Genomic DNA, 72,089 nt, shown 5'->3' with positions numbered 1-72,089 from the left:
CAGGAAGTGGGAATTGGCCCATCCCTTAGAGAGTTGAGACAAAGCTGAAAATGAAGGGAAAGTGCATTTTCTATGAGAGTATTTCCTCATTCTTTTTCTCCATGGTGAGTATACATCCAGCCTGAAGACTCAGCTGTGTGAAGGCGCAGAAGCCCTGGGGCTCAGACAATTCTGAATTGAATTCCTATTCTGTACTGCATGAGACCAAGGACAATGGATGGGTAGACAAATGGCACTAACTGTGAAGGACAGGGCCACATTCCAGTTAGGAACTCTGCATTCAGACTGCCCAGGCGTGATTCCCTGCTCTACTACTATAGGGTGACTTGGGGTAAAGTATGCAACCTCGCTGAGCCTCAGCTTTCTTGTCTGTAAAACTGGAAAAGTGGTACTACCCCATAAGGTTGGTATGAGGATGAAATAAGAAAAAAACAGACAAGATCCATAGCTTCTGGTATGTTTCATGCACTCGATAAACATTACCTATTAACTGTGGCTGTTTTTAATGCACTTGTATTTATTTATACCGGAGTTGGCATTATTGTTTTAAGGTTCATTTATTGTCTTTCAGTTAGGAGTTGCTTTTCTCTTTGAGGAGGTGTTCTTATCTCTTACTGATCCAAGACCCCTAACCCTCTTTCCAAACTCATCTTTAGATTAGGGGTATTTGCTTTGTACTTTTTGTTTGAGTGCTTCTATCACAATACTATCCTCAGTGCATTCTAATTGTCTTTTTGTTTGTCTCCTTCACTCAATCAGGAAATGTTTGAGGGCCAGGGTTCTTTCCCCCAGAGCCCAGCACATATTTGGCCTTTGCCAAATGCTTTTAGATAAGTGCAGATGTGGACAGATATCCTTATCTAAAAAAGATTTTGATCCGAAAGAGGAGAGAAGCTTGAAATCCTACCCTACCATAAATATCAGAATATAAGTGCCCTGGGCTAGAGCTGACAAGTGGCCCCAAAACACAAGAGACCATGTTTTCTGCCTCGAACAGCAGTGGTTGACCTGCAAGGCTATCTTCCTGGAGCATGTGGCGATCAGGGTGATGTGGGAAGCGCACCCCTAGCCTCAGTATGGCCTCCTGACAACATAGCTGCAGCCCTGGGGAGTGCCTATGGAAAATGGAGAACTTGGCTGAGGAACGGCAGTCAAGAACCGAACTTGACTCCTCCCTTGGCTACAGATAATCTCCCCAGTCCATACCCTCCATTCTGATCCCGTAACCTTGGCTTCAGTTCAATTTCTTATCAATTCTTGCCTGAACTACTGACTTGACTCACTGGTCTCTTCCATTTCATTCTCCACAGTGCTTCTGGGGTGAGCATTCTACGACAGATTTGTCCTCACTCCCAGTCCCCTCCCCAGCCCGCCCCCAACACCTGCCATTGTTCAAGATCTATCTGCTGCCCTTTGAATAAAGTCTGAATTCCCTAACAGGGCTCACTAATCCCTTCAGGGTGGGCCTCTGCTATCTGCCCATTTCTCATTCTTCTTTCCCCATTCTCATTCATCTTCCCCCAATTCCCTACCTGTGAAGTTCCTAAACAGTCCCCTCTTCCAAGTCCATGTTTTTGTATCCTCTAGAGTCTTCCTAGTCCCCTCCCTTGTTTGTTAGATACAATGAAGTACCTAGATCCGTGCTGCCCAGATATTTCCGCCACCACAGCAATAATCACATTAGATTGTAACGCACTGATTACTGCATTCATTCATCCAACTTCCATCATTTTTTCATTCAAAGCCTTTATGGTGTACTTCCTGCATACTTTTCTTGATGCTAGGTACACATATATATAAGCAAGCCAGACGAAGTCTCCTGCCATCACGCAGTTTGCATCCCAGTGGGAGAAGACAAATAATAAACACATGAACAATGTATATTCCAATAAAAATGTGATCCAAAAGTCTGAAATCTGAAATGTTCACGAAATTCAAGGTCTTGAATATCTGTGGCTTGCCCACCCCTAAAGTTCCATGACAGGGAAATCTGAAATCTGAAAGTTTCTGAGCACTGGCATGACACTCAAAGGAAGTGCTCATTGGAGCTCATTTTGGTTCTTGGATCAGGGGGATGTTCCACTGGTATAGTGCAAATATTCCAAAATCTGACAAAATCTGAAATCCTAAATCTTTCTGGTCCCCAGCATTCTGAATAAGGGATACTCGATCTGTACAAATTTTTGAAGGAAATAAATAGGTTGAAGTGAAATGTTTAGAGACTGCCATGAGTATGTGGCTGGATGGGAATCAAGGAAGGCCCCTCTGAAGGAGGTGATATTTGAATGGAGTTGAAAAACACAATGAGAGGAAAGCTATACACAGAGCTCGTATGATGCATTTAGGTAAATCTCCAGGGAAGGGCTCAGCTTGGTGTGCTGGAGGAAGGAAAGAGGCCACTCACTCTCCAGGGAGCACATCACGAGTCCCCACTAGTTATAAGCTCTCCCAAACCCGGGAAAGTATCTCATGCCTTACCACATTTCCAGGGTCTAGCCAAGTGCCCAGAAAATAATAGGTGTTAGTAAGTATTTGAATGAGTTGCTATAATTTTAAAGTTATATTTTCCTTGGTATTTAACCATAATAGCTTAAAAAGGGCTTATATGTTTGAGAGTTTATATCCTAGGGATTTCTATCCTAGGAACTTTAATAAAATATTCTTGTCACCATTCCAAGGGACTTGTTCATGGTTTGTTCTCTGGGCTCTGCTCCACTCCCTGTTGGCTGCCATTTTGGAGAAGATTGCTACCTGGTCCACTGCTGCAAGCCTACCACAGTAGGGAATAAAGTCCTGCTGGGCTTAAAATGTACTTTAGTAATGTGGCTAGTTACTAGTTGTTATCAATATAAATATATGAGTACCAACACAGAGAACAAACCAAACTAGAAAACCTCCTGGAAATGGTAAAGGAAGCCATTGGTTCGCAAATGCCTACACAAACAAAAGAAACATTTTGAAGTACGTGGATTTAAGAAAAATAGCACTGTTCTCTCTTAGTCACAGCGTTTTTCAGTTGTCTTCTATTAATCAAATTCCCCATAGTCTTTCCATATTAAGATATTCATACTGCATCATCACTTAAAGAGTCATAGGATCCCTCGATCTCACAAGGTCTTGAATACCTGTGGCTTGCGCATCCCTGAAGTTCCATGGCAGTCAATGTTTTTATTTCCTGAACGGCCTCTCCTTCTGAAGCAAAACTTTTCTAGAAGGAACCAACTTTTACTTCAAATGATGTGATTGTTATTTTTACAAATTCTCTCCAACTGAGCATCTTTCTGGAACAGTTTTCAAACTTATTCCTCAATAATAACTTTTTCTTTTCTTTTCTTTAAAAAAATAATAACTTTTTTTTTCTTCTTTTTTTTTGGATACAGAGTTTCACTCTTGTTGCCCAGGCTGGAGTGCAATGGCACAATCTTGGCTCACCGCAACCTCCACCTCCCGAGTTCAAGCGATTCTCCTGCCTCAGCTTCCCAAGTAGCTGGGATTACAGGCATGTACTACCATGCCCGGCTAATTTTTTGTATTTTTAGTAGAGACGGGGTTTCTAAACGTTGATCAGACTGATCTCGAACTCCCGACCTCAGGTGGTCCACCCGCCTTGGCCTCCCAAAGTGCTGGGATTACAGGCATGAGCCACCGCGCCCGGCAATAATAACTTTTTCTCCTTGATGCTTGATGAGAACTTCTTCTGAATTACTGTCATATAAAAGAGATCCATGGTGCTATCAATTGCCTTAACTGATTCCACTTAACCCGTTGAGCCTGATGATGATTGAATCAATGGCTTAATAATGTGCTATTTTTTAAAAGAACAGATTTATCTTTACTTACAGCAAGCACATGAAAATAAAAAAAAGTAGGCAATAAGAAACTTTAGACTTTGGAGGTGAGGGACGGTTCTGAGTTTAGCACGTAGCAGTCACTTAGATTTAACTCCAAGCCCAAATGTCACTGGAATGATCTTTGATACATACCATACAGAGAGAGAGAGAACGCTCAGGGCTATCAGAAATAAAAACCAAGAGCAGCTTTCTTTGCCGTGCTGAAGCAGAACTGGCTGGCTGCACAATGGCAAGAGAGGAATGAAGCATTCTAGCCCACTTCCCAAAACAACATCTTGCAACTTTTAGCTCTTGGCATAAATGGCTTTGTTGCCTCCGCTGTCACAGCGACAGTGGGACCCACAGATACGGCAGTGTGCAGTGGCAGTCCAATGGGTGATGACACAACAGGAACAGCAAGAGCAGAAGGAGACTGCTTCATGAGCACATACCACACCTCTCCAGGGCCAACTCGACCTACGTGAGGGGCACAGGCAACTGAGGTCCTTCAGATGCAGGCGGGGTGAGTGAGGGCCCACAGAATTTGGGTTTGAATCATTAATGCGGCTCCATTAGTACCCTCATGGAATAAACACAATCCTGAGTTTTGTGCTGGAGCAAAAGGAAGGAATGCCTAAAGTAAAATTAAAGAACAACATGAGTTTGTGTCTTTTTTTTTTCACTCAACATTGGATAGTTAGATGAAAATATTTTTAGACTATAATCTGGCCATGAGTAATGTACGCTTTTATGTTTGACTGAATAAAAAGCAAATCCAGCTTGTCAACTAGTATTTTCAACTGGTGTCTCCTAGTATCTTCCTTGTAAAGCAACTTAATTACAGAATTTATAGTTACAAGCACATGTCCCTGAGTTTTTCTGGTTTCATACTTCCTACTTCCTAAAAAGTGCTTCTAATGTGCTTGTGATGTAGATTTCTTCTTCATGCAGAACATACTTTAATATTCTTGTTTTTGGCAAGATTTTACAGGAACATGTTACTTCCAGGAAGTGACTTTGTAAAAATATTAATAGAAACACCTTTATAGTATTCATAGGTGTTTAGTCTCTAAAATTTTGTCAGATTGGATTTTTAAAAATCCTATAATTGCTAAAATTAGCACATTAAGAAACTCAACTTTTATCCTGTGTACCAAATAAGCACTATGAAAATGCATAGAAAATAAAGGGGATAACTTAAAAATGTAATGTTTATTGATTTTTTTGAATTATAAAAAGAGCATTCGGATTGTAGGATACTTAGAAAAAATTGAAACACATTAATAAGAAAACAAACCACAAACCTGGTAATTCTAACCTATTAGAGACAACCACTGTTATAATTTGGGAGTGTTTCATTTTTTAATTTTTCTATACATATTACATATACATATAATAGAACAGGATAATATTGCATGATGGTTTTGATATCTGGTTGTTTTCCCATTAACTATAATTTCTCAGCTCTTATTTCTGTAGTAGTTTGGAAGGTATAATTACGTATTTTCTTTCAGTGATTATCTTTTTGTTTTTTTTGTTTTTTTTGTTTTTTTTGAGACAGAGTCTCGCTCTGTCGCCCAGGCTGGAGTGCAGTGGCCGGATCTCAGCTCACTGCAAGCTCCGCCTCCCGGGTTCAGGCCATTCTCCTGCCTCAGCCTCCCGAGTAGCTGGGACTACAGGCACCCACCACCGCGCCCGGCTAATTTTTTGTATTTTTTAGTAGAGACGGGGTTTCACCGTGTTAACCAGGATGGTCTCGATCTCCTGACCTCGTGATCCGCCCGTCTCGGCCTCCCAAAGTGCTGGGATTACAGGCTTGAGCCACCGCGCCCGGCCATCTTTTTGTTATTAAAAGCATTTTGAAATAATTTTATCTGTTTACCAAAGCCAATAATGTAACTGTATCTATTAATTAATGTCTGCATATAATGAGAAACCTTGCAGGCTTTTATTGTCCGGACTGTCTCATCCCACTTCACAATTTTGATTGAAGTAATCTGGGGTATAGACCTAACTTATTATTGTTGTTTTACATTATTAACTTTTCTTCAAGACTTAGTTTTGAAATTTATTTTGTTTTGTGCCTAGATTCACAACGGTTCTTAAGATCTTATTGTAGGTTTAACTAGTTTCCATTTCTTCCTAGTATCTCTTTATGGTATGATGCCGTCATTCTTGAGTTCTTTATCTTGATCTTTCCCTAGTTAGGCTGGATTGTATCACTGAACTCTGAGCATGATACTTTCTGAGCACTGGTTTAAAGAAGAATGTTGGTCTTTCCTACAAACAAGCTTTTGACTAAGAACATAATTTCTGTCTCTCTCTCTCTCTTTTTTTTCTCAAGAGATGGAGTCTCTCTATGTTGTCCAGGCTGCAGTGCAGTGGCCACTCACTGGAATGGTCATTGTGTACTACAGCCTTGAACCCCTGAGCTCAAGCGACCCTCCTGCCCCAGCCTCCTGAGTATCTGGGACTCAAGTGTGTGCCACAGTGTCTAACTGAGAATGTAATTCAAATTCTTTTCCTCCCCCGTGTGGAAGCCAGTTTACTGCTGCTATTTAGTTATCTGGGGGAGAAATCCATAGTTATTCTTCATAACTATGAAGAATAGGTTAGTGGTTCTCAATTCTGGCTGCACATTCAGATTACTAGGGGAGATTTTTTAGAAATCTCAATGCCCAGGCACCATCCCAGAATAATTAAATCAGAATCTCTAAGGATGGGGTCCAGACATATTATTTTTTTAAATTTAAATTTAATTTAATTTAATTTTTTATTTATTATTATTTTTCAAGACAGAGTCTTGCTGTCACCCAGGTTGGGGTGCAGTGGTGCAATCTCAGCTCACTGGAAACTCCGCCCCGCTGGTTTAAGTAATTCTCCTGCCTCAGCATCCGGAGTAGCTGGGATTACAGGTGTCCGTCACCATACCCAGCTAATTTTTGTATTTTTAGTAGAGACAGGGTTTCAGCATGTTGCCCAGGCTGGTCTCGCACGCCTGACCTCGTGATCTGCCCACCTTGACCTCCCAAAGTGCTGGAATTACAGGCGTGAGCCACCGGGTCCGGTCAGACACGTTACTTTTTAAAGCCTCAACCAATGATTTTAATGCATAGTCAGAGCCATGGAACAGTGCTTAAGAAATAAACTGTGTTTTCCTGCCTGGACTCTGTTTTGTTTTAAAGACAGAGTGAAACTGTCTTTAAAACAAAACAAATTTCTTCTCTCTGTGTCCTCATGTGGTGGAAGGGGGAGGAGTCTTTCTGGGTCCTATTTTATAAAGACACTATTCCTATGATGGTGTTGCCTTCATGACTTACTCCCCTACCAAAGGCTCCACCTCAGAATGCCATAACGTCGGGGGTTAGGGTTCCACAAATGAATTTGGGGAGACAGAAACATTCAGTCTGTAGCACTGGAATTCTTGGATCCTCCCTCATATTTTTTTTTCTGCCCCCCCCCCCCCCCCCGCTTTTTTTTTCTTGAAACAGAATCTCTCTCTGTCACCCAGCTGGAGTGCAGTGACATAAAAATAGCTCACTGCAGCCTTAACCACCTGGGCTCAAGTGATGTTCCCACTTTAGCCTCCCAAGTAGCTAGGACTGCAGGTGTGTACCACCACACCTGGTTAATTTTTCATTTTCCTGTAGGGACTGGGTCACACTACGTTGCCCAGGCTGGTCTCAAACTCCTGTGTTGCCCAGGCTAGTCTCAAACTCCTGGGCTTAAGCAATCTTCCTGCCTTGGCCTCCCAAAGTGCAGAGATTACAAGTGTAAGCCACCATGCCTGACTTATATTCTTATGTGTTAATTTTATTTTCTGTGGTTGTCAATCTGCTGTCTGTTGCCTTTGACAAGGTTTATAATTCTGTAGTTGTGTTTTCCATATAATCTCTTTCGTATTTCAGGATGTTTCTTTTTTGTGGGCACTTGCTCTAGTTTTACAAATATTTTATAAATTCAAATTTCCTTTGAATTTTGTTGAACATATAAATGAGAAATCTCTTACAATGTCTTGCTATTATTATCAGAACACATTTCTATTGATTAGCCATCAGGTAGTCTTTTGCATTTTACTGTAGTTTCACTTATGTTTAACAGAGGCTTGCCTTGACCACAATTTAGTTAGGCTCCAAACTCTCTTCTCCACCAGGTCCTGACTTTTGGGCTTCCGTGTCCCTCTCTGCATTGTCCAATTTTAGCAAGAATTCTGTTGTCAGTTTATTGAGGATCCTCTATTCTCAATAGGTGATGACCCATGATATCTGATTGGGTTCCTCATCTTCCACCATCTCCCAGGTGATATCTGATCATCTAGGCCTGCCTTTAGCAAGATTCCTGTTAGATTAGTTTTAGTCAGAATGTTCCCTTGCCTCTGATGTTTCCTCTTAGTAATCTTCTACCTACTCACCTGCACCGAGCTCCTTGGCTATACATTCCCACTTTTCCGTGTCATATTCTGATTTGAGCCAAATATCTCTTCCCTACTACAAAACTCCATTGTACAGCGCCCCCTTGAATAGATGATTCCTTATTGTTCTTTAGCAAGTGATATGAATAATTTTTTTCTGTAATATTTTCTCAGTTTGGGTGTTTATAAAACAGTAAATATTGGTTCTGGGTCTTTTCTGGATTATAGACCCCGTTGAGAATTTGATTAATGGCCACATCGTAACATTTGCATATAACTTCATCGACAAACCGCTCAAAGCTCTGTGATGTCTACATGAAGGCCCATGGACCCCATGATAGACTCTTGATCTAAATTAACTTCTATCCTTGCTCAATATTGACTTATAATGAAATGGCAGGTGAGAGAGTGGCTCAGAAATTGGACGAGCGTTCCTGCTCACATCTTTCAAGTCCATGGTGTTATCGCCATTGTTCTGGCCTTGGTTTGGTGAAACCCTTCTAAGGTGAAGCATTTTAGTGGTATCCTGACAGGGTGTTGGTTAATTTCCAGTCACTCATTCTTGCTCTGTAGGTGTAATGGACTGTCTAATAGCTAGAAGAAGTCATTTGGATTTTCTAGCAAGTGGTCACATACCTCCATCTTCTAAGTTTTTACTTAGAAATTTAAGTGGCAATGACTATCAAGAAATTTAAGAATGTGGCCGGGCGCGGTGGCTCAAGCCTGTAATCCCAGCACTTTGGGAGGCCGAGACGGGCGGATCACGAGGTCGGGAGATCGAGACCATCCTGGTTAACACGGTGAAACCCCGTCTCTACTAAAAAATACAAAAAAAAAAAACTAGCCGGGCGAGGTGGCGGGCGCCTGTAGTCCCAGCTACTCGGGAGGCTGAGGCAGGAGAATGGCATGAACCCGGGAGGCGGAGCTTGCAGTGAGCTGAGATCCGGCCACTGCACTCCAGCCTGGGTGACAGAGCGAGACTCCGTCTCAAAAAAAAAAAAAAAAAAAAAGAAAAGAAATTTAAGAATGTAACAATTCCATCAAGAAAGGAAGCATCACTCTTTTTCCTTGAGGTGCACAGCCCCCACCTCTAGACCCTGTGATGTCCGTGAGGTGATGTGCTCTTCCGTTCTTTTGCCTTTTTCATTCTGTAGATGCAGCTCCGTTGGATTTAGGGTTCTAATAAAGGAAGGAAGAAGTGTGAGAAAAAATTATTTTCCTTCCTTTGCAGGTAAAAAAAAATTTTTTTTGTGCCTGGATTTTTACAGGAGACTTTCTTTTACCTTGAAATGCAGACTTTCATCAGGATATGCCTAGGTGCAGAATTTTCATTCATTATTTTCTTGCTATCTAGAAAGCTATTTTGATCTGCAGAGTAAAAGGTATTTTCGGCTTATAAATGATTTCTTTATTTGTGGTCTTAAGTATTACTTCACTTCCATTTGTTCACTCTCTGTATTCTGCATCACATGTCTCTCCAACTGCATCTCTGTCTTATCTGGCTTCCCTTTTTAAAACAAATTTAATTTTTAATTTTTGTGGGTACATAGTAGGTATATATATTTATGGAGTACATGAAATATTTTGCTACACGTATACAATGCGTAAGAATCACATCCTGGAAAATAGAGAATCCATCATGTCCAACATTTATCCTTTGTGTTGCAAACAATCCGTACTTTTAGTTATTTTAATAAGCACAATTAAATTATTATTGACTATAATCACTCTGTTGTGCTATCAAATACTGGATCTTATTTATTGTTAGATTTTTTCGAACCCGTTAGTCATCCCCACTTTCGTCCCACTCCCCTATTACCCTTCTCCAGCCTCTTAGTAACCATTTTTCTACTCTCTATTTTTAGCTCATACAAATAAGTGAGAACATGTGAAGTTCATCTTTCTATGCCTGACTTATTTCACTTAACATAATGACCTCCAGTTCCATCTATGTTGTTGCAAATGATAGAATCTCATTCTTTTTTTCTTTTTTTGGGGGGTGGGTGGGAGACAGATACATATATATTATTAAAGGATTTAAAAAGACTTAAAATTTTTTTATTTCCATGGATTTTTGGGGAACAGGTGATATTTGGTTACATGAGTAAGATCCTTAATGGTGATTTGATGCACCCATCACTCTAGCAATATACACTGAACCCAGTTTGTAGTCTTTTATCCCTCACCCCCTTCCCACCCTTTCCCGCTGAGTCCCCAAAGTCCATTGTATCATTCTAGGTCTTTCATCCTCATAGTTTATCTCCCACTTATGAGCAAGAACATACAATGTTTGGTTTTCCTTTCCTGAGTTACTTCACTTAGAATAATAGTCTCTGGTTCCATCCAGGTTGCTGCAAATGCCATTAATTCATTCCTTTTTATAGCTGAGTAGTATTCCATCCTATATATACACCACAGCTTTTTATCCACTTGTTGATTGATGGGCATTTGGGCTGGTTCCACCTTTTTTTTTTTTTTTTTGAGATGGAGTCTGGCTCTGACACCAAGGCTGCAGTACAGTGGCATCATCTTGGCTCACTGCAACCTCCACCTCCTGGGTTTAAGCGATTCTCCTGCCTCAGCCTCCCACGTAGGTGGGATTACAGGCACCTGCCACCATGCCCAGATAATTTTTGCATTTTTAATAGAGACGGGGTTTCGCCATGTTGTCCAGGCTGGTCTCAAACTCCTGACCTCAGGTGATCCGCCCACCTCAGCTACCCATAGTGCTGGGATTACAGGCGTGAGCCACTGTGCATGGCCTTGGTTCCACATTATTGTAATTGTGAATTGTGCTGCTATAGACATGTATGAGCAAGTATCTTTTTCATATAATGACTTATTTTTCTTTGGGTAGATACCCAGTAGTGGGATTGCCAGATCAAATGGTAGTTCTACTTTTAGCTCTTTAAGGAATCTCCACAGTGTTTTCCATAGTGGTTGCACTAGTTTACATTCCCACCAGCAGTGTAGAAGTGTTCCCTTTCCACCGCATCCATGCCAATATCTATTATCTTTTGATTATTTGATTACAGCCATTTTTGTGGGAGTAAGGTGGTATTGCATTGTGGTTTTGATTTGCATTTCCCTGATCATAAGTGATATTGAGCATTTTTTCATATGTTTCTTGGCCATTTGTATATCTTCTTTTGAGAACTGTCTGTTCATGTCCTTAGCCTGCTTTTTGGTGGGATTGTTTATTTGTTTTTTTTTCTTGTTAATTTGTTTGAGTTTTTTTGTAGATTCTGGATATTAATCCTTTGTCTGATGTATAGATTATGAAGATTTTCTCCCCTCTGTGGGTTGTTTGTTTATTCTGCTGACTGTTCCTTTTGCTGTGCAAAAGCTCTTTGGTTTAATTAAGTCCCACTTATTTTTGTTTTTGTTGCATTTGCTTTTGGGTTCTTGGCCACAAAATCTTTGCCAAGTCAAAGTCTAGAAGAGTTTTTCCAATGTTATCTTCTAGAATTTTTACAGTTTTAGGTCTTAGATTTAAGTCCTTGATCCATCTTGAGTTGATATTTGTATAAGATGAGAGATGAAGATTCAGTTTTATTCTCCTATATGGGACTTGCCAATTATCCCACTTGTTGAATAGGGTGTCCTTTCCCCACTTCATGCTTTTGTTTCCTTTTTCCAAGATCAGTTGCCTGTAAGTATTTGGGTTTATTTCTGGGTTCTCCATTCTGTTCCATTGGTCTATGTGCCTACTTTTATACCAGTACCATGCTGTTTTGATAACTACGGCTTAATAGTATAGTTTGAAATCAGGTAATGTGATGCCTTCAGATTTGTTCTTTTTGCCAAGTCTTGCTTTGGCTATGCAGGTTTTTTTTTTGTTTCCGTATGAATTTTAGGATTCTTTTTACAGTTCTGTGAAGAATGGTGGTGGTATTTTGATGGGAATTGCATTAAATTTGTAGATTGCTTTTGGCAATATGGTCATTTTCACAGTATTGATTCTACCTATCCATGAGCATGGGATGTGTTTCCTTTTGTTTGTGTCATCTATTACTTCTTTCAGCACTGCTTTGTAGCTTTCCTTGTATAGGTCAATATACCTCCTTGGTTAGGTATATTCCTAAGTATTTTATTTTTTATTTTTGCAGCTATTGTAGAAGGGATTGAGTTCTTGATTTGTTTCTCAGCTTGGTCACTGTTGCTGTATAGCAGAGCTACTGATTTGTGTACATTAATTTTGTATCCTGAAACTTTGCTGAATTCATTTATCAGTTTAATGAGCTTTTTGGAGGAATCTTTAGGGTTTTCTAAGTGTACAATCATATTATCAGCAAACAGTAACAGTTTAACTTCCTCTTTACCAATTTGGTTGCCATTTATTTCTTTCTCTTGTCTGATTGCTCTGGCTAGCGCTTCCAGTACTATGTTGAATAGAAATGGTGAGAGTGGGCACCCTTGTCCTGTTCCAGTTCTCAGAGGGAATGCTTTCAACTTTTCCCCATTCTGTATTATGTTGGCTGTGGTTTTGTCATAGATGGCTTTTATCACATTGAGATATGTCCCTTATATGCTGATTTTGCTGAGGGTTTTACTCATAAAGGATTTTGTCAAATGCTTTTTCTCCATCTGTTGAGATGATCATGTGATTTTTGTTTTTAATTCTGTTTATGTTGTGTATCACATTTATTGAGTTACATATGTTAAACCGTCCTTTCATCCTCGGTATGAAACCCACTTGATCATGGTGGATTATCTTTTTGATATGCTGTTGGATTCAGTTAGCTAGTATTTTGTTAAGGATTTTTGCATCTATGTTCATTAGGGATATTGGTCTGTAGTTTTCTTTTTTTGTTATATCCTTTCCTGATTTTGGTGTCAGAGTGATACTGGTTTTATAGAATGATCTAGGGAGGATTCTCTCTTTCTCTATCTTGTGGAATAGTGTCAATATGATTGGTACCAATTCTTCTTTGAGTGTGGTAGAATTCAGCTGTAAATCCATTGGTCCTGGAATTTTTTTTGTTGGCAATTTTTTTAGTAACAATTTCAATCTCACTGCTTGTTATTGGTCTGTTCAGGACTTCTGATGCTTTCTGATTTAAGCTAGGAGGATTGTACCTTTCCAGGAATTTATCCATCTCCTCAAGGTTGCCTAGTTTATGCACATAAAGGTGTTCATAGTAGCCTTGAATTATCTTTTGTATTTCTGTGGTGTTGGTTGTAATATCTACTCTTTTGTTTCTAATTGAGCTTATTTGGGTCTTCTCTCTTCTTTTCTTGGTTAATCTTGCTAATGGTCTATCGATTTTACTTATCTTTCCAAAGAACCAGCTTTCCATTTAGTTTATCTTTTGCATTTTGTTGTTGTTGTTGTTGTTGTTGTTGTTCATTTCAGCTTCATTTAATTCTGCTCTGGTCTTGGTTATTTCCTTTCTTCTGCTGGGTTTGGGCTTGGTTTTTGTTTCTCTAGTTCCTTGAGGCGTGACCTTAGATTGTCTGTTTGTGCTTTTTCAGACTTTTTGATGATGTAGGCATTTAAGGCTATGAAATTCCCTCTTAGCCCTGTCTTTGCTGTATCCCAGAGGTTTTGATGGGTTGTGTCACTATTATCACTTAAGTTTGAATAATTTTTAAATTTTCATTTTGATTTCATTGTTGACCCAGTGATCATTCAGGAGCAGGTTATTTAATTTCCATGGATTTTGCATGGTTTTGAAGGTTACTTTTGGTGTTGATTTCCAGTTTTACTCCACTGTGGTCTGAGAGAGTACTTGATATAATTTAAACTTTCTTAAATTTATTGAGACTTGTTTCATGGCCTATCATATGGTCTCTCTTGGAGAAACTTCCATGCACTGATGAACAGAATGTATGTTCTGGGGTTGTTGGGGAGAATGTCCTGTAAATATCTGTTAAGTCCATTTGTTCCAGGGTATAGTTTAAATCCATTGCTTCTTTGTTGACTTTCTTCATGAAGACCTGTCTAGTACTGTCAGTAGAATACTGAAGTCTCCCACTGTTATTGTGTTGCTGTCTATCTCATTTCCTAGGTCTAGTAGTAACTATTTTATGTATTTTGGAGCTCCAGTGTTACAAGCATATGTATTTAGGATTGTGATATTTTCCTATTGGGCAAGGCCTTTTATCATTATATAATGTCCCTCTTTGTCTTTTTTAACTGCTGTTGCTTTAAAGTTTGTTTTGTCTGATATAAGAATAGCTAATCCTGCTTGCTTTTGGTGTCCATTTGCATGGAATGTCTTTTCCCAACCCTTTACCTTAAGTTTATGAGATAAGTGAGTCTCTTGAAGGCAGCAGATACTTGGTTGGTGAATTCTTATCCATTCTGCAATTCTGTATCTTTTAAGTGGAGCATTTAGACCATTTACATTCAATGTTCATATTAAGATGTGAGATACTATTCCATGCATTGTGCTATTGGTTGTCTATATACCTTGGGGTTTTTGTTGTTGTTGTCGTTGTTGTTTGTGAGGTTTATGCTTTAAAGAGAGTCTGTTTTGATGTGTTTCCAGGATTTGTTTCAGGATTTAGAGCTTCTTTTAGCAGTTCTTGTAGTGCTGGCTTGGTAGTGGCAAATTCTCTCAGCATGTTTGTCTGCAAAAGACTGTATTTTTCCTTCATTTATGAAGCTTAGTCTTGCTGGATGCAAAATTCTTGGCTGATAATCATTTTGTTTAAGGAGGCTGAAGATAGGGCCCCAATACCTTCTAGCTTGTAGGGTTGCTACTGAGAAATCTGTTGTTAATCTGATAGGTTTTCCTTTATAGGTTACCTGGTGCTTTCGCCTCACAGCTCTTAAGATTCTTTTCTTTGTCTTAACTTTAGATTACCTGATGACAATGTGCCTAGGCAATGATCTTTTTGCGATGAATTTCCCAGGTGCTCTTTGAGCTTCTTCTTTTTTTTTTTTTTTTTTTCCCGAGGTGGAGTTTCACTTTGTTGTTGCCCATGGTCTTTGAGCTTCTTGTACTTGGATGTCTAGGTCTCTAGCAAGGCCAGGGAAGTTTTCCTTGATATTCCCCCAAATATGTCTTCCAAACTTAGATATCTCTTCTTCCTCAGGAATGCCAATTATTTTTAGGTTTGGTCATTTAACATAATCCCAGACTTCTTGGAGACTTTGTTCATTTTATTTTATTCTTTTTTTTTTGTCTTTATTGGGTTGAGTTAATTCCAAAACCTTCCCTTTGAGTTCTGAAGTTCTTTCTTCTGCTTGTTTGATTATATTGCTAAGACTTTCCAGAACATTTTGCATTTCTCTAAAAGTGTTCTCTATTTCCTGAAGTTGGGATTGTTTTTTATTTATGCTATCTATTTCACTGAAGATTTCTCCCCTAATTTCTTATATCATTTTTTTTTATTTCCTTAAATTGGACTTCACCTTTCTCTGGTGCCTCCTTGATTAGCTCTATAATCAACCGTCAGAATTCTTTTTTTAGGAAATCAGATATTTCTTCTGGGTTTGAACCCATTGCTGGTGAGCTAGTGTGATTTTTTTTGGGGGGGGGTTGTTAAAAAACCTTGTTTTGTCATATTACCAGAATTATTTTTCTGATTCCTTCTCATTTGGGTAGGCTATGTCAGAGGGGAGATCTGGGGCTCAAGGCTGCTATTCAGATTCTATTGTCCCACATTGTATTACCTTAATGTCTTCCCTTTTTCCTAGGGATGTAGCTTCCTGAGAGCTGAGCTGTAGTGATTGTTACTTCTTTTCTGGATCTAGCCACCTAGCAGGGCTACCAGGCTCTGAGCTGGCACTGGGGGTTGTCTGCACAGAGTGCTGTGATGTGAACTGGGGGTTGTCTGCACAGAGTGCTGTGATGTCTTCGCCATGGATACCAGCACAGTATTTGGGTCTGTAGGAGCAGTCCGCTTCCTTCAGAAGGTCTGTGGATTCTGTCGGCTCTCCTGCTATATTCCTGCAAGAGTTCTGGAGCAAAAGTTCACAATGCAAGTCCTCACACGCTGCTCTGTCCGTCTGAGTGGGAGCTGCAATCCAGTCATGCCTCCTATTCACCATTTTCCTTCGTTCAATTGATCTCATTCTTTTCTATAGCTGAATAATACTCCATTATGTATATGTACCACATTTTCTTTATCCTTTGATCTGTTGATGGACACTTAGGTTGCTTACAAATGTTGGCGATTGTGAATAGTGCTGCAATAAACATTGGGAGTGAAGATATCTCTTTGATATACTAATTTTCTTTCTTTGGGTTTTGTTTTCCCTTTCTTTTTCTTTTTACTTTTTTTTTTTTTTTTTTTTTGAGATGGATTCGTGCTTTGTTGCCCAGGCTGGAGTGCAATGGTGTGATCTGGACTCACTGACTGCAACCTCCGCCTCCCGGGTTCAAGTGATTTTCCTGCCTCAGCCTCCCAAGTAGCTGGGATTATAGATGCGCAACACCACACCCAGTTAATTTTTGTATTTTTAGTAGAGACATGGTTTCACCATGTTGGCCAGGCTGGTCTTGAACTCCTGACCTCGTGATCTGCCCGCCTTGGCCTCCCAAAGTGCTGGGATTACAGGCATGAGCCACTGTACCCAGCCTTGTTTTCCTTTTCTTATTTACTACAGGAAAATTAATTAAGATTGCCAACCATATTAATGATTCTGTTTTCTGCCTTGTTAATTCTGTTCTCCACTGCTTCTAGTTCAGCACACAGTCTCAGAATTGCATAATTATTTTGAAAATGTTCTTTCTTTAGTCACGTGGTTCTCCTTTCAGTCACCTGATTTCCCCTTCTAGCTTAGTTAATTCTTTTCTCAACTCTGCCTGTTATTGATTAATTTATCTTTTATCACTTATTTAAGAGTATACATGTATTTTGAAAATTAAGAGCACAATATAGATGCAATAAAAAATTTATGTTTCTAAAGTAGATGTGTTTCTACAGTCTGATCTTCCTCTACCTTTTGCATGCTGTGTTTTCTTTCCTTTATACTACAAATTCTCCTGTGGGGTTATGGCAGAATCTGCTAGTTGTCCCTGTGTGTTCCAGCCTCCTTGGTAGCTAGATGTGCTTATAAAACTAAGTTACAGGGGCTTACGCCTGTAATCCCAACACTTTGGGAGCCTGAGGCGGGCAGATCACTTGAGGTTTAGGAATTCAAGACCAGCCTGACCAAAATGGTGAAACCCAGTCTCTACTAAAAATACAAAAATTAGTTGGGCATGGTGGTTCACACCTGTAATCCCAGCTACTCAAGAGGCTGAGACAGGAGAGTAGCTTGAACCTGGGAGGCAGACATTGCAGTGAGCCAAGGTCATGCCACTGAACTCCAGCCTGGGCGACAGAGTGAGGCTCTTCCTCAAAACAAAAATCAAACAAAACAAAAACTAAGTTCCAGCCAAAGGGATATAAATGGATATGCTACATACAACTTCTGAGGAGTGTCTTTAAATAGAAGGAGGAGTGCCTCTTTGCCATATTTAATTGTAGCTGGAATTCAGATGTAATGACTATAGCTCAAGCAGCCTTCTTCCACAGTGAGGTAGAAGCCAACTGCCAAGGATGGCAGAATAGTAAAATAGAAGCATCCCAGGTCCTTGACACTACTGAGCACTGTAGCAGCCCTCAACTGCCTACTTTTGAACTTCTTTTAGATGACAGTGAACTAAATTTCATCTTGGTTAAGTTAGTATTATTTTGGGTGTTCTGTCACTGCTACACCTAGTCCTAGCTATGTGAGAGTTTTCTGTTTATTTATAATTAAGCAATGAAATTTTGTTCTAGTTGTCTCCCCCACAAAAGCAGGTGAAGGGATTTTTAAAAACCTCTTCTTCCTTTTTTGGGGGAATACTTTTAGGGATCCTTTAAATCTGAAAAGGAGGATTGTGACTAGTTTCTTAATGTAACAACTTCAGGGAGTCAGGACCATGTGTAAACCTGGAGAGGCATCTCTTTCCTATATCTCTACCCGTTTTTAGCAAGAGTGTAACTTACATATCATAACTGTTAAGTGTATAGCTTATTGAATTTTAAAATATGTATATATTCATGTAATCACTATCCAGATATAGAAAGAAAATATTTTCTGCAATCCAACAGGGTCTCTCGCCCTCCCATAGTCAAATCCCCATGCTCTTCTGACCTTTGTCACCTCTGTCAGATTATATGTGACAGCTTTAGACTTCATGTAAGGGCAATCAGAATGTACCTGTGCACAGAATGTACCTGTGGCAGTCATAGAGGAGTATCATTCAGATCTCCTTCAAGAGAGAATCTGCTACAAGGGAGTGCATTTGGTTAACAGTCCCCAGATGTGTGAGCTTCAGCAGCTGTCTTGGCTTTTGAGACATGGCAATGCACTCTCTGGGTAGCAGCAGTCAATGATTGAGCATAGATATGGTATAAAGACTTCCCATTTCTGGCCAGTGAGTAATTCCTATATGGATAACTTTGTATTGAAGCTTCTCATTGCACTGGAAAAGACTTACCCAGAGCTTCACTGGAGGCTGAGGCCCTTTCTACCCAATTCTCCATCCTTCACCCTCTAAATGTCAGGCTTAACGGCTTTCCATGTCCACCTATATTCCCAGCAAATCTTTTGCACTTCTAACTCAAACTTGGCATCTGTTTCTTGAAGGACTCAATCATTATCCTAAGTTTTGAGTCTGTTTTCTCTTGCTCAACATTACGTTGATGAAATTCATCCATGGTTTTGCACATGCAGGAAGTTTGTTCCTGTTCTCATGTAATCTAAAAATGGTACACTTAGGCCAGGCGTGGTGGCTCACACCTGTAATCCCAGCACATTGGGAGGTCAAGGTGGGTGGATCACCTGAGGTCAGGAGTTCGAGACCAGCATGGCCAACATAGAGAAAACCCGTCTCTACTAAAAGTACAAAAATCAGCTAGGTGTGGCAGTGTCTGGCTGAGGCACTAGAATCACTTGAACCCAGGAGGCAGAGGTTGCAATGAGCTGAGATGATGCTACTGCATTCCAGTCTGGGCGACAAAGTGAGACTGTCTCTAAAAAAAAATAAGTATACTTGTTCTACTGTAAGCTTTTGACTTCATAAATAAAGCTCCTGTGACCATGCTTGTACATGTATTTTGATAGATTTAAACACTCGTTTTTGTAGGTTATATACCTGAAAGTGAAATTCTGGGTAATAGAGTGTACATATGTTTAGTTCTAGTCAAACATTTTCCCAAAGTTTTTAAAAAATCTGTTTACACTTTTATCAACAATTTTTGAGAATTCCAGTTGCCCTATGTCTTCGTCAGCACTTCTTACTGTCAGCTATTTGTCTTTCCCTGTGACTGGTGCTTATTCACTTATTGGTCATCCATCCATATGCTACCCACTTCTGTAAAGTGTCTGTTAAAGTTGTTTTTGTTTTTTTTTTTTTTTTTTAACTCATTTTAAGTGGTTTTTAGTTATAGTCTTACTGATTTGTGGGAATTCTTTATATAGTCTGGGTATGAGTCCGTGGTTGGTTACATCTATTACAAATATCTTCTCCCAGTCTGTGGCTTGCCTTGTCACCCTCCCCATATTGTCTTTTGATAAACATAAATTATTCATTTTAATGAAGTTCAATTTTTTCAATCTTTTATTTTCTGGCTAGTGTTTTCGGTGTCCTATTTGAGAAACTTTGCCTAAACAAAGATCATAAAGACATTATGTTTTCTTCTAGAAGCCTTATTTATTTATGTTTTACGTACAAATCTATGGCCCATTTCAAATTAATTCTTATGTATTATGTGAGGAGGGGTCAATTATTTAAAAAAATATATTTATCTAAACTTCATCTTTATAGGGTTTTTTTTTTTTTTTTTGAGATGGAGTCTCACTCTGTTGCCCAGGTTAGAGTGCAGTGGCATGATCTTGGCTCACTGCAACCTCTGCCTCCTGGGTTGGAGCAATTCTCCTGCCTCAGCTTCCCAAGTAGCTGGGATTACAGATGTATGCCATCACGCCTGGCTAATTTTTGTATTTTTAGTAGAGACAGGGTTTCGCCATGTTGTCCAGGCTGGTCTCGAACTTCTGACCTCGGGTGATCCACCCACCTCAGACTCCCAGAGTGCTGGGATTACAGGCGTGAACCACCATACCTGGCCTATAAGGTTTCTTTTTGTTTTTGGTGAAAGTGCTGGGCTAGTTGACAGATTTTGTGGTGAGCTTCCTATCTAGGGCTTCTAAGGGCCCCCAGGCTCATTTCTGGCATGTGATATAGCTGCCCTGCCCCTACTTCCCAGGCGAGGTCTCTAGCCAGGTGCCCACTGCCTCAGCATTCTTTGATGGCCCGCTACTTGGGGTAGCCACTTAGGCCTTGCCTTCAGGGCCTGCTCCACAGAGACTGAAAAATCTCCAAAGCTTTGGGAAATCATCCAATATTACAACTATTGCCACCATGCATGGGCTTTCTGCTTGAAATATTTACTACTGTTTTCCAACCCTAATACCATCACATTCTCACCATTTTCAAGAGCCGAAGGAATCACTGACGGGCTCCTGCTGTCGGCCTCCAGGCCTCATCCCTCCAGGTCAAGCTGCTCCTTTGGTGATGGCAAATTGGCCTTTGTTGTCCTTCTTTAATCAGGTCCAAACTGCACAGGATTTAAAAGAAATTCTTTGAAGTTTCTGGCATTTATATGGCTTCCTTCCCTAGCTTCCAGTACTGATTTAAGGTTTTACATATTTTAAATTTTCTAGGTCATTTTGGATGGAACTGGAAGCCAGGTGGTTCAAATATGTGCCCTCAGCCTCCAATATCTCCCTTAAAATGTAGTAAGATGTGTTTTACTTTAAGCCTTATGAGAATTGTGAAGAGAACAATGCTCTGTTAGTTCTAGGAGAAAATATTTATTATTAACAGTAAACATTATTCATTAATATTTTCAATTAGTAGTTAGTACTCATTTATTTATGTATTTATTATATATTACACTCTAGACTTTTTTCTTTTTTCTACTTTTGAAATGTAGTTGAGATCTTGCTGTAGTGTATCAAATTTTATGTTGCTTGTAAAACTTATTATTGTAAAGTGAACATTTCTCCATGTTATTGATAATTTTTCTTTTAAGTATGTGTTACAATCCGGTTTTTAAAAGTCTTCGTGTATCTGAATACATATCTGCATGTGTTTGTATAGACAAAGGAAAAATTATGGAAAGATACGCACCAGATTGGAAAGAGTCAGGGATATGGATCTAGAATAGGAGAGGAAGAGTATTACTTTCAGTTCATGAACTTCTATATTGTTTAAATTATTACCACAAAATGTTTTTTAATATAAAAATGCTCTCAATTTCTTGAGTTAATTTCTCAATTTCTTGAGTTAATTCAATTTCTTGATTTAATTTTTAAATTCCATGACTACATCATATTTTATTACCCATTCCATTATGCTGCATGTTTAGGTAGTTTCTATTTTTTTTCGTGACTTAAATGTCTTTATTCTGAAAGCTACACACACACATACACACTCTCACATACACACCACACACACACACACAATTTAGTTTTCTTAGAATTTATTCTTGGAAGTAGAATCACTCCAGTGAGAACATTACAAGACAAATGCTTAATCATCTTCCAAAATAATTTTTCTCCTTTTATTTTACTAGCAGAGCATCTGTTTAAATTATAATTAGATTTGGTAGCTTATAATAGAAAATTAGAACCAACAGCCTCTCAAATACCCAATTACAAAATTTCATATACAGTGCACAAAAAGCCCTTCACAAAATTGTGAAGTCCAGAGGTAGCAATACAGGGGATATGGTGTCCTTTGAAATCAGTAGACACCTAGCTTCTCTTTGTTTCACCATGCTTCCATCCTCAAGGCCACAATATGATTGCTGAACTCTGACCATTGCACCCCCATTCCAGGCTGTTGGAAGGAGAAACGGGGACACCAAAAGAGGAATACCTACTATTTGAGCCTAGTTTCTTAAAGAATCATATTTGGTGGTCCAGTAACATTGACATTTCAGTGGTTTTATCTTAGTCATATGGACATACCTTGCTACAAGAGAGGCTAGGAAATATACCTTCTGGTAGAGTACATTACTTCTTCAAATAAAAAAAGGATTATGTTACTGAGTAAAAAGAGGAGACGGACTTTATACAGAAAACTAACATGTTCTGCCACACCCAGTGGCTACCATCCTGTTCTCACCGTAATTATGTTTTCTGGTTTAAATTGGAGCTATTGTTTGTCATTAGTGAGCTTTTGTATTTATATACCTATATATCACAAGCAGAATTCTCCAGAAAGCAGACTCTGAGATGGAGATATGTAAACAGAAAAGTCCCTGGGACCAATACTTGTGGGGCAAGGAATAAGCAGGACTGGACAACAGAGGACACAGGAAAATGTTGGGCTGAGGGGCAGTCTCAACAAATGTCTCAACTAAACTATAGGGAACTCTGAAGCTGGGATGTCTCTTCAGAATTGTTCCAAGTTTGACTGAGGAGGTCAGACTTTTATACCCTGCATTGTCCAGTCACTGTATGAAGGTTGACTGGGTAAAGGAAGCATGCTAAGGCAATTCCTGAAGCTGAGGGGCGTAAGTTATTCAGTTCAGAAGGGTAATCTAGGTGGGGAAATTTTATTTCCTTTTGTGATTTGTCTGTTTATTTTCTTTGCTCATTATTATAACAACATTAAACTTTAAAAAGCCAATTTAAAACTTCAGTGTAAGGGCGGGCATGGTGGCTCATGCCTGTATTCCCAACACTTTCGGAGGCCGAGGCAGACTGATCACCTGAGGTCAGGAGTTTGAGACCAGCCTGGCCAACACGGTGAAACCCCGTCTCTACTAACACTAGAAATATTAGCTGGGTGTGGTGGCGTGCACCTGTAATCCCAGCTACTGGGAAGGCTGAGGCAGAAGAATCACTTGAACCCAGGAAGCAGAGGTTGCAGAGGGGCGAGATTGTGCCACTGCACTCCAGCCTGTGTAACAGAGCGAGACTGAATAAAAAAAAAAAAAAAAAAAGTCAGTGTTACTTTTGTTTAAATATTTTGTTATTCTCTGTTCATTAAAATTAGACACTCAAGAATCTCTTACCCAGATTTCACACATTAACATTAATGGTATATTTGCTTCAAATCTCTGTGATCCTCTCTTTAATAAAAAAAAAACTAAACAAAACAAAACCAAATCTTTACCTACACAGCTAAAGTCTCACCTCTGATACTTTCTCACTCTTTCCCCCTCTAGAAATGGCTTTTATTTTACTTGTATCATTCCCATATATGTTTTTATACTTTTAGCACAAATATGTGGCCAATGATTAATTTTTACAACTTAATAGATTATTCACATTTTAATACATAAATAATTTGATTTTTTTTTTTCTTTTTTGAGACAGTCTCACTCTGTCACCCAGGCTGGAGTGCAGTGGCACGATCTCAGCTCACTGCAATCTCCGCCTCCTGGGTTCAAGCAATTCTCCTGCCTCAGCCCCCCAAGTAGCTGGGAGTACAGGTGCATGCCTCGACACTCTGCTAATTTTTTATTCTTAGTAGAGATGGGGTTTCACCACATCGGTCAGACTGGTCTCAAACTCCTGACCTCAGGTGATCCGCCTGCCTCAGCCTCCCAAAGTGCTGGGATTACAGGCATGAGCCACTGCGCCCAGCCAATTTGATATCTTTTAATGAGAATTAAAATAAATAGAACATTATATTCATAAATATTATGCCTAAATTTTCTTGCAAATCATAATAAAAAGATATTTTTTCACAAAGCTGCCTTTGTTTATTGCATTCTTATTGTTATCCATATCTCTTTTTATTAGAAAATATTAAAAATCTTCACTTGGCAGAAGCACCAAAAGGAATGGAAGAAATCACTTTACAAGTCAATGAACAAATCATATTCAATCCCTTCCACAAAAATTCTTCTCAGTCAGACCAAGAGAAATTGGAATGAGGTGAAGTTCTGGGAGAACAAATTGTTCTGTATTTGTTGAAAAACAATGCCAAGTCTATGGCAAGGAAAAAAGAGACAATATTCAAATTACTAAAATCAGGAATGAAAAGGGGGACATTAATGTTGACTTTACGTAAGTATAAAGGGATTATAACAGAATACATTGAACACTCTTATGCCAACAAATTAGATAACCTAGATGAAATCAACAAATTCACAGAAAGACACACTTACCAAAATTGACCCAAAGAGAAATAGAAAAATCTAAATAGACTTATAACAAGCAAAGAGATTGAATTAGTAATAAAAACGTTCCTCTCAAAACGTCTCAGGGCCAAATGGCTTCACTGGTAAATTCTACCGGATGTTTAAAGAATTAACACAAATCCTTCACAAACTCTTTCAAAAAGTAGAGGAGAAGGGAACACTTCCCAATTCATTCTATGAGGCTGATACTATCCTGATACCAAAACTAGGCAAAGATATCACAAGGAAAAAAGGATAAACATATCTTTTATGTATACAGATGCAAACATCCTCAATGATATACTAAGAAACAAAACTCAGCACATTTAAAAAGATGATACAACATGACTAAGTAGGTTTTATCCTAGGGGTGCAAGTTTGGCTCAACCTGTGAAAAGCAATTACTATAATATACCATATTAACAGAAAAAGTCAGATAATAATCACAATAATGAATAAAAGCATTTAATAAAATACCGCACATTTCATAATAAAAACTAGGAATGGATGGGAACTTCTTCAACCTTACAAAGGACTTCTACAAAATATCCAAAGCTGACATTGTATGTAATGATGAAAGACTAAAAGCTTTCTTCCTAAGATCAAGAAGAAGATAAAGATATCTGTTTTTGCCAGTTCTATTCAGCATGGTACTTTAGGTTCTATCCAGAGCAATAAAGCAAGAAAAAGAAGGAAAAGAAAGCATTCATTAGAAAAAAGAAGCAAATCCATTTCTAATTGCAGATGACCTCAAATATAGAAAATCCTATAGGATCCACAAAAAAGCTATTAGTATTAATATAAAAAAGCAATGTTGTAGATAGAAGATCAATACACAAAAATCAACTGTATTTTTATACACTGGCAATGGACAAAATGAAATGAAATGGAAATACTCAGAAACAAAGTTAACAAAAAACTGCAAGAGTTACATACTGAAAGCTACAGAACATCCTGAAAAAAAATTTTTTTTAAATCTAAATAAACAGAAAAATATCCCTGTTCCTAGACAGAAAAACTTAATATTGTTATGATAATATCTCCAAATTGATGTACAAATTCAGAGCAACGTCTTTCAAATTCTCAGCACTCTCTCTCTCTCTCTCTAAGGAAAAGCTGTGTAGTACTGGCATTAGGGTAAACATATAGATCATTGGTATAGGACTGAAGATTCAGAAATAAACTCACATTTATGATCAATTGATTTTTGGCTAGAGTGTCAAGATAATTCAATGGGGGAAAGATAAGTCTTTGCAATAAATGGTGCTGGTGCAACTAGAAATTCATGCACAAAAGAATAAAGTTGGATTCCTAACCTCACACCACATAAAACAATTAACTAAAAATAAATTAAAAATCTAAATGTAAAAGCTAAAACTCTTTAGAAACATAGGTGTAAAGCCAAAAGTGGTGGTGTATGCCTGTAGTCCCAGCTACTCAGGAGATGAGGCAGGAGGATCACTTGAGGCCAGAAGTTTTAGGCTGCAGGACACTTTGATGCTTGCACTTGTGAACAACTACTGTACTCCAATCTGAGCAAAATAGCAAGACCTTGTCAAAAGAAAAGAAAAGAAAACATAGGTGTAAATCTTTGTGACCTTTGATTAGGCAATGGTTTCTTAGATAAAATACCATAAGCATGAACAACCCTGCCCCTTATCCCCAAAAGGCAAGTTGAACTTAATCAAAATAAAAACTCTTGTGCTTCAAAGGACATTATTAAGAAAGTGAGGTCGGGTGTAGTGACTCACACCTGTAATTCCAGTGCTTTGAGAGATGGAGGCAGGAAGATAGCTTAAGTCCAGGAGTTCAAGTCCAGCCTGGGCAATACAGTGAGACTCTGTCTCTACAAGAAAATAAAAAAAACTAACCAAGCATGGTGGCACACCTGTCATCCTAGCTACTCAGGAGGCTGAGGCAGGATTGCTTGAACCCAGGAATTCAAGGATGCAATGAGCTATGATGACACCGCTGTACTCCAATCTGGGTGACAGAGCAAGAACCTGTCTCTAAAATAATAATAATAATAATAAAAGTTTAAAAAAAGAAAGTGAGAAGAACATACAGAATGGAAAAAATATTTGCAAATCATATACATGATAAGAGTCTAGTGTCTAGAATATATAAAGAACTCTTACAACTCAACAAAAAGACAAATAGCCCAATTTAAAAATAAGCACAGCATCTGAATGGATACTTCCCCACAGAAGATATGTAAATGGCCAATAAAGTGTGAAGATGTTCATCATTAGCCCATCAGAGAAATGTAAATCAAACCCTTAATGATATACCACTTGGCAAATGCTATTTGATAGCTATAATAAAAAAGAAAGATACTACGAAGCCTTGGTAAGAATGTGGAGAAATTGGAACCCTCATACACTGCTGGTGCGACTTTAAAATGGTGCAGCTGCTTTGGAAAATAGGTTGAGAATTCCTTAAATGGTTACACATAGAGTTACAATATGATCCAGTAATTCTACTCCTAGGTAAACACCCAAGAGAAATGAAACATATGTTCATCCAGAAACTGGTACACAAATGTTTATAGCAGTATTATTCATAACAGCCCCAAATTGGAAACAACACAAATGTTCATCAACTGATGAATGGATAAACAAAATTGATATATTCATACAGTGGAATATCACTCAGTCATAAAAAGGAATGAAGTACTCATAAATGGCTGAGCTTTGAAAACATTATGGTAAGTGAAAGAAGCCAGTCATAAAAGGCTGCATGTTGTGTGATTTCATTTGTATGATATATTTAAAGTAGGCAAATCCCTAGAGATTGAAAGTAGTTTAGTGTTTGCCAAGGGCTTACGGTAGAGGGGGTGGAGAGTGACTGCTATTAGGGATATGGAGTTTCTTTTTGGATCATGAAACTGTTCTGGAATCAGATAATAGTGATGGTTGCACAACTTTGGGAATATGCTAAAAACCACTGAATTTTACATTTTAAAAAGATAAATCTTATGGAATGTGAATTATATCGGAATTCAGATATAGTAGACTCCCTTGACCCTTGAGAGATGTTTCAAGACCTCCAGTGCATGCATGAAACTGCAGATAGTACTGAACCCTATGTATGCTATGCTTTTTCCTATGCATACATACATACCTATGGGAAAGTCTAATTTATAAAGTAGACATAGTAAGAAATTAACAGTAATAAATTAACAATGAAAATAGAATAATAATATACTGTAATAAAAGTTAGGTGAATGTAGTTTTTCTCTCTGAAAATATTGTATGTAATATTTCTGCACTGGGTAACTAAAACACAGAAAGGGAAACTGGATAAGGAGGGAGTATTGTGAAAGCAAGCATCTAGCATCTAGGTGTTGTGAAAGGCATTCAGAAGCATTCTTTCCACAAGAAGCAGTCTTGTAATGCTCTATCCAATAGAATCCCAATTTTATTTAAAAATGGCATAGGAAAAATTAAAACTAGGACATAGTAAACAATGCTCACCTCTAGACTATTAATCATTTCATTTGTCCTTTTCACATTTATTCTTTATAATAGGTCAAGCTTAGATTACACGTCATGTAAAGAAATAGGAAAATAAAAATAAAAACAGACCAATTCCTAAATGTCATTGCTAGGAGCTTTTGCTAGCTGGTGGGAAGGGCAGTGGTAAGAAAATGTTTCACAGACCTTATTCCACTCACAGAGACAAATGGTGCAATAAAAATCCCTACCTAAAAATTCAAGTTGGCCTAAATCTAAACCTGTACATTCAAACTGTCTGCCAGTATTTTTGTGTAGTTAAGGGTTAAGATCAGGGGTGAATGGGTTTTCTGTTTGAGCAGGACTTGTGATGGGCAGTGTCTTTATCATTAGCAAACCCTTAGGCCATAGTTTGGAAGGTGGAGTTTGAAGAAAGGAAAAGAAGAATGGCATTAGGTAATCATGTAAAGGTCTACTTTATTTTAGGATAAGTCTTTGTAGATTGTCAGAGCTGTTAGGAAGATTTTTCCATTTAATGTGATTTAGTTTAGACAGTATGATCTTTAAGAACTATTTGTCTTTCAGAAGTACGTGGGTGTGTGTTTTACCCACGGGGCACCTGCGTCAAGATCAGAAGATCTAAGTATATTCAGAAAGAGAATGAGGAGTCATGTCTCCACTTGACCCTGGCAGAGGGACCTTGAAAATTTTGGGAACTGGGTCACCAAAGGCCACTCTGGATTCACTTGTAATCTAGAGTGAATAGAAAATTCTGTAATTGCTATTCTAGATAAAATTATTCAGATTTGAGAAATGGATTCTTTTTAGTTATTATGTCCTATGGATTGTTCTGGTTGTTGAGATGAATTCTAGGGCAAGGCATGCCATTGTGGTGGTGAGGAGGTTGGAGTTTAAGTGAATGAAGATTCTCATTGTGAAGAATTGAAATATGACCCTGACTAGGAGAGGAAGGGACTAGAGGAGTTGTTCCAAGCCAAAAAAGCCAGCCCAAGCTGGGCACAGTGGCTCACGCCTGTAGTCCCTGCACTTTGGGAGGCTGAGGTGGGCGGATCATGAGGTCAGGAGATCAAGACCATCTTGGCTAACACGGTGAAACCCCATCTCTACTAAAAATACAAAAAATTAGCCAGGCGTGGTGGCGGGCGCCTATAGTCCCAGCTACTCTGGAGGCTGAGGCAGGAGAATGGTGTGAACCCGGGAGGCGAAGCTTGCAGTGAGCCAAGATTGTGCCACTGCACTCCAGCCTGGGCGACAGAGTGAGACTCCGTCTCAAAAAAAAAAAAAAAAAAAAAAAAAGAATGAAGCTGAGCCACTGGGTAAGTGGCTCAAATCAAGATGGATCAAATCAAGAACCACTGGATCAAATCAAGAACCACTACACGTGGATTCTTGATCAAATCAAGTGGATCAAATCAAGAACCACGACACTCACCACAAACACATACAATAAGCATTTTTAAGCTGTTAGAGCCACGCAATTATTTGTTCCTATGACCTTTGACTTCTGTTGGATCTCCCTGTGCTGGTCCACTCTTCTTTCACCTCTTTCTCTAGGCTTCAACTCTGCCCCTTTATTAGGTCAACATGTGTACTTCCTGCATTATTGTATCATTTATCTTTACCACAAGAAGTATGTAATTTTAATAGAAAAGAGAGTTCTCATTTAACTCTCTAATGACACAATTTTGTGACTATTTAAAGCAAGTCATTTAGCCTTTCTGAACCTTAATTCTCACATCTGTAAAACTGATGACTACTTACGTATTTCCTAGGCTTGCTGAGTAAAGCAATTATAAAACACTCATCAATGTGAAAAATAACGTAGAAAGGTTCTGTTCTCCATGCTTCAAAAACCTTTGCTGCTAAGAAAGCTGCCAATACCTGCTTTGGGCATTGTGGGTGCTGCAGACTAGGAGCTCTAAGGCATGTTCCCCATGCAGAACAACCAGTCCCAGAGAAGATACACTATGGGAGATTCTGCTGGTCTTACAATAGAGGTGGAAGTCTAGAAGAGCCTCTTTCTTCCAAAAGAAAGAAAGAAAGAAAGAAAGAAAGAAAGAAAGAAAGAAAGAAAGAAAGAGAGAGAGAGAGAGAGAGAGAGAGAGAGAGAGAGAGGGAGGGAGGGAGGGAGGGAGGGAGGGAGGGAGGGAGGGAGGGAGGGAAATTAGTGCAGCCATTATGGAAAACAGTATGGCAGTTCCTCAAAAAACTAAAACCAGAACTACCGCATGATCTAACCATCCCACCTCCAAGTGTATTCAAAGAAAAAGAAATCAGTATGTCGAAGAGATCTTTACTCCCATGCTTAGCACAGCACTATTTGCAATAACCAAGATATGAAAACAACCAAAGTGGCCATGATGTATATAACTGATATGGTTTGGGTCTGTGTCCCCGTCCAAATCTCATGTCAAATTGTAATCCCCAATGTTGGAGGTTTGGCCTGGTGGGAGGTGATTGGTTCAGGAGGCTAATTTCCCCCTCAATGTTGCTTTCATGATATGTAAGTGAGCGCTCGTGAGATTTGGTTGTTTAAAAGGGTGTGGCACCTCCCCCATCTCTCTTTTCCATCTGCTCCAACCATGTAAGACATGCCTGCTGCTTCTTCACCTTTCACCATGCTTGTTAAGTTTCCTGAGGCCTCTCCAGCCATGCTTCCTGTACAGCCTGCAGAACTGCAAGCCAATGAAACCTCTTTTCTTTATAAATTGCCCAATCTTAGGTATTGATAGCATGCAAGAATGGACTAATGCAATAATGGAACATTATTCAACCATAGAAAAGAATGAAATATTGTCATTTGTGGCAACATGGATGAACCTGGAGGACATTAAGTGAAAGAATCCAGGCACAGTAAGTCCCACATGTTCTCATTCATCTGCAGAAGCTCAAAAATTTGATCTCATAGAAGTAGAAGGAGAATAGTGGTAACTAGAGGCTGGAAACTAGTGACTGGGAGGGGAGATAGGGAGAGGTTGGTTAATAGGCATAAAATTATAGCTAGACAACAGGATTAAGTTCTAGTGTTCTATTGCACTGTAGGGTGACTATAGTTAACAATAATTTATTACATACTTTCAGATAGCTAGAAGAGAGGGTTTTGTTTTTGTTTTTGTTTTGAGATAGAGTTTCACTCTTGTCACTCAAGCTGGAGTGCAGTGGCGCAATCTTGGCTCACTGCAACCTCCACTTCCTGGGTTGAAGAGATTCTCCTGCCTCAGCCTCCCGAGCAGTTGGCATTACAGGTGCACACAACCACGCCCAGCTAATTTTTGTATATTTAGTAGAGACGAGATTTCACCATGTTGGCCAGGCTGGTCTTGAACTCCTGACCTCAGTTGATCCACCTGCCTCGGCCTTCCAAAGTGCTGGGATTACAGGCGTGAGTCTCTGTGTCTGGCCTAGTAGAGAGGATTTTGGATGTTCCCAACATGGAGAAATAATCAATTTTGAGGTGACGGATATGCTAATTACCCTGATTTGATCATTACATATTGTATACCAGTACTGAAATATCACTTAGGGACAGGTGCAGTGGCTCAAGCCTGTAATCCCAGCACTTTAGGAGGCCGAGGCGGGCGGATCACAAGGTCAGGAGATCCAGACCATCCTGGCTAACATGGTGAAACCCCATCTCTACTAAAAATACAAAAAAAAAATTGCCGAGCGGTGGTGGGCGCCTGCAGTCCCAGCTACTTGGGGGGCTGAGGCAGGAGAATTGCTTGAACCCAGGAGGCGGAGCTTGCAGTGAGCCGAGATCACGTCACTGCACTCCAGCCTGGGTGACAGAGCAAGACTCCGTCTCAAAAAAAAAAAAAAAAAAAAAAAAGAAATATCACTCAGTACCCCATAAATATATACAGTTTTATGTCAATTAAAATAATAATAATAATAAAAAGAAAATGGGGGAAAAGAGCTGAGGCCTTGAGGAGCAGGTCACTGGAGGAGCAGAGCTACCTTGGGGTGGCTGCTGGTGGAAACCAAGATTTGGATCTGGTCTGAGGTGGCGATGTGCAGCCAGGGATTCTGCACTGAGGCAATAGGAACAAATGCCTGACGATAGCCCGAGAACCCCTTTCCTGGAGTAACTGTGTGAGATTAAAATCAAGGAACAAAAGTGGAAATCAAATCTGTACATCTGTAAATCACAATTTCATGTACTGCATAAACAACTTTTTATTGTTTATTTTAAATGTTCTATAGCGTGTTTGTATCCTCAGAAAAAAATGACTTTAAAAAATAATTTGAAAATGAAAGAGATATAATAGCCCTAAATATAGAAATAGTAATATAATGATGGCACTTTAGGAATCATCAAAAAAGATACAATGAAGGCTGAAAATCAATATGAAAAATGGTATAATGATACCAAAAAAACAAGTGTGTGTATATATTGTACAATTAAAACTATATAAAATATATACAAGAAAACTACAAGGGAATATATGAAAACACTGATAGTTGTGTTATGAAGGTTTTAAAAATGTTTGAGCAATTTTTAAAATTTTCCCCAATTTTTAAACCTTTAAGATTGTTTTATTAATTCAAATCTTTACAAATATCTCAGGGCTTTTGGGGACAAAGGACAGCTAGAAATAAAACAAACCCAGAATACAAATTATTCACACGGAATGCTGCGACTCTGGGGTGGTGAGATTTAGGGATGGCTTCTACCAAGTGAAAGAAATGTGGGACCATGGATGGAAAATACAGGCTGTTCTCACTTCTTTCCGGGGGCTCACAAAGATGAGATGGGCCTTGTGATCTTCAGAGAGTGAGCTGTGTCTTAAGAGTTACCAGGATTCATGCTGCTCTCCAGATGTATTTACTTTGTGTAATCCTTGAGCCTTCAATAAACACTGGTTTGAACACACTGGTCTTGTTTCTGCTTGTTGTGGGCAAAAAGGGAAGATCATTGTGGCCATCTCACACTTCACTGGGACAGAACGTCGTGCAAGGGAATGGATTAGGAAATGGAGTCAGGGGCTCTGGACTCAGCTCTTCCCTTCCCAGTGAAGAGAGTGTCCTCCTAGTGACGCTCTGGAAGTTTCAGGGCTTTATTTGAGCTCTGGCTGGAGGCATTTCCCATCAGCTGTCAGGTGGCTTAGAGTAGAGGGAGTAGGTGGCTCAGAGCCACAGGACAGCTCGTCTGTGGCTGTTGCCCAAAGCTGCTTTGTGGTTGCTAAGTGGCCAACATTCATTAGCAGTCTTCGATTCTGTCCAGTTACAAAATGACACTCAAGATGCTTAATCTCCTCTTAAAACAGGAGCGCTTTCAAGCTGTGGCTGAAGATTCCACACATCAGGATAGTCTCAGCAATGATTTTTTTTTTTTTCTCTGAGAACCAATCATTAACTAAGTTGCTACCTCTTTAAAAATTTTCATCCACTCCTGCTTCTTCATCCCTGCTGCCGCTGCCTGGGTGCCCCCATGATTTTATGTCTATGTTACTGCAATTGTCTGGGAATTATTTCACTGCCTTTGTTCTTAGGAATCTCACTCCGAAATGACCAGAATGCTTTTAAACATAGATTTGACCATGTTACCCCAATATTTAAAACCCTTCCTTGATTACAGGATGCAGTCCACATGGCCCTTCATTGATTATAGGATACTGTCCACATTTCTTAGTCTGAAACTTTAGATGCTTTAAAATTTCTCCCCATTCACATTTCCAACCTCATTTTTTTTAAACCACTGGTAATATGTTCTAACTACACAATACTACTTAAAAGTCCTTTTTTCTTACTGTCTTTTTTCTTTCTTTACTTCCTTTTTTGCTCTGTCCTTTCTCTTCATCTTATTTCTTAAAACAACAGGAACAACAACAAAAATCTCCATAAATATGGGAAATAAAAATGAAAGAAAAATTTACAATCTAATGACCTCAACAAATAATTACTTTAATATATTAGATAGTAGTCTATTATTTCTTCTGCGCACACTAATTCTGGGTTCTAAACATTTTAATTATTCTTCTTTCGAAGAAGTGGAGGTTCAGAGAAATCCAGACAAATTTTCTTGTTTTTTTTATGTCACTCCTCATCTCTTGTTTTAATCACAGGTTAGGAGGTATAAAATTTAGTCCTTAAATGCAGAAAAGCAAAATACCTACTGCACTTTCCTCTGACTCCATACATTGATTCCTGTTCCAAATTCCATTCTTGCCAAGCCTCCCCCACTTTTCCCTGAGTTGCATCAAATCCTCACCGTCCTCTAGCCACAGCGGCATCGGCTGAGACCTTCATCCTGATTGTTCCTTAGGTGCTGTTTAGTGCCAGCCACTGAAGAAAACCCTCTTGTTTCCACCCACGCGGCCCCATCTGGTTTCAGGGCCTCCTCTGTGCTATTTTGGGGTGTGAGGAGATCATTTTTCAACGCCCACAGTGTGCGGGGGCTGGGAACTCTGCATCCTCCCCAATACTTTTATTTCTTCTCAGAGGGGTCTTGCCTCCTTTCCCAAGCTCAGCCTGTGGAGTAAAGCGCAGACCCCATCTCTCGGGTACCTAACGACGCCCCCGCCCTCTCTGCTTCTCCAACTCTCCTTTTCCAATCTTTTTCTAGTTTGAGTCTCCTAAGGAGACTAGGAGTTCTCCTAAGGAGCTAGACTTAAAAAACGTAGAAATCTGAAAAGATTCCTTTTTGGTGCTTGTTGCCATCCTGAGTTCTTCCTGAGATGAAGGTCTAATCTGGTGTTTGAATGAAGGCAAAGGTCAAGGCAGAAAACGAAACACTGGGGAGGCCTTTAATATTTCTAAAATACTCTTTAGACACAATAGCAGAGAGAAAATTTTGCTTTCTGCTTTTTTTAGTTGACCGAAAGTATCACCAAATATTATTACTTAGCCTTTAAAATAACTTTTAATACTTGCCTAATCATACATTGCCTAAATTCCAAGAGGCATGGGTTTTGTTTTGTTTTGTTTTGTGAAAGACTCTTGTTCCGTCGCCCAGGCTGGAGTGCAGTGGTGTGATCTCGGTTCACTGCAACCTCCACCTCCCTGGTTCAAGTGATTCTTCTGCCTCACCCTCCTAAGTAGCTGGGATTACAGGCATGCACCTCCATGCCCAGCTAATTTTTGTATTTTTATTAGAGATTGGGTTTTGCCATGTTGGCTAGGCTGGTCTTGAACTCCTAACCTCAAGTGATCCACGCGCCTCGGCCTACCAAAGTGCTGGAACTATAGGTGTGAGCCACTATGCCCGGCTTTGTTGTGTTTTTTGGTTGTGAGGAATGTTGAAGCTCACTGTGAGGGAGCCAGAGGTGTAGAGAGGACTCTGGGAGAGGGAATTTGTATCAAAGGCGACTTCAGGGTCCTCAGTTTCTGGCTATCACTGCCAGCAATGAAACGATAGAAACATGAACGTAAATTAGAGACATTTATTTGAGTTTCTGTCTGTGTTTATATTAAACAAAGAAGTTCTATGGTTGTGGGCTCCCCAAGAGCCTGATGCTTTCTGAAAGATCGAATATGTACCTCATATCTTTTGGTTGTTGTTGCCATTGTTGTTATTGAGACAGTCTCACTGTGTCGCCCAGGCTGGAGTGCAGTGGTGCAATCATAGCTCGCTGCAGCCTCAACCTCCCTGATTCAAGTGACCCTCCTGCCTCAGCCTCCCTAGTAGCTAGAACCACAGGCATGTGCCACCACTCCCAGCTAATTTTTTTTTTTTGAATTATTATTTGCAGAGACAACGTCCATTATATTGCCCAGGCTGGTCTCAAAATCCTGGGCTCAAGTGATCCTCCCACCTTGGCCTCCCAAAATGCTGGAATTACAGGTATGAGCCACCAGGCTCAGCCTACCCCATGTCTTAGTGCAGTTCACAATTGGGTAGGTAACACCAAATAAGAGCATCATAGATATATGGAGAGCTTGAGAAAATAAGTAAAAAGGCTGTTTGCTCTTTAAAAATTGAGTCTGCTGGCCTTGATATAATATCCAGTACACTAGACTCTGATCCAATGGTTCAAGTTCAAATTTACTTAATTTTGTTTGCATATAACATGACATATTGCAAAGTACTTTCACATCTAGAATTTCTACATAGAATGAACCCCAAGGTGGCAAATTTGTTGGAAGAGAGATGAGAAGATCAAGTGAATTATTTTGAAGCAGGCTTTGCATAACAAACACAAGACTTTTTCCTTAGATTGTGTATTTGGGCCAATGGACATTGATCTCCAGCCACCCTAGGGCACAGCTACTGAAGGTAGGTACAGGCTTGGGTGGTCTGACAGTCCTTGTTATGTGATCTTGAGCAACTTACATAACTTCTTTAGGTGTTAATTTTCTCATTTGAAATATGAATAACCATATCTACCTATTAAGGTTATGATAAGGATTTGAGACAATGTAAAGTGCCTGGCACACAGTAGGTATTCAGTAAAAAGTAGCTATTATTCGTAAATATTATTCCCACAAAAGCATTTATGAGCACAAACAGGATAATTATGGAGGAAAGATGAAACTAAGAAAACAAAACAAAACTAACACCAACAACAAATTACTCAGCCTGTGATGATTGTCCTTTTGGGAGTTTTAAAAAGCTGATCATTGCTTGATTTCATGATATTATCCTTCCCCAGGCCCCACAAAGTATTATATGACATGTTTATTAGTTTAAGTGGTTTTGCTTCTTGAGACTTTAGAATTTTGTAACACCCTTTATGCTACTGAAGATTCTCTGGGGAGTTACAAAACCAGTATCGAGATTTCCTTTTAAAATATTAACAAAAAAGTAAATAAATTATCTCTCTCTAACACAGGCAGAGCCAAGATAACATCTAATAAAGGGCTGGCTTCATACCTAGGCTGACAACAGAATGCTATTTAACCACCTTGTCCCTTCCCTCTGTCTTGCTTCCCCTCGCCCTTCCCATAAATAAGCACTGGAAATTAAAAAGCTGCAATTCTACCCCAAAGTAATTACCTTGGTGCATAGATAGGACATTCCAAAGGGCAGAGAAGAGCATGTACTAACGATAAGAAAAGAAGAAAAACCAGAGAGTGAGGACCAGTGCGCATAGGATTCAAGGAGTAGCTCTGGACAAGAGCAAATAGGATGAAAACCCTAAAGAGGATTTGGGAGGTGGAACACGGCCAAGGAGAAACGACTACAATATATACAACCCAGTTTACCCTCCTGATGCTCATACAGCAATTGGGTTCAATAGTGTCCTGAAAAAAAAAAAAAAAAAAAAAAAGCTTCTCCTCCCAAATCTCTCCAAAAGCATAAATGCTAACTGCAGAAAGGTCAATGAACTCTTACCTGAGAATATTCTAACCACGCTTAGAAATCAGTATTTCTTAGGAAACTTGAGTTCTTAGCCTAGTTCTGCTATTAATGATTTGGGAGAGTCTGAGGAAATTACTCTACCTATTTTGACCCCAGTGACCTCATTCGTATTCTTCTGTTGAACAAGTATTTGTGTAGCAACTACCAGAAGCCAGGTATTATGATACATGTTGATGGCAAAATGGAGAATGAGAGCGGCATGTTTTTTGACCTTATGGAATTCACTGTGTAGTGGAAGTAGACTAAACACAAACACAATGAATCCAATGAAAGGTGAAGAAAGAACATTAGGCTGAAGCTGCATGATGGCCAGGGGCACTGAGGCTGGCAAGACAGGTCAGCATGAGGACTGACACGGGAGGGGCCCCAGGGAGAGCAGGCTGAGGCAAAGCCTGAAAGGCCACATGCTGCAGGGCTGTGGAGGCATAAGGAAACCATGGGTTTCATTTGAAACGCAATGGGAAGGCCCTGGAAAAACAAAAGCAGAGGTAGGATGGTTTGTAAATATGTATGGTTTATAAATATGTCACATTCCTAGCAGTTTGAAAATTCTATTATTCTGACTATCCATCCTAAACACTTATGGCCCAAGTAGTCTCTTTAATGTAAGAGAAATTTCTCCAACCTGAAGAATAGTCTTTGGATTAGAAAATCTCTAGGTTCCCTGTGACCTCTCCTCTCACCTTCTACATTCACCTGGCATGTTTATCTCTCTCTCTTTGTGACCATTCCCAGGTCTGCAATTTCTTGGCATCTTCCTTCAAGCCCCACATCCAAGTATACTTCTCAAACCTTATTGACATTTGATGAACTGCGTTCCAACTTGCCTTCAATTCCCTGTAAACCTGGAGTGTCACCTGACTGAAGCCTCTAGCTTTAGCATGCTAAGCCATGAGAATTCTTCTCCATGAAATCATTTACTTTCCCATAAAATCTGCTTGAGAACTGTTTAATAAGCTCCTTGTCAAGGAAGAGAGAAGGAACTCAACAAACATTTGTATTGTACCCTGCATCTCCCACAAAGATAAAGTTGTTGTCTCCAAATTACGGCCTCTGTAGACATCCTAAACCCTTTAGGCTTAAGTGTTTTAGGATATCCAGTGAGAATTCAACAAACACCACATGGCGGGGAACCATAACCACAATGTCTGCTTTTCAGCACTTTAACTCGTGGGATCTGAGGAAAGAACTGGCCTTTCAAGACTCCATTTCTCACAGAAGTACAGTCATTTCTGCCTCATGTGTTAATTTAGTTTGGCAATATATTGCAGCTATTGTGCAGCTTTTGTGTTTTATGGTTTGACACAAGAAGGGACAGCTCTAATACCTTTGAATTTTGTATGGGTTGTGGGTGCCCAAAGCCGACATTTTCCAGCAGCTGGTAAACAGCTTTAAGATTGAGAATCTCTTCGTTTTGCTCTCATTTGCCTGGAGGGTCGTAAATGTCAGAGTCTTGTAACTTACGCACAAATAAAGCCCACTGGTAAGTCTGTAAAAGCAGTCTGGACACATGCACACAGTGAGCATATGAAGACACTTCATTATTTCTTTTCCTGGTGGCAGTGCAAGGAAAGAGCATGGAAGAGATACCCGCCCAGCTTCCAGATGAACTGCATGTTTAAAGCTTAGTTGAAAGATGTACTTAGCATTCAACTGAAACATGCAAGTCTGATGAAAGAGCTATTTTCATCAGGTTTTTCTATAGTTTAAACAATTTGGAATAAAATGATTGGATTGTTAGATCAGAAAGAAGGGCAATTACAATGCACAGACCATTTTCTAAGAATAGTTGTACTTATTAAGAATTTAAAAACAACCTATTTCGTTGCCTTTTACGTTTATTCTCATCTTTTTAAAAAACTCTCACTCTACCTCTTTTTGTAGGATTATGTCTAACTACTGGTTATTTTTTAAAATTTCAGTTTCTTCAGAATTATCTGTTCATTTGTTTTCCAGAATGTTAAGTCCTCCTGGCAAAGTCTTACAATCTATTTTCCTTGAACCTATAAGAACCTTGTTAACTGTGTGATATGCAGCAAACCAAACATTTGTGTAGTATCTGTCTGCCTAGGAGATAAAGCTGTTCTTGCAATTAAAGTCCTGGAAGACATCAATAACCCCCTTTTGCTTTAGGCATTTCAGGAGAATTGCCAAGAGAGAAAGAGGGAGGGGAGACAGAGCTGGAGAGGGGGAGAGAGAGGGGAGACTGAGAGAGAGGATCAACTCTAGATGTATGAAGAACCTCAACCTCGATCTCTTGCAGTTAGAAAATGAATATACTAGGGCAAATAAACATCTTGAAGAAAAGACTTCATAGCAAATTGTTTTTTATTAGGTTTTTAAAATAAAGTTACTGCTTGATCTAATGCAATAATCTTGATTTTTCTATTTTAGTTCAATGTATAGCTGTGTGTTGAATTTTTCTAAGAGAATAAAAACTGCTCATTAATTCCAGTAAATTCATTGAAAGAAAAGTTAATTATAATAATGTCCTTAGTTTTCCCCAAAGATTATGGATATGATGGGGCCTAATTCCAAATTTTTTTATAGACCACTTTTCCAAATGCCACAAATCCAAATAAAGTTCAATTTTAAAGGCTTCCATACATTACAGAGTTTTCTTCAAAAGTTTTCTCCAGAGTCAAGCCAATTTGTAAACTGTCCTCAAAGCCACAGTGACCTACTTTGATGATTGAAATGCTTTGTTTGAAAAGCAAAAGATATATTTTATGAAAATGCTTACATTAAAGAACACAATTATTACAACAAAATGATTATCAAAATGACTGCTCTATTGTTCAGTGAATTATAGTTTTCTGTTATTCTAGAAATGAATGTTAGTTCCTTCATTTTCTAAATTAGAACCTTCTGTATGCATAATGTATGTTCGTGGTAACTGGTGTGCATGTGTGTGTCTGTTTCCCACCGTTCCCCTTACTTCAATACCCAGTAAGTTGACACGGCTGCTATTTGTGAATATAACATATCAGGAATCTAAAAGAGTCAACACGAGCTCTTTAGCACCTCAACTTACATTTTGGGTAATTTCCTATGCGAGTCCTTAATGAAAGGCATTCTCTTCGTTCCTTCCCTTTTCTCTCCTCTCCTGTTCTCCCTTGATGTCCCTGGGATAGCACTGGTGAAGACACTGCAATGTACGCAGCTAGTTTCTGCTGACCTGCAGCCTGCTCTTGAATTGGAAATTAGGTCTTCAACATGAGGCTGTCAGCATTTTACCAAAATACTTCATTGATGTGTAATAACACATTTAATAACACATTTAACAAATGGCAAAAAATCAATCATGATCTGAGAGATTTAGGTCTCATTTCTGAATAGAGTAAGTTGAAGATTTCCCAGAGTTGTTTTCTTCTAATAGCATCAAAGCTATATTGGGATTGGCCCAGAAAGCTGTTAAGTTGTTGCAGGGGTCTGATGTCAAACTTGTTTCAGAGGAGCTAACCTAAGTGGCTTCTTGAGCTCCTTTTTTATCGGATTCTGGAATCTGGAGACCTAGAAGCCCTGGAATTTTTCAGAAGCAGTCACAAGAATTTCTGAGTTTTTGCATCCAAGGACTATTGAAAGTGACAGGTATTCCAATTCCTAAGCAGACCAGGGCTAAAGGAAAGAAGGAAGGAAAAGAGGGAGAGAGAGACAAAGGGGGTAGAAAAGGGAGGGAGGGAGGAAGAAAGAAAGGAGGGAGAGAGGGAAGGAGGAAGGGGCAGATGAGGGAGGAAAAACAGCAAAAACCTAAATTTGTTTAATATTTAAAGGTTAAACTTGTGGCACGTTTACCTCTGAACATTTTCTCTCCCACACACACACGCACAGTGTATGCATGTGTGTGTGTGTGTGTGTGTGTGTGTGTGAGAGAGAGAGAGAGAGAGAAAGAGAATGGGTACAGTTTGTTTATACTTTGATTTTCCTTGCTTCACCCAGCCGTCTTCAAATTCGTTCTTCTCTTCTCACAAACATTTCTCCTGCTCTTAACCACCTCTTTACCATTCCATTCCCCACTCTGCCACACTGCTTGCTCCAGTCCACCAAGATCCTGTGTTTATCCTGCTTGTTCAGTCTTCCCTGACCACTCTAGCCCAGAGATGTTTGTCCCCTTGGTCTCCCACTTACAGTCTGAACTAGCCATTTGGCCCGTATCAATGACAACCTGGTGGTGTCACTTATCTCGTCTCATGTATGTGTCTTATCTGTCCAGTTAGATTCAGAACTCTTAAGAGCAAGAATTATTATCTTTCTTTTTTTTTCTTTTTTTTCTTTTTAAAAATTGTATTGCACATAAGAGCTTACACATAGTGGTAGGTGGTCAATAAACATTAGTTGATTAATTGATCAATTAAACAGTTGAGAATATAATGTTTCATCAAGGCTACCTTGTTGGTTAAATAACTTGTCAGTTTAACAACCTTCATAAGCAAGAAAATTTTATTTGTGAACTAAACTTCAAGGTTCAAATTTGTGAAACTTCAGGATAGAAACAGAGGATAATTCTTCCTCTGTTCTTGTAGCAATGCCTTACATTTATTAAAATATCTACCCTAGCTGTAGTATCCATTTCGAGTTAGAATTTTTGAGGAGATATGTGTTGGGCTATATAAAAAGAAAGAAAAGAATCAGTTACTGGTGTAGCATTATTGTGATTTCACAGCCCCTTTCAATACATCAAATTTCTTCTCCAAATTTCTCCCTAGAAGTGCAATTTTCACAGTAGCCAAAGATCTACTTAAGACTAATTTCCCTTCCTGCTGTATTTTTGTCCAGATTGTACTGTTCAATTTAGATTGGAAGTCAGGGGGCATTTCTTTGTTGTTTCCTGGACAGGACTGAAAATAGAGTTTGTCACAACAAGAAGTAATTACAGAGCACTTAATATTTGTAAAGTGCTTTCCAATCTTGTACCAGTTTGTCTTTGAAGCAGTATTGTTGATGTGGGCTACTTATCTCCTGAATTTCCAGATGGAGAAAGGGGCAGAGAGGTTAAGTGGCTTGCCTGAAATTTAATAGTATGTTACTTGTAATGCTCCAGTATTCAGTATTAATGCTTCACAAGTCTTGAGTGAAAAAGGTTATCCATATTTTCTTTCTAATTTTGAAGGCAAATATAATTCTAGGGCTACCCATTAGCCGCTGTTTTGCAGGATAGTAGAAGTATTTGGTTTGTGATTTTTAGGCCTTAAGAGATTAGAAGATACTTTAACAAAATAAAATTAATTAAAGAAGTTTTAAGTAACTTAGTGCATGAAAAAAATCATTTTGTGGTATAGAGGTGCATAAAAAACTATATAGGATTTTTCACCACAGCAGCCAAGTAGTTGAAACATCAATTTAAAAGCTAACAATAAAGCTCTCTCTCACCAAATAGCTTTTAGGCAATAAGACTTCTATTCTACTTGCGATAATTTTATGCATTGAGAGAAGGGGTTAGGGCCATCCTGCGAGTGTGAGGTGAAGGGTGTTGGTGCAGGTAGCCTGCTCTCACTGGATCTCAGCTTTCAGATGCCAACTTCCAGACCTGTCGCTGCTAAACTCAGTGAGTGGTTTAGAGCCTTAGATTTTTTCCTCTCTAGATTTATCGTAGACGTTTCATTGCCCACAATCACAGAAAGCCATCTTGGTATTATATTTTACTCTGACGGTTTCTTGTGTTGTGATTGGTTTCTTTCTTTGGAGATGGGGTTCAAAGGGAGGAGGGGAGCTGTTAATAAATGCACTATTACCCAGGTTAATTACTACCTTTGCTCATATATGTCCAGTTTTCAGTTTGAAACAAGATTAAATGCCTCTAATTTAAACATCATTGAGGAAGCGTTCTATGAAGCCCCTAAACAATATTTAAATTCTTGTCCCACAAGCCAAGTAGGGCCAAGGAATCTCACCCCTTTCAAGCCCATTAGCCAAGAATAACTTTTACCACGGTTTCAGGAAATCCCCTCTTTGATGGGGCTCTGGAAAAGTTGAATGAATAGTTACTGTTATCCTTACTTTATATATCAAGACACGTTTTTGAAGGAAGAGAGATTTGCATACCCATTAAGGTCTCCACAGCTCAGATATTCTTGGCCCCATCTTTGAAACTGATCATCAAGTAGATGTTGGTAATCCTGATATATTTTGGTGGGCATGTGGGGATCAAATCAAGTAAGCTATAAAATCTTTCAGAAGTGACTACTCAGAAAAAAAAATAAAAGTAAGTTCTCTCATTTGAAGTGGTCAGTCTTTTTCACTCTCTGAGAAAAGCCTTTCTGCCTACCTTAGCTAAATAAGTTCACAGTAATCCCTAGAATTTATATAGAATAAAATGTAAAAGGTGTTGTCTTTAGTTCTTATGACAGCTACATTTATCTTCTGTCTGTATAAAGCCGAGTCTTTAGAAATATGGCCTTTGGCTCCTCTTAATATATCAATTAAAGTTGAAAAGATTTTATAATCTTAATATTGACTTATTTTTAATGAACTAAAATTCTTCTTCTTTTTTTCTACTATATCATTAAAGGCCTATTAAATTAGAGAGGATTTTTGCCCAAATGAAAAATTCATCTTGGAAGTGACACCCCAAAGCAATCTCACTACGAAAATCCAAGAATGTAACCACGGAACACATTTCTCTTTAATTTCACAGCTGGCATGTTTATTACCTATTTATTTAACTCTGTCCATCTCTGGAAAAGCCTTAACATTAAAGATGTTATTCAGTTTTCGAAGTGTGCTTTTGGGGACAAAGGGGCAGAGCAAGAAGTTGGAATAGAAGGCCCCGCCAATCATCTCCCTGCCCTCCCTCCTCCCAGGAACACCAAATTCAACAACTATAAAAAGCTCCTTTGTAAGACTTACCAAAAATCAGGTGATTACTCACAGTACTTGGTTTTAACTTCATAACTTTGAAAGAGGCACTGAAGAGAATGGGAAAGACCCTATTGAATTGTTGACACCACCCCTACCCCATCCCTCTACAGTGGCTGCATGGCGTAGAGAAACCTGTGTGCTTGAAAGAAAGAGACTGCAGTGATCATGAGACTATACATTGAACTCAGTGGTGCCCTGTTACAGCGGAAAGCAAAACCAATCTGAACTCACCTGATACCTGACCATGGAGGGAGTATTTAAACAAGCCCTAGCCAGAGAGGAATCATCTACCCCAATGGTTGGAACTGGAGTTCTAGCAAGCCTTGCTACCATGGGCTGAAGTGCTTTGGGGCCCTAAATAAGTTTGAAAGACAGTCTAGGCTACAAGTACTGCAAGTTCTAGTGCTGAGCTGGCTCAGAGCCAGTGGATTTGGGGGCACATGACTTACCGAGACACTATCTGGGGAAGCTAAGGAAGTGCTCATACTGCTACTCCCCCAACCCCAGGTGAAACAGCTCTCAGTTCCAAAAGAGACGTCTTCTTTCCACTTGAAGAGAAGAGAGGGAAAAGTATAGAGGGCTTTTGTCTTGCATCTTGGATACAGCTCAGCCACAGTAGGATAGGGCATTGATCAGAGTCATGAGGCCCCATTTCCAGGCCCTAGCTCCTGGATGACATTTCTAGACATACCCTGGGCCAGAAGGGAACTCACTGCCTTGAAGGGAAGGACCCTGTCCTTGCAGGATCTATCACCTAATAACTAAAGAGGTCTTGGGCCCTGAATGGGCCTTGGGTGAGACTATGAGATGTTCTGGTTACCCAGCACATTTGCAGCTCCAGTAGCTATGGGGTGAGAATCCTTCTGCTTGAGAAAAGCAGAGGAAAAAGTAAATGAGACTTTGTCTCACACCTTAGGTACTAGCTTGACCACAGTATAATAGAGCACCAAGTGGGCTGTTGGAGTCCCTCATTCCAGGCCTTGGCTCTTGGATGACATTTTTGGACCTGTGCTGAGCCAGAGGGTAGCCCACTGCCCTGAAGGATGAGTCCCAGGCCAGGCAACATTCACCACAAGCTGACTAAAGAGCCCTTGGACCTTCAGTGAACATTGCTGGTAGCTTGGCAGTACTCCCCATGGAACTGTGGTGGTGGCGGCCATGGGGTAAGCCTCCTCTACCTGTGGAAAAGGGGAGGGAAGAGTGGGAAGGACTGTGACTTGTGGTTTGAAGGCTAGCTCAACTGCAACACAATAGAGCACCAGGTAGAATTCTAAGGTTGTTGACTCCAGACCCTAGCTCCTGGACAGAATCTCTGGGCCTGCTCAGGGCCTGAAGGAACGAGCCTGACTGACTTCACTACCTGCTGATTGCCGAGCACTAGGGCCTTGAGTGAACATAGGTGAAAGCCAGGTAGTGGTGACAGCAGGCCTTGGGTGAGGCTCAGCGCAGTCCCAGTGACCACAGGGATGCTTATGTCATCCCACTCCCAGCTCCAGATGGCTCAGTATACAGAGAGACACTCCTTTTTTTTTGCGGGGTGGGGGGTGTGGGAGAAAGGGAAGACTACAAGTGTCTCTATCTGGTAATTCAGAGAATTTTTCTGAATTATCCAAGACATCAAGGCAATACATCTATGAGTCTGCAAGAACCACAGCATTACTGGGCTTGAGTTACCCCCTAATGCAAACACTGCTTAGATCACAATATTCAAGTCCTGTTGAGTACCTGGAAAGTCTTCCTAAGAAGGATGGGAACAAACAAGCCCAGACTGTGAAGACTGCAATAAACACCTAACTCTTCAGTGCCTCTTCAATGCCCAGATGAACATCAGCAAACATCACGACCATCCAGGAAAACATGACCTCACTAAACGAACTAATTAAGGCACCAGGGACCATTCCTGGAGAAACAACAGAGAATTGAAAATAGGTGTGTTGAGCAAAGTCAAAGAAATTCAAGATAACACAGAGAAGAAATTCAGAGTTCTATCAGAGAAATTCAACAAAGAGATTGAAATTATTAAAAAGGATCAGGCAGAAATTCTGGAGTTGAAAATGCAATTGAAACACTGAAGAATGCATCAGAGTCTCTTAATAGCAGAATTGATCAAGCAGAAGAAAGAATTGGTGAGCTTGAAGATAGGTTATTTAAAAATACAGTGAGAGGAGACAAAAGAAAAAAGAATAAAAAGAATGAAGCACACCTACAAGATCCAGGAAATAACCTCAAAAGCACAATTTTAAGAGTTTTTGGCCATAAAGAGGAAGTGGAGAAAGAGATAGGGGTAGAAAGTTTATTTAAAAGGATAATAACAGAGAACTTCCTAAACCTAGAGAAAGACCTAGAGAAACCTAAAGAAAAACCTCACCCAAGCAGATCTAACCCAAATAAGCCTACCTCAAAACATTTAATAATGAAGCTCCCAAACCTCAGGGATAAAGAAAGGATCCTTAAAGCAGCAAGAGAAAATAAACAAATAACATACAATGGAGCTCCAATATATTTGACAGCAGACTTTTCAGTGGAAACCTTGCAGGCCAGGAGAGAGTAGCATGACATACTTACAATGCTGACAGAAAAAACTTTTACCCTAGAATAGTATATACAATGAAAATATCCTTCAAATGTGAAGGAGAAATAAGGACATTTCTAGAAAAACAAAAGCAGAGGGATTTAATCAACACCAGACCTGTCCTATGAGAAATGCTAAAGGGAATACTCCACTCAAAAAGAAAAGAACATTAATGAGTGATAAGTAATTACCTGAAGGTACAAAACTCACTGGCAATAGTAACTACTCAGAAATACACAGAATATTATAACACTGAAACTGAAGTATGTAAACTACTCTTAAGCAGGAAGTCTAAAAGGTGAACTAATCAAAAATATTAACTACAATGACTTTTCAAGACATAGTACAATAAGAATACATAGAAACAACAAAAAGTTAAAAAGTGAGGGGGTGAATTTGAAGTATAGAGTTTTTATTAGTTCTTATTTTGCTTATTTTTTTGTTTATGCAAACAGTGTTATGTTATTATCAGCTTGAAATATTGGATTATAAGATAGTATTTGCAAGCCTCATGGTAACCTCAAGTCAAAAAACATACAACAAATACACACACACAAAAAGCAAGAAATTAAATCATACCAGCAGAGAAAATCACCTTCACTAAAAGGAAGACAGGAAAGAAAGAAAGAAGAAAGAGAAGACTGCAAAACAACCAGAAAACAGATAAGGAAATGGCAGGAATAAGTACTTTCTTATCAATAATAACATTAATGTAAATGGACTAAGCTCTCCAATCAAAAGATGTGAAATGGCTGAATGGATTAAAAAAAGACCCAGTGATCTGTTGCCTACAAGATACACACTTCACCTAAAAAGACATACACAGACTAAAAATAAAGGGATGGAAAAAGATACTCCATGCCAATGGAGACCAAAAAAAGAACAAGAGTAGCTATACATATATCAGACAAAACAGACTTCAAGACAAAAACTATACAGACAGACGGAAAAGATAAATGATGAAGAGGTCAATTCAGCAAGAGGATATAACAATTTTAAATATCAAGTGTCCAGATACATAAAGCAAATATTATTAGAGCTAAAGAAAGAGATAGACTCCAATACAGTAATAACTAGAAACTTCAACGTCCCACTTTCAGCATTGGACAGATCCTGCAGACAGAAAACCAACAAAGAAACATTGGACTTAATCTGCACCTAATCTGTGCTACAGACCAAATGGACCTAATAGATGTTTACATAACATTTCATCCAATGGCTACAGCATACACATTCTTTTTCTCAGCATATGGATAATTCTCAAGGATAGACTGTATGTTAGGTCACAAAACAAGTCTTAAAATATTTTAAAATATTGAAATAATATTAAGCATTTTCTCTGACTACAATGAAATAAAACTAGAAATCAATAACAAGAGGAATTTTGGAGACTATACAAACACATGAACAGTAAACATTAGCCTCCTGAATGATCTGTGGGTCAATGAAGAAATTAAGAGGGAAATTAAAAAATTTCCTAAAACAAATGATAATGGCAATATGACACACCAAAACCAGTAGGATAGAGCAAAAGCAGTACTAAGGGGGAATTTTGTAGCTATAAATGCCTACATCAAAAAAGAAGAAAAACTTCAAATAAACAACCTAATGATGCATCCCAAAGAACTAGAAAGGCAAGAGCAAACCAAATCCAAAATTAGTAGAATAAAATAAGTAATAAAGATAAGAGGTTAGATAAATGAAATTGAAATGAATACAATACAAAAGATCAATGAAACAAAAGTTGGTTTTTGGAAAAGATACACAAAATTGCCATATCTATAGCCAGACTAACTAAGAAAAAAAGAGAGAAGACCCAAATAATTAAAATCAGAAATGAAAAAGGAGACATTACAACTGATACTGCAGAAATTCACAAGATCATTAGTGGCTACTATGAGCAACTATATGCCAATAAGTTGGAAAATCTAGAAGTAATGGATAAATTCTTGGATACATACAGCCTACCAACACTGAATCATGAAGAAATCCAAAACTCGACCAGATCAACAACAAAAAACAAGATTGAAGACATAACAAAACTTTCCCAGCAAAGAAAAGCCTACACCGCAATGGCTTCACTGCTGAATTCCACCAAACATTTAAAGAAGAACTAATACCAATCCTATTCAAACTATTCTGAAAAGTCAAACTTATTCTATGAGGCCAGTATTACCCTTATACAAAAAGCAGAAAAAGACACATTACAAAAGGAAATTGCAGGCTAGTATCTCTGATGAATATTGATGCAAAAACCTCAATAAAATACTAACAAACTATAGCAAACTGAATTTAACAACATGTGAAAAAGATCATATATTATGACCAAGTGGAATTCTTCCCACTTGGATGCAAGGATGTTTCATCATACACAAATCAATCAATGTGATATATCATATCCCAGAATGAAGGACAAAAACCATATGATCAATGATCATTTCAATGTATGCTAAAAAAGCATGTGATAAAATTCAACATCTCTTTATTATGAAAACCTTCAACAAAACTGGATATAGAAGGAATATACGTCAACATAATAAAAGCCTTATATGAGGCCCCATAACTAGTATCTTACTGAATGGGAAAGAACTGATGGCCTTTCCTCTAAGATCTAGAACACAAGGATGCCTACTTTCTCCTACTGTTATTCAACACAGTACTGGAAGTCCTTGCTAGAGCGATTAGACAAGAGAAATAAATCAAAAGCATCCAAATTGAAAAATAAGTCAAATTATCTTTATTTGTAGATGATATAATCTTATATTTGGAATAACCTAGAGACTCCGTCAAAAAACGATTAGAACTGATAAATTCAGTAACATTGCAGGATACAAAATTAACACACAAGAATCAGTAGCATTTTTGTAAACTACCAATAAGTTTTTTATAAGTTAACAGCAAACAATCTGAAAAAGAAATCAAAAAAGTAATTTCATTTACAATAGCTACAAATAAAAATAAAATATCTAGGAATTAATCAAAGAGGTGAAAGATCTCCATAATAAAAACTATAAAACACTGAAGTAAGAAATTGAAGAGGACACCAAAAATTGGAAAGAAATTTTATGTTCATGGATTGGAATAATCAATATTGTTAAAACGTTCATACTATCCAAAGCACTCTATAGATTCAATGCAATTCCTATCAAAATACCATTGAAATTCTTCACAGAAGTAAAAAAAATCATAAAATTTATATGGAACCATGAAAGACCCAGAATAGCCAACCATATTCTAAGCAAAAAGAACACATTACCTGACTTCAGATTATACCACAGAGCTATAGTAAGCAAAGCAACGTGGTACTGACATAAAAACAGACACATAAACCAGTGGAACAGAATAAAGAGCCCAGAAATTAACCTATATATCTGCAATGAACTCAATATTTGACAAAGGTGCCAAGAACATACACTCAGGAAATCATGCTAGGAAAACTGGATATTCATATGCGGAAGAATGAAGCTAGACCCCATATCCTGTGCCGTATATAAAAATCAAATCAAGATGGATTGAAGACTTAAATCTAAGACCTCAAAGTATAAAACTACTAAATGAAAACACTGGGGGGAGTCTCCAGGACATAAGAGTGGGCAAAGATTTCTTGAGTAATACCCTACAAGCACAGGCAACCAAAGCAAACATGGATAAATGGGATCACATCAAGTTAAAAGCTTCTGCACAGCAAGGGAAATAATCAGTAAAGTGAGGAGACAACCCACAGAATGGGAGAAAAAATCTGTAAACCACCTATCAGACAAGAAATTAATAACCAGAATGCATGAGGAGCTCAAACAGCGCTATAGGAAAAAATATAATAATCTGATTTTAAAATGGGCAAAAAATCTTAATAGACACTTCTCAAGAGAAGATGTACAAATGGCAAACAGATATAGGAAAAGGTGCTCAACATCACTGATCATCAGAAAAATGAAAATCAAAACTTCAATGAGCTATCATTGCACACCAATTAAAAGGGCTCCTATCCAAAGATGGGCAATAACAAATGCTGGCAAGGATTTGGAAAAAAGGGAACAATTGTACACTGTTGGTAGGAATGTAAATTAGTACAGCCACTACGAAGAACAGCTGGAAGTTCCTCAAAAGCTAAAACTGAGCTACAATATGATCCAGCAATCACACTCCTAAGTATATACCCAAAAGAAAGGAAATCAATATATCAAAGAGATATCTGTACTCCCCTGTTTTTTGCAGCACTGTTTACAATAGCCAAGATTTGGAAGCAACCTAAGTGTCTACCAATGAATAAAGAAAATATGGTGCATATATACAATGGAATACTATGCAGCCATAAAAAAGAATGAGATCCTGTCATTTTCAAAAACATGGTTGGAACTGTAAGTCATTGTGTTAAGTGAAATAAGTCAGGCACAGAAAATCAAACTTCACATATTCTCACTTACTTGTGGGATCTAAAAATCAAAACAATTGAACTCATTGGAAGTTCAATTGCAAATGGTAGTGGGGGGATTGGGGGTAGTTGAGGAAAGCTAATGGGTACAATATAGAGTTAGAAAACATGAATATGACCTATTATTTGCTAGCACAACACGGTGACTATAGTAAAATGATTTAATCATCTATTTTTTAATAACTAAAATAATATAATCAGCTCATTTGAAACACAAAGGATAGATAAAAGGTGATGGATACCCCATTTATTTTGATGTGATTATTAAGAATTGCATGCCTGTATCAAAATATCTCATATCACCCATAAATATATATATCCACTGTGTACCCACAAAAATTAAAAAAACTCTAATTAAAAACAAACAAAAAATGAAGTGTGCCTTCTGGCTGTGAGAAAGAATCTTGAAAACTCATGGTGGGGCATTTGGGTATGTGAATATCAAGAAAAACCAGATAAAAACCAACATTTTCACCCTTTTGTGTAAGTTTTTTTTTTAAAGATTCTTTTTATGGAAGATCCTTAGAAAAGGGTTATTTAGTTGTGCTGCTGCCTTAGTAGTAGAAAATAACAATTGATGACAGTTGTTAGGTGCTGTTTGTGAAAGGCAGTGAGACAATTACTTTAAATGCAGCACTCTAAACAAGAACCCTATGATAATACTAATAAAAAGCCTATGATAATACTAGGGTATTGTTAGCCTATGTGAGCAGAAGAATGTGACTGAAGCTTCAGATAGTAAGGGATTTGCCTGTGGTCACATCACTCATAGGAAACAGAAGTGGAGCCAGAACTTGGGAATTTTTATCCAAAGCCAGGCCCTTAGATCTTCTAGCTACATCTAGCTGCTTTTTGTGCTCATATAAACACTACCCTGATTTTTATTACCAGGGTAGTGTTTATTTAAAAAATAGTCCACAAAATAACATGGAATAAAATTTAATTTAAACAAAACTTAATTTATATAATTTAATATATGTATGGTGGTGGGCTGAAAAGACCAAAGACAGACATTCCTTATTTTGGTGGACAAAAATTATTTCCTCAGAATTTTGAAATTTCTGGTTAGGGAGGAGATTTCAATCTGAGAGTCTTTAACAGTGGCAATAAGGATGCATAGTGGTCTCTTCCCACCTCTACCAGTAAAGTTATTTCAGGAAACCATGAGGGGTTTTTAGTGGTGGATTCCACCTTACAGTTAGTGGTTTGGGAACCTAGAAAATAATATAACCTCAGGGAATTTCAGATTTGGGAATTAATTTATTTATTTAATGGATCAAATTACACTGAGTTTCAATGCACATATACATTAGATACATATGTAAAAAATGAACCTTGATCCCTACCTCACACCATACTAAAAAAGTAATTCTAGATGGATTATAGAACTAAATGTGAAATGAAAAGCAATAAAACTTATAGAACAGAGCATAGGAAATTATCTTGGTAACTTTTGAGTTGAAAAAGATTTTTTAAACAGGATACAAAAAATACAGTAAAGGAAGATTGACATACTGAACTTTAGTAAAATTAAAAACTTCTGTCATTCAAGACATTAATAAGTGATTTCGAAGGCAAGTCACAAAATGGGAGGATATATTTGCAATGCTTAGAACTCACAAAGGACTCATAGCCAGAATATTTAAGGAACTTCTATATGTCAATAAGAAAAAGACATTTCAGTAGAAAATGTGCAAAAGACTTAGCAGGGAAGCTATAAAGGAAGATATCCAGTAGCTAATAAATATTAAAACTTATCAGGGAAATGCAAATGTGATTTCACTGTATCCTCATCAGAATGACTAATATTAAAACGACTGACCATAACAAGGCATGGCAAGGATGTAGAGTAACTTACACTTCTGGTGAGATTGTAAGTTGGTACCCTTGCTTTAGAGAACAGTTTGGCAGTATCTCCTAAACTAGAACATACATATATGCTATGCCAAATGATTTCAATTCTAGGTATGTAACTAATAGAAATGCATTAATATGTTTTTTTAAAAAAAACATGTTCATAGCAGCATTATTCACACTATCCCCAAACAACCCATTGTTCATCAACAGGAAAATGGAGAAATGAATTATTGTATATTCAGACAATGGTATACAATGGAGCAATGAAAAGAAGTGTACTGCAGATACATGCAGCAAAATGGATGAATCACCATAAATGTAATGCTGCTTGAGAAAGGTCACACACAAAAGAATACATACTATAAGGTTTCATTTATATGAAGTCTAAAGATAGGCAAAAGTCCAAAGATACCTTCTAATGGTAACAGTAATAAAAATTGGGGTAGTGTTTATATGAGCACAGTGTAATTTCACCTAGTCTGACTATATTTATATTTTTATACAATGTAAAAAATGTCACCTTCCCTCTGAAGTTTTACCTGATATTTTCCTTCTGTAATTACAAGGATATATTATTTGTGTTTCTATTTAGCATTTACATAATTCTATCTTGCTTCATGATTAGCTTTTTAAAGAATGTCTGCTTTTCAAAAGAAGACATACATGGAGCCAACAAGCATATGAAGAAAAGTACAATATCACTGATCATTAGAGAAATGCAAATTATAACCACAATGAGACACCATGTCACACTAGTCAGAATGGCTGTAATTAAAAAGTCAAAAGAAGATGACAGATGCTGGAGAGGTTGTGGAGAAAAGGGAACACTTATACACTGTTGGTGGTAATGTAAATTAGTTCAACCATTGTGGAAAGCAGTGTGGTGATTCCTCAAAGAGCTGAAGACAGAACTACCGTTTGATCCAGCAATCCCATTATTGGGTATATACTCACAGGAATATAAATCATTCTACCATAAGGACAAATGCAACAAATGTTCATTGCAGCACTATTCACAATAGCAAAGACTTGGAATCAACCTAAATGCCCATCAGTGACAGACTGGTTAAAGGCAATGTGGTACATATACACCATGGAATACTATACAGCCATAACAAAGAATGAGATCATATCTTTCGTGGGAACATAGATGGAGCTGGAGGCTCTTTTCCTAAGCAAACTAACCTGGGAACAGAAAACCAAATGCCACATGTTCTCACTAAAAGTGGGAGCTAAATGATGAGAACTTATGAACACAAAGAAGGAAACAACAGACACTGGTGTCTACTTGAGGATGGAGGGTGGGAGGAGGGAGAGGAGCAGAAAAGATAACTATTGCAAACTGGGTTTAATACCTGGGTCATGAAATAATCTGTACAACAAACCCCTGTGACACGAGTTTACCTATGTAATAAACCTTCACATGTACCCCCAAACCTAAAATAAAAGTTAAAAAAAAAGTCTGTTTTGTTCTTCTATTACTAACTTCATTCCGTTATGTACATATGTACTCACACACTATCCCCTTTTCAATAAATACGTTCAGATAGTGATAAAGAAGACAAAGTTGAGAGTATGTAAGAATAGTACCAATAAAGTTTTAAAATTAATCTTTTTAGTGAGTATAGCATACATTAGTCCCTCCTTATCCATAGGGGATATATTCCAAGACCCCAGTGGGTGCCTGAAACCACAGATAGTACCAAACCATATATAGACTATGTTTTTTCATGCACACATACCTGTGATAAAGGCTCATTTGTAAATTAGGCACAGTAAGAGATTAACAACTATAACTAATCATAAAATATAACAATTATAACAATATACTGTAATAAAAGTTATGTGAACCTGATCCCTTATTTGTTCCGTGTCTCAGAATTTTATTTTGTACTGCACTGTGGGTAACTGAAACCATGGAAAGCAAAACCAGAGGTAAGAAGGGCACTTCTTTATGCATAAAAATGCATAAATCCTAGGTGTAAAGATCAATTAATTTTCACAAATTGAACAACCCCAATGAAATAAATACACAGATTAAGATATCAAACTTTTGCAGTACCCCAGCCATTACAGATCCAAAAGTAACAGACATTTCCAAATTACAAATTATTGGGGCTATTTTTCAGAAGTAAGACAGACCCCCACCCAGACTTTGATTCCAGTATCAAGATTGACGACACCGCACACATTCAAAGAAGTGATGAGAAGGTTTATTGCATAGTGAGACTTTCTGGGGAGAATATGGTAGGCCTCCCACGCTGTTCTGAAAATGGTTTGGAGAGAGCAAGAAAATGAGACCGGCCTAAAGCGGTTGGGGTGGGACCAGGGTGAGTGTTTCTTCATGCAGAAAGGTGTTTGCAGGGTCTCAACCACACACTGTTATCAAAGAAGGGAGCACCAAGATTTTTTAATCAATTTGGTCAGATGTGTGGCAGAAGGGAAGAAGGAAGGGCATGGTTTTAAAAATATCCATAATCGAACATCAAAACATAGAATCAGACTTTTCAATCTTTATTAATTTATTTTTTTTTAATTTCATTTCATTTTATTTTGAGACAGGGTCTCCCTCTGTCTCCCAGGCCAGAGTGCAGTGGCACGATCATGGCTCACTGCAGCCTCAACCTCCTGGGCTGAAGCGATCCTCCTGCCTCAGCCTCCCAAGTACCTGGGACCACAGGCGCATGCCACCACGTGGGGCTAATTTTTGTATTTTTTGTAGAGACAGAGTTTTGCCATATTGCCCAGGCTGGTCTCGGACTCTTGGGTTAAAGCAATCTGCTCATCTCAGCCTCCCAAAATGTTGGCATTACAGGCATGAGCCACTGTGCCCAACTAGAGTTTTTATTACACAAATACAACCAACGTTAATTTCTTGCTCATGCTTCATGTCCAAGATGGTTTGGGTGGGGGCTCTGGTCCATATCATCTTTACTCTAGATTGTCAGAGAAACTATTCTCTGGAGTATTGCTGACTTTCTAGCAGAGAAAAATGAAAAAAATAGCCAGTTTCATGAAAGATCTTAAAGCTTCTGCCCAGAAGTGACATGCGTCAATTGTACTTATATTTATTCACCAAAGCAAGCCACATAACTCTGCTGGATACAACAAGGGAAGAAGTATGTGATCCACCATGTGTTTAGGAGGAGCACCATGGTGGAAAGATTATCCTAACACAAAAATATAAAAATAAAATATAAAATAGAAGGAAGAGCACCAGAAAAAACAATGAACAACACTGTTGTCTACCCCAGGTTGACGTTAAAGGTAGAGTAAGGCATTGACAGGTGAAGGAAATAACACTGTTGAAATGGAAGGATTAACATGAGTAAAGAAAGATGTGAAGGGTACGTGGTATGGCCCAACCAGAGTACCTAAAATGGACACATGGAAATGAGCTTAGAAAGCCTTGAACATTGAGTATTTTGAATTTATAACATGCGATGGCAGAAATAATTTTTAGAGTATTAAAAAGTGTTTTCAGTAAGGTGATTTAGATATAGTAAATAAGAAATTGGAATTCTATTATAATAGAGGAGAGCGAATGGAGGTCTAAACTAGACAGTGGCAGTGGGGATGAAAAAGTGGAGGCTGCACCTCTGGAGGTCCAACGGATATGAGATGAGAATAAATAGTGATAATTATTCCATTTTCCTCTGCCTTGGTTGACTGGAAGAATGATGGTGACATGTCACAGGGCACAAAGAACCAACTGGGGTAAATTGATGTTTGCTTCTGAAAATGCTGAGTTTAAGGTGAAGGAAGTACAAGGAATAGAGACTCAAAAACTATTGTATAACACCTAAGAACAGAACCAAAACTGGAGTCATAGATGCTAAAATCAACATCCAATAGGTGACTTTTGAAGCCATGGAACTGGATGAGGTTGCCCAATGAGAGAGACTACAAAGTTAGAAGAAAAAAAAACTGGCTAGGTACGGAGGCTCACGCCTGTAACTCCAGCACTTTGGGAGGCTGAGGTGGGCGGATTACCTGAGGTCAGGAGTTCAAGACCAGCCTGACCAACATGGAGAAATCCTGTCTCTACTAAAAATACAAAAAATTAGCCTGACCTGGTTGTGCATACCTGTAATTTCAGCTCTCGGGAGGCTGAGGTAGGAGAATTGCTTGAAGCCAAGAGGCAGAAGTTGCAGTGAGCTGACATCGCACCATTGCACTCCAGCCTGGGCAACAAGAGCAAAACTCCATCTCAAAAAAAAAGAGAAAAATGTTGAAGATGGAACTTCGGTGAACACCTACATCTGGGGACCATGCTGATCATATAAAAGCTAATAAAGAAAACAAAGAAGAGTCTGTCTGAGACAGGAAAAGAGCACAAGCTTCAGGAGGAGAGATTCAAGGGGAAAAAAAAAAAAAAAAAAAAAAAAAAAGGAGTGGTTCACAGTGGCAAATGCTGCCAAAGGGACACATAGGAGGAACTGTGTCCGAATGTAAGATGAGACCTGCCAGTGGTCCTCTGACCTTATATGCATTGAATCAGCCTGAGAAAGGGGCCAACACAGAGGAAAACAGCTGAGTGAGACAGAATCTAGAGAGAAAAGCACACATCCCTGCCTCTAGCTGGGCTTGAAGCAAGATCTGAGTGTGCACTTTTCCGTTATGTGACCAAATCAACTCCCTCTATTAAAACTAGTCAGAGTTTAGTATTCCATCATTTGCAACTAAGAGTCCTAATACATAACATCACTTAAAGCCATGTACACATCCTTCTATATCATAGGTGGGATTTTAAAGAGCTAACATTTATTGAAATCTGTGAAGTCGCGACAATGAGAAGGAAATTCAGAATAGCATTGAATTGAACATTTGTCTTTCCTTAAATTATTAATGGTTTCACTATATGAATAGGAAAAATGTTGCAATAAGGTAAACATCAACTTTTGAATCATCAGTGTACAGTCTTCTTTGAGATACAGTTATGGAGATAATTAGTTGTTTTCCTCAGCCTTTAAAAAAAAATGGCATTGCCACAAACGAAAGGATCGTATCTTTGATCTTTTTAAAGGAAAAAATTTCCATCTTTATGATATAACTGCAAGGTCCCAAGATCTAAAAGGATCTTTACCCATACGGGCTGCATGGGCTGGTCTTCCTTATTTGTTTTTGGATTAGTTTCCAATTGACATCAAACACAGCAGCAAGACCCTTTTCTCTTTTGTGTTACAAGCTGCATCAATTTGTGAGTTGTAAATACCCAAACTCTCTCCTGAAGATTTAGCTTAACTAAATTGTCCTCGGGCAAGAGATGAGGAATTCATCCTCTACTTGCAGGATTAAGAAAAAAATTAGCTTTCAAAAGGAGCAGGAAGAAGCTTGTCCACAATAAATCACTAGCAAGCAAGTGTTCTGAAGGGGGAAAGGTTGATATTAATAGAGGCAGCATTTTTCTTTCAGTAGAAAAGTTCTTTCAGTGAATTTGGGACTGACAGCCTTCAAAACTAAGGAAGTTAAGGATTAGAATGGCACAAATTTAAGAAGAAATATTACTGTGTTTTATATACTTGAAGATGTTTTGTCCTCTAATTGGGAGGTAGTTACATTCAAATGTCCAAATTGTCTACAGCATTTGTAAACTCCACATATCTAAGGCCACAGTTCACTTTTTACTATATGTAAAGGAGTTTGACTGATCCATTTAATTATCAATGGGAATAAAAGTATCAATGGGAATACAAATGTGGCTTGATAAAGAGATGGTCTTTAGACTCGGCATATAATTATACAGAAAATTTCTTAATGCATTATCATATATTAGAGAGAAAAAGGCGATGGCCCGGGGACCAGAAGACTGGTTGCTTGCTACCAAATTAGAAACTTGGATAAATTAGCTAATCTCTCAGGATCTCAATTTCCTCATCTGTTACAGGTTATTGGGGAGGATTCTATTGAGACTTTGGCTGATATTTTAGCTACTATTGCTATGTAACAAATTATCACAAATTTACTGGCATAAAACAACATTTTATCATACAAATGCATTCTATGGGTCTGATATTCAGGCAGGGCTCAGCTGGGCAATTTTTTTGCTTCTTGGGGCAATTGCCAAGGTCTTCTCAGTTGGCAGATGAGATGTCCAAAGAGTTCAAGACAGCTTCACTCACCTTTCTTGGCAGAGATGAGCTCAGTCTGTCAACTGGAGTGCCTGTACATGGCTTCTTTAGCATTGTGACCTCTCTGACTTGCAGATTTTAGGGTGGTCATACCTGTTACATTGCAGCTGACTTCTCCCACAGCAAGCACCCCAAAAGAACCACATGGTTCCAACACAGCAACCTTAGAAGTCACACACCATTCTTGCTGCTCTCTGTTCGTTGCAAGGCTGCTCAGATTTAAGGGCAAAGAATACCAATTCGAACTTTTGATGAGAACAACATCAAAGAATTTTACATCCACAGTTTAAAACCACCACACCTACTGATAAGGTTCCAGAGGTTATATCTCATCATCATTCTCCGACACACTGTGTCCACTCCTGTATTTCATTCGTTCATTCATTCATTTATCAAGTGTTTTACTTCATACTCTGGGTCAGGAATAGTGGGTAGCCTATCAAAAAATTGACTAGCAAAGCAGAAACATAATCTCTGCTCTCATATAGTTTATGGTCCAATGCAGGACACGTATATTAATCAAACACAGGCAAATATACAATTATAAAATCTACTACAAGCCACAAAGGAAAAGTACAGGGATCCCTGGGTACACAGCAGAGAGACCTGGCTCAATTGAGGTAAAGGGGAGGCTTGCCTGTGGAAGGAATGTCCACTTTGAAGTATAAAGAATGGATTGGAGCTGGGTAGGTGAAGAGTATCAATATTGGCCCTAAATCTTGGTCTCCTAATTTAGAAGAACCCATTGTTTCCACCCGACTTCTTAGCAGTCATTCATTTCAGAAGGTATTGATATTTGATACTGAATATGTAGCCTCTGATTATTTGTTTTTGCCTTCTTGGACCTCTACTAGCTCCCTACTGTCAGCTGAAGAAAATCAGTAGGTTTAGTATGGCACTGAAAGCCCTTCATTTGCCGGCTGCGTCCTAACTTCTGGCCTCATTTCCTCCATCCATTTTGGATTCCATGCTCCAGCTACACCAGCCTGCTTGCTATTCTCAGAGCATGCATTAATTTTCATGCCTCTGCACTTTTATTCTCACTGACCTCTCTTTCTGAGATGTGTTTCCTCTTTGTCTCCACCATTAAAATGCTATAATCTTTGCAGGTCTTGATCAAGTGCCACTCCATTGTGAAGGCTTTCCTGATTCCAGGGCATAATTACTCTATCCTCAGCGTGTTCTCTATAGCTCTTTACTGATACATCTTTTCAATTCTGCTTCGCTGTCTGTTTCTTCACTCCTACCAGATTTAAAATCCTTGAAGACAGGAACTGTGTATGAAATAGGCCTTGGCCCTGCAAAGTGCCTATCACAGTGTTTTCCACATAGTAAGTGTTCAATACTTGTTTGGAGAATGAAGGAATGAATGAATCATGTATACTTGGCCCTCCCTTTTTACTTTCTACTTTCATGGATTCAATCAGGGGTTCTACTTTCATGGATTCAATCAACCACAGATCAAAATATTTTTTAAAGCAAATGAAAAAAATACAACAATTAAAAATAACAGAAATAATATAGTATAACAATTATTTACATAGCATTTACATTGTATTAAGTATTTTAAGTAACCTAGAGATGATTTAAAGTACAAAGGAGGATGTACCAAGGTTATAGCATATACCACTTTTATATAAGGAACTTGAGCATCTTCTGATTTTGGTATATGTGGGGTCCTAATCCTGCCCCCTTACTGAGGCACAACTGTATATCATTTTGAAGATTACAGGGCTATCAAGCGCAGGGCCATTTGCTATCTTTTTGCATGCTCAGCACTTAATGTCGTGGATGGTGTCCAATATTAATATTCACTGTAAATAAGCTGGTAGTATTTCATATGTGCATATTTTAAAGACCACTGAACTTACTAGGTATTTTTTACACAATACTGCTTACATTTTTATGCACTTCCACTAAATTAAGAAACTCTTTGGGTCAGGAATTGTGCCTTCTCTGTATTTGCACCTTTATTCTCCCAGATATTTGTTTTACATATAAATTACTGATGTAAAATAAAAATATTTGTTAGCTGTTTCTTAGATTCAAAAGTTACTCAGATACTCTCACATTTATTGATACATATCACTGTGCTAAGCAATATGGGAATATGGTTCATATATGCATACATAGTAGAATTGTGTAAACATAGTTTGTTATGGATTTGGATATGCTCTGACGGAAGTGATATATTTTGGGAAGTAATGACCACATCCAGCTATCCAGCAAGTCTTTGATATAACTCAATAATACTTAAGTAGGTCTCAATCTTGTCCTTCAGTATTGCCATTATACAAGTGTTTTTGCTGTCTTTATTTGCATATTGTTTTTATTGTATTTGAAGAGGATGGTAAGGGCAACTCTGGGTGGAGTGGTAGAGCCAGAAGGCTGAAAAGAGAATTGAGAGTCATAAAATCTAGACAATTAGAGTCAGAGGGGCTAGAAGATGACAGTAGTGGGTCCAACCTCCCTATTCCACAGATGAGAAAACAGGATCAAGTTCACGCGCTTGCCTTTGTACCCCATGGTGCTCAATCTTTGGGAGCCTGCAATCAAAAAGAAGACCTCACAGGTGAAAGGAAGCAGTTTTCCGGCTGTTTTCTTTGAAGGGTCTCTTCTGTTTGCACTGTTCCAGAACACACCTGTTGGATTCCTGTCAGAGCTTAGCAAGTGCATGCTTATTTATACCACCAATGACATCATTCATTCATCTTAGAAGCCACAGTGCTCTCCCCCACAGGTTCTCAGCAGTTACTAAGATGTCCCCTGATTTCATTGACCTCTGTGTGTCTTCAATCCTTGACCTTTAAGGCTCCCTGGTGCCAGAATGTCTGCAGCTGTAGGATCAAAGACCTTTGGGGGAAAAATCCATTCTCAAAAGAGAGGAAGATGGGGTGAGTTATTAGGAAAACCAGCTACATGCCCCAGAGCCTTTGTTCATCTGGAAAATGCCTGAACTGTATTCTGAGTATAAACATCAAGCCCTAAGACTGAAACACAACACAAGTCAGAAACAGAGTTGATATTAAAGCTCAGGTCTCCTGCCTGCCAATCCAGAGCCACATTCTGTCTGTCTTCTAAAAGAACTTGATGTGTCTCATACAAAGTACGTGCTCAATAAATATCTTTGAACTAGATGAATGAATGAGGTGGCATATAATAACAGATACAAATACAGCAAAATTTTCAAGATAAGAGCAAAAGACAAAGCGGTAATTTAAAAGTAAAAGACAAGGTTAGACCTTTTAGTGTACGTCCTAGAATTAAATCTAAATTCGGTTTCCAGCTTCCTGGCAAGCAAAGCAAAAAGGGCAATGCACTGGACTTGACCAAGATCTCATTGCATAAGAGACACAGCACTCCAGAGAATCACATGTTTTCCTCACTTTTCTATCTCTGGGAGAAATGAGTCTTGTGGGAAAACTTCTTACTATACCAAAGTGTTGTTTATGTTTTAAGAACATGTGAAGATTCTTCCTTGGTGTACAGCCAAACTGCTTCTTTGCAGCAATTTAGTCCCCTTCCCAAGTGTTGGTTGTTCAAAGAGAATAAGTCCATTTTGGTTACCATTCCCCTGCAACTGCTGTTTCCAAACCTCAGCCAAGATCCATTGTTTAAGTGGAACCTCAGAACATTCTCAAAATATTTGGTAAGCACTCTCTAGTTATAGATGTCCTTCCTCTGCTAGTCTTACAAAGCTAGATGCTAGGATATTTTTGCAGTCTATTATACTTAGCACAGTTTATAATCCTTGGCTCTGTTATCTCAGGCACCCCCTTAAGAATCCCTTAACAAATAAAGTAACCTGAGTAGAATAAAGTCCTGTTGATTGATCTGAGCTTTGCAGTGCACTCAGCCCAATCTCACTTTGCAGCTCTCTGCTCTGGCTCCCTCCTGCCCAGGCCATCCATTCAGTTTAGGCATTCTCTGCTATTTATGGCCAAGCTCCATATTTTTCCTCCTGTTTTTCACTATGTCTATGATAGTGTCCATCTTTGTATCTGAAATCATAATTCAACTTTGAGCATATTTTCCTGATGAAGTTTGCCAAACAAAGCACGTGAAAGCTTGTACACATTACATTCACTTGAAACAGTGACACGTATTTCTTTTAGTCCCAGAATGTTATACATTCAATTAACTGGCTCCTTTGTTTTATGGGTGAGAGAATGGAAACCTGAAAAAGTAAAATGATTTGCTTTTCAGTCCTTATCCTGGTAAGTATTTAACCTGTTCAAACTACTTTGTAATGTTTACTTTTATAATATCTTTATTTTGTGGACTGGGAGATTTCATTTCCCAATTCATTGCATCTTGACCCCTGGCTGGCATCCTGCATATTCTTGTTTTTTGGGGGTTTTTTTCTTTTTTTTTTTTTTTTTTTTGAGACAGAGTTTTGCTCTTGTCGCCCAGGCTGAAGTGTAGTGGTGTGATCTCGGCTCACTGCAACCTCTGCCTCCCGGGTTCAAGTGATTCTCCTGCCTCAGCCTCCTGAGTAGCTGTGATTACAGGTGCCCGTCACTATGCCTGGCTAATTTTTGTATTTTTAGTAGAGACAGGTCTTCACCATGTTGGCCAGGCTGGTCTCGAACTCCTGACTTCAGGTAATCCACCCACTTTGGCCTCTCAAAGTGCTGGAATTACAGGCATGAGCCACTGTGCCCGGCATGCATATTCTTAATTCTTAATTCTTAATATATTAATGAACTAAGTGAAATTAAAATTATTTTATATTCTATTTCAACCTAAGAAAAAGTGAATGAATTAATCAATTAGGGTCACTTTAAAGTAAAAATGAAATATATAAAATATTTTGGTCACTTGGGTATTTCAAGGCAGAATTGATAACCTAAATTTTTTCATTTTTCTAAATCATTTTTATCATTATAACATGTCAATTATGAATACCTTTCTTCACCTACCAATTCTGACAACTTTTTCTATTGAAAATATCTATTTTTTTAATGCTATGATTTAAAAAAATCATCATAAAGACTCTATCCTCATAGGTAAATTATGTCTTCTAGGATGCCGAATGGGCAATGCAAGTCTTATTTTTATGAAGTAGATTTATAGAATAGAAAAACAATGCAGTCTTTGTAGGAGCTTCTACAAACAGGAGATGTGAGAAGCATTCAAAACAAAGATGGGGTCATCTTTAAAAATATAGGAAGTTTTGATCTTTCTCCTTGCCTAGAGCAAGGTGAAAGGGTAGAGTCTTAAACTAAGTCTGATCTGTATATTTAAGTTAAACAACACTTTTAACGTGTATGGGCAAGCAGCAGCATTATTCAAATGGTAAAAAATACAGGCTCCAGATTTTGTAACTATACGAATATATCATTCAAAATAAATACCTTTTTCTCCCTCCTAGGTTTAACTATAAGAAAATGAATCCTTAAAAAGGAATGATTCGATGGTGTAAGAATGCAAATTTGGCAAAGTAATAAAACGCTAGTAATTCTGGACATTTTACATTCCTGCCTATAACTGAAAGTTCTGTACTTCTTTCTAGGGTTGGTATGCTTCCCAGCCTTATAACCACTGATACTTTTGACAGATCTTGGAAAGAGTGACTCATTTATGAAGACGCACAACGTTTAAGAAAACAACCACAGGATAATGAGGGAAAGGTGTGACGACTAGGCTTGTGTTTTGACTAATCTTGGGGAAATGTATAAGCCTTCCAGATATTTGCTAATTTCTCCAGGAGAGAGCATATTTCTCACTGCAAGGTCCATCCAGTTACTGTGAAATGATTTATAGAAGCACTCTTGATTCGTGAGGGCTGACACCTAGCCACTCAACTGCCATAGAGAGCTTAAATCTGTTTGGCAAACCTAGCACAATGACTAGAAACATTGCTTAGATATATAAATCTATCAAAGACATTAGGAATTTACATTTCTGAAGTCATAACCGTTTGATTTTTTTTGCAATAGAAACTTCTCACCCCTGCTTGCTCTCGTTCACTGAAGCAAAAGTGTCTCAGTATTTTGTTTTGAAATGGAAAAAAAGTGTTAAGGAGTTGTTCTCTTCTGTCATGTTTGCAGTTATTGCTTGATGGATTCTGCTAACTCCCAGGAGAATCCAAGTGGGAGGACAAGTAGAAGGAACAAAGAGTCCAAAGGCTGGAGCCCTCAGTTCATTGTTTATGGAACATTCCTGCAGTCCGCAGAAGGGGCACGGTAAGTGGACTAGACACCCAGTTTCAGGCAGCACTCATCTGGCACCCAGACGCTGGAACAGAGGTATGAAGCAGAAGCCCGGTTATCTAAACCCAGTGATAAAGGCAGAGATGGAGAAGCAAGAGTGGTTTGATGTAGAAGTCTCAGCATGTTGACTTGAGCCCTTAAACTCTTCTGGCTTTGATTCAGGTCTGTAAACTGGTTGTTAAGGGCTGGGGCAGGTCCATCTGCATATGGAGTCCAAGTCAAGGTCTACCATATGGGAGGCCAGTAGTGTCACTACAATTGTGCGATTTGCACAAAAGCACCTGGCCAGGCTGAAACCTAGCCCAGAGCTCCTGTTCTCCACATCACGTGCTTCACACAGCCTGTGTTGTCTTATCAACAACACCTTTTCATAAATCTGAAAAGATTCCCTATGTGCCCGGAGTGACCTGCCAGGAGGCTCATTTTGGCCCAGGACTCACAATCAGGCAGCTCCCCAAATTTGTACTTCTGGAGATAACCCCAAGATATGTTATTCCTACAATCAAAGATATACTTAGGATTGAAAGCAGGAGACTGGTTCATTGTTCGCTGAAACCTATGCCCTGTTGTAAGACCACCTATCACTTGTGGTGTAACATTTGTGTGAATCAGAAAAAGGCAGATACAGCCCTGCACCAGGTTTGGCAATCGTGAGCCAGATTTTAATCCCCACTCTTCCCCTTGGTCAACCTGCACAGTCATACCTGGTGACTCTGCCTATATGTCACTTTAAAAAAATAAATCTGAAAACTATTTTGTAAATTGCGAACTTGTATCATATATATTTTTTGTTGTGGAGTGTTAATTGCTTTAATAATGAAAAATCCTTTTTATAACTATGTTTTAGCATACCTTCATTTAAAAATATACCAGGACTATAAAAAAAAAATGGAAGTGGACTTGGTCTCTCTCTCTCTCTCTCTCTCTCTCTCTCTTTCTCTTTCACTTCACCTTTGAGAAGGCCCAGCCAAGGAAGAGCAAGGAAGGAGGTTGGAGCTGGAGGCTTGCAGGCTTGACACCTTCCACTCCAAATACTGGACCTAACGGAGGCTGCCTGTCATCTCTAATAACTTTTCCTCCAGGAAATGTCATTGCTTCATTGCATTGCAAGAAAATGATGTCATAGTATAGGACCCTGATCCGTTTCCTGACTTTTAACCTGAGTCTCATAACCTTTTTCAGCTGTACTGAACCCAGAGAAAATGAAACACATCGAAATGCGAAGGCCAGCACATCTCATAAAGGCCTTTGAGGCCCCAGGGTGGGGCTAACTTATGCATATATATTAATGATCAAAATACAGTCTTGTTTGGGTGTCACATCCTGGATATGGCATGGACCCAGTACCTAGGAAATGGAAAGGAAATAGGCTTCAGGATGTGTCTGTAATTTCTTGGCAGAAACCCTTCCTTTTCCTATATTGGGTTTAATTAGTAGTGACAATGTTAAATTTAATTAGGATGGCTTGCATGTTTTTTCTTCTGATGGTGGTTTTTGTTGTTAAACTCCATGTGAAAATTAAGAATGGCCCCTGAACTGATATTTGAAATCTTACATACTGCATTTGTGTCTCCACATCTTAGGACTGGTTACAAACCCAGCCCAAATGACATTATGGAGCTATTTCCTGGAATGTCAAGGGCTGAAATTGCCCTGTCAAGAATGAGTCTGTTCTTTCAGGGATTTCAGAAAGCAAGGGCTCAGATTGCATTCTTGCTCTGTTATTATAAGTTTTTCCTGGCAGGAAACCACTGGGTCTCAGATAATTTGCATATATCCAATGAGAGTGATCTACTGTTCTATGGAGGTTTTCAAGATTGCATGACAACACCGTGGAAGAATCTCATATGGGGAAAGGGGATTTTTTCCCCCTTTCCCTAAGCCCCATTTTAAATAGTTTCCTTCCCACAAGCTGATGTGTCCACATTCAAAGAGTTATAAGTAACCCAGCCCATTTTCCTGCCTTGGCCTCTGCCACTAGTTCTATAATATCAACAGCCACACAAAACTGGAAGCAAGTTGTTTAAAGTAAAGGTGCTTATTCCTTCCAGTCTGTAAAACAGACTTTTGTGGCATATGAAGGCAAGAAATAATCTTTTAGTTCTTCCAGGCAAGGGCATAGCTAAATGACTCCTCGTTTCTTTTTTTTTTTTTTTTTTTTTTTGAGACGGAGTCTCGCTCTGTCACCCAGGCTGGAGTGCAGTGGCCGGATCTCAGCTCACTGCAAGCTCCACCTCCCGGGTTCACGCCATTCTCCTGCCTCAGCCTCCCGAGTAGCTGGGACTACAGGCGCCTGCCACCTCGCCCGGCTAAGTTTTTTTTGTATTTTTAGTAGAGACGGGGTTTCACTGTGTTAGCCAGCATGGTCTCGATCTCCTGACCTTGTGATCTGCCCGTCTCGGCCTCCCAAAGTGCTGGGATTACAGGCTTGAGCCACCGCGCCCGGCGACTCCTCATTTCTTGTTAACTGTAAGGGCAAGAAATACTCCCACATATTTAGTGATATCTGAATATAATTTTTAATGTTATACATGGGATTTCAATTAACCTAAAAGACATGGTACTGGACTACTTCGCTTGGTACCATAAAAATTTTGTATCTGTTTGGAATCCTCAGAACTGTGTACAAAAAGATTAAAATGTTCAGATAATGTACTGACACATTTGAAGTCCCTACTTGTGTAATCACCAGACCCAGGACTAGATATTTTATTACTCCATTAAAATGACAAATAAACATGTGTTGACTGAAGAGCCAGGGGCTGGGAGGCACTTACAGGACTTCCAGACACCAACAACAGGACTTCCTTTTATGTCACAGGAACCCAGTGGAGAATGACTTAAGTAACTGCATCATGCTCATATTATTTGAGCATTCCTTCCCATTATTGGGTGCCCTGGTTATTTATTTGCTTACATTTGCTTTCTTATTTACTTCCCACTCTGTTCTGAAGAAATTTAAGGTGACCGCTGGGCATTTTATCAAGAGTTGGAGCTCTGGCCACTATGGCATCATTTGTAGGACCAGCTGTGTGCCTTTGAACATATCACTTAGCCTCTCTGAATATCGGATTTTTCATCTGTAAAATGAAGGTATTTAACAGTTTTGTGTCTAGAGTGTTATACATAAATGTTTTTCTCAACTTGTTAATTATCAAATGAATGGACTCTATGTAGACTGTTATTCAAAGGCATCCAATAAATGCGTAGCATGACTCTATAACACTACACGCCAATTTTGAGTGCTTATGGTATGTTGGACTTTCTGCTCTGTGCTTTACCTATGGGGTATCACTGAATTCTCTCAGCACACCTGTGAATTAGCTACCCCCATCAGCTCCATCTGACCAGGAGAAAACTGAGGGGGTACCCTAAGATCACAGAAGGCCAGGATCTGGATTTCTGGGCCAGGGATTCCTCATTCCAAAGCCCCACCCACTTTCTACTATAGGACATCGGTGCATCCCAAACTTTAGTGTGCATCATTGTCACCTGGAGGACAACTTCCTAAACCAGATTGATGAGACCCAAGCCCACACTTTCCAGTTCATGCAAGTTCCCAGGTGATGCCAATGCTGCTGGTCTGGGGGCCACAATCTGAGAGCCACTGCATTATGCTATAAAGAACTACAGTTGCAGGACCAAGGCATGAAGAATGCAAGAAGCAGATCTTTAACCAAATGAAGAAAGAACCTGGACATTTCGAGCTACTCAGTAGCTGAATGGGTTGCCTCTTGGGAATGGCTGAACTGTAAGGGGCATATAGATCTTGGGACATTTGATGAGAAGTTAGCCTAATGGGCCTTGAAGGTGCCTTCTAACTATTAAACCGTCATGAGTGCCAAAGACAAGAGACAGAGAGTCTAGGAGGGAGGGTCACACTCCCCATGCAGAAGGCCCTTCTCATTACGGCACAATTCAGTGTTTTAACTGTGCTTTGAAGATTTTGAGTCACTTTGATAATGGCAATGAGGAAAACCTGAGAAAAACGTTTCCTCAATTTAGGTAATACAGAATTACAGTTTAATGAAACACCACACAAGGAACAAGAGAAACTTAAAGACAACATTCATTCACTGTACATTTATATTTCAAATTTTAACGTTTCTATAACAATAATATAATTTCAATTTTTATGTCATAATATATAAATCAGAAAAAAGTTAATTTCAAAAGGCTAAAATATAAAACTATTGAAATTTTTATTTTATAAGGACATAGAGGGAAAGGGTTTACAGATCAAAATGATTTTGTAAATATTTCAAAATAAATATCACATATAAGGCAAATTTAGGAGGAACACTGCTCCAAATTTACTGTCCATTCTTTCGACCCTAGGAAAAAAAAAAGAAGTGTTTATTTCTATAGTTTATCAAAGAAAAGAAAGTGTCACTTCTGACATTTAATTTAGCCTTTTTTTTATGTCATAGGAACCCAGTGAAGGATGACTCAAGCAACTGCATCATGGTCTTACTTAAGGATTTAAGAGGAATCAACAGAGAACAAAATTGGTGGTAGTGGTGAGAGGGGGTGGCAGAAAGATATAAAAAAGAAATATATGTGTAATAAAATAATCTGACATAATCATAAAACAGGAAAAACCATCACTTTTGTTGGTAGGCCTAAGGAGGTGGGAAAGCTCTCTGTTGAATGCTCTGTTGGTCATTTGCTGTTAGTTTTGTCTGGTTTGGATTGGGTTGGGGCTTTCCAGAAATTAACAGAAGGTTAAAGGGCACTGTACAAAATCTTTGACTGTGAGCCAAGAATTTAAATTTCATTAGGAGTAAGGGGAAGGAATATTTCTTGAGCACCTGTCAAGCGTATGCCCTGTGTCAGACTCTTATGAGAAATCATATCCTTTTCATTCTTGCAACATGTGAGGTAGGGGTTATCTCCATTTTATAAACAGGGAACCTTAGGCTCAGAGAGGTTTGCTATCAGTTTGCTCAAGGCTAGTCAGATGATTAGTAATAGAAGAGATAATAAAACCTCAAACTGTCTGACTTCAGACGTGCCACTGCACACCAGGTTCTCTATGTCTCATAAATAATGGTGAAAACAATTCTTCTCCAACAAACCACTGCTCTTCGGCATGGAAATGCAAATCCACTGTTTCTCTCTACCCTTTCCTGGAGAATTCTTAGATTCCATAGTACATTCCCTATGACATGTAAGTAGATTTTAGATTTGAAATACTCCTGCTGTAAGTTTAGGTAAGATTTAAGCTATGGCTAGGAAGACATAAAAATGAAATTTAATGTTGCAATCTGCTACTCTTTTGACCCCCCCACTCCCCATCTGACCTTTCCTGGTCTCTTTTATTTTACACTGCACTTACCCTCTTCTAATACACTGTTTAATTTTTTATGTTTATTGTTTATTCTGTGTCCTGCTGCTGGAAAATAGACTCCACATTTTTTGTGTTTTCTTCATAGATGCATATCAAGTTTCTAGAAAAGGGATCAGCGAACTTTTCTGTAATGGGCCACATGATGAATATTTTAGGTATTGTGGGCTAAGCGACTTCTGTTGCAACTATTTACCTCTACCATTGTGGTGTTAAAGCAGCCATAGACAATGCGTAAACAAGTGATCATGGCTACGTTCTAATAAAAGTTTATTTACAGGCACTGACATTTGAGTATGATATAATTTTCATGTGATGTAAAATTTTTAGTTTTTTCTTTCCCAATTGTTTAAAAATATAAAAACAGGCGAATGGCAAGTTTGGGCCATTAGGCTATAGTTTAGCAACCCCTGGTCTAGAAAATCATACCTGGTACATATTAATAGTATGTGCTCAGAAAATAGAATTTACTGAAGTTGCTCCAATAATAAACATTATATCCCATTATCTCCCTGAATCTGAGACTAGCTCCCCATCCCACGAAACAGCCAGCTCAGGCAGCACTCCAATGCATCCCCCAGGTCTATGGGAATGGCTGCTGCTGCAAAGCAGGACTGAATTTACTAAGACACAAACTGTTTGCACTAGACTAGACCTATGAGAGTACCTGACCAGCACTTCCCAACTGCTGTTGGCCACACCCCTGGGACACAGAGAAGACCTTCTACAAAGAAAAGTTATTGCATCGTTAAAAGCTTTAGAATGTCTTTTTAATTTCAATTTAAACGTTAATAATAAACCAATTTGCTTTTTAAGAATCCTTTGGGGCCGGGCGCAGTAGCTCACTCCTGTAATCCCAGCACTTTGGGAGGCTGAGGAAGTTGGATCACAAGGTCGGGAGTTCAAGACCAGCCTGACCAACACGGTGAAACCCCGTCTCTACTAAAAATACAAAAAATTAGCCAGGCATGGTGGCGGGCGGCTATAATCCCAGCTACTCAGGAGGCTGAGGCAGGAGAATCGCTTGAACCCAGGAGGCGGAGGTTTCAGTGAGCCGAGATCGCGCCACTGGACTCCAGCCTGGGCGACGGAGCCAGACTCAATCTCAAAAAAAAAAAAAGAATTCTTTGGGAACATCAGGGTGGGTGTTGGTTTATTTCTAATCTGAACATTGTTTTATACTACAACTGTTTTAAACTATCGTTCATTTTTAACTGTCTTCTTTGCCTAAATCATATAATCATCATGGTATTTGTTTGTTTTGTAATGGAGTCTCACTCTCTGGCCCAGGCTGGAATGCAGTGCTGTGATCTTGGCTCAGTGCAACCTCTGCCTCCCAGTTCAAGTGATTCTTCTGCCTCAACCTCCCGAATATCTGGGAATACAGGCATGTGCCACCATGTCCAGCTAATTTTTGTATTTTTAGTAGAGATGGGGCTTCACCATGTTGACCAGTCTGGTCTCAAACTCCTGATCTCAAGTGATCCACCCGCCTTGCCCTCCCAAAGTGCTGGCATTACAGGCGAGAGCCCAT

The 72,089-nt window shown here is 38.8% G+C and overlaps 1 long non-coding RNA gene across 1 annotated transcript; it reads left to right on the top strand.

Annotated features, from left to right (window-relative positions):
- Nucleotides 1-34,060: 34,060 nt before the first annotated feature.
- LOC107128853 (uncharacterized) lies at nucleotides 34,061-65,091 on the top strand. The gene is made up of 3 exons (XR_001488591.3): nucleotides 34,061-34,345; nucleotides 35,534-35,625; nucleotides 65,047-65,091. It is a non-coding gene; the product is annotated as an uncharacterized lncRNA (long non-coding RNA).
- Nucleotides 65,092-72,089: the final 6,998 nt, after the last annotated feature.

The sequence above is a fragment of the Macaca fascicularis genome, chromosome 2 (assembly GCF_037993035.2).
Source record: "Macaca fascicularis isolate 582-1 chromosome 2, T2T-MFA8v1.1".
Classification (NCBI taxonomy): Eukaryota; Metazoa; Chordata; class Mammalia; order Primates; family Cercopithecidae; genus Macaca; species Macaca fascicularis.
This window is presented reverse-complemented; position numbering and strand designations above follow the sequence as displayed.